Consider the following 60,948-nt stretch of genomic DNA (forward strand, 5'->3'; position numbering starts at 1 on the left):
ATAAGGATCAACAAGGCAAATACAGCTACAGCGATAGAATGGCTAATAACGACCGAAACAATACTACTATACGCAAAATCTTGCCTCGAAACGGAAGGGAATAACGTCAAAACCGCCCCTATGAGATGCAAGACCCAGAAAAAGCCTTTTGAGTAAGTTGCGGTTATCCTATAAACTTAAACAATTACGCCTTGACGCCTAAATTATATTAATAATCAACAAAAAGGCTAGCACTAATATCCATAAAATATTATTATACGTATTACGATATCCGGTTTTAGCACAAATTCCTGCTGCACTTGGGACTTAGAGACTATTTAAGATGCTTTCGCCGATCGTTTTGTTCTCATTCATTGCTCCGATTAAGTTCCGGAGGTTATATTAGAAGTTTAGCATGACATTTTGCCGTAATCTTGCTTATTTTAGCTAACTGCGGTTTCAACTCAGATTACTGTGTTGGTTTGCCTTAGCGTATTCAGCAAGAGGCCTTAAGTCATTTCCTCTCAAAATATGCGCATTATCAGGATCTTAAACAACGCTTACGTTTTTTTATGATTAGATTAGTACGCAGTAAAAAGAAAGCCTCCTAAGACTGTGCTGTGAGTACTTCAGCCAGTACTTCAGATTGCACTTCCACCGTGCGGCACGGCCCCTGTGTGGTACTTGAAGCCTCCTATAATTCCTTTTAGCGTCGCGGGACTCCCTGAAGACGAAAGAAGACAAAATACCTGGGCAGAATACATATTCAGCAAGAAGGTGTCTAAGCAATTGGCATGGCCCAAGAGGCCAACCCACCCAGCGAGGTACAAGGGGCTCATTCAAAGTACAAAAGTAACGCCTCACCAATGCCGATGGATGAAACACTATCATATTACATCCTGCACATTGTTAATATATTATCCAGCATTACCTTGGTTTACAACGACTTCATTGAAGTCTTGGGACACCACATTGCACCACATTTGCACGTACCATAGCTTATTTCCATTCTCCTATACATGCATATGAGTGGTAGTATAGCTTAGGGGTTCCGAAATGAGTACGTAGTTAAATGCATCGACAAAGAAGTACCAAATGAAAACACTTGTGTTCTTAGTCATGTCATTACAAATTTTCGAATTTCCATGCTTATAGTTTTCGCTATTTTCTGGGCTGGAAATCCTTGTCGTGGCTGTTCGCGCTTAGTCGATATTCCAATGTACAAAGCCGTCAATGATAAAAATGCTATATTTGGTCGATTTGACATTCGTTTTCGTGGTTGTTAGATGAATGCAACATTTGTGATTTGGTTCTTGTTTCCTAAGAATAGTTCATCACATCTTGAATTAAGAAGAGTCTGCAAAAGTGGGGCCAGTTTCAACTCCTGAGGGCATTTGCAAATACGCGCTTGTGATAAGAAGGCCCAACTTTTTTCCTAAGCTGTAACAATTATGCAAGGCAAAAGATAAATATTTCGATAGCACCTGACCGCACTTCAGTAAGACCTGTAGCACCCCGAGACTACCCTGGAGACGAAAGAAGGCATAATCCTCGGGCAGAATATATGCATATATATTCGACATACTGGCCTGGCCCGAAAGCCAGCCTACCCGGCGTAGTACAATGGCCGAAACAGAAAGTTAAACAACCATCGTGAGACATTGCAATATACATTAAGTAGTGGCAACATGTAAGGAATATTTTATAAATTATCAAGTTTTACCTTCCTATATGTTTCTGCATTCATGAAGTTTTTGTATTCCAGGTAATGCAATCACAAACATCCCAAAATTGGGTGCAAACTTTTCTTAATCGTTTACTACGCGTGTCTATTGTCAAATCTTTACTTACTCACAGCACATTTTTCCTTTCTCAGTATCAATGAACATGTTAACGGAGGGTTGGAAGAATTACTCAAGCTTTCCTCAGCACACATCCATCTACGAAGGCAAACAAACCCCTGTGGATCCACCCAAGTGATCGATGTCGAACGCATGGTTGAAGTCAGGCTTAAACCGACCCCCTTCATCAAATCCGCATTCTATATTACATCGAAAATGTGGCACAACTAATCTTTATCAGTTACGACACGTATAAATGCACACTCTCCTCTCTAGAGTCGATACTCGACTAAAAGCAGAGCAAATGGCCTCAGGGTCTGTAAATATAGCTTCTTCATGCCTGTTATTCGAATTTGTCATAAATCTATACTTCTGGTAAGGTAAAAGTTTTATTTAAATTTTTTTACATGGTAGAAAATATTTTTGGCCTAAAAAACTTCAGATTTACAATGCTAAAGAAATATAAGCGAGGTTAGTCCCCATTGCAAGGTGTTAAAACCCATCAACACAAACTCCAAAACAGGTCTTTGTTGGTGATAATTAGTCAAAAATACCTTAATGTACGTCGCCCTAGGAACTAGTTAGGTGGGCAAGAGAGGTGAACCACAGGTGGTGTTTTCAGGACGTCTTCCCTTCCAATATGAAACAAATAACCGAAAACGAAAAGCCAAATAACGGGCATGGTGTTGTTCCACGTTTGCACCTGGGTGAGAAACTCCCGCCGAAAAGGGGAAGAAGGGGGATGCTAGCGCAGCGAATACTGTGCTCCTATTGGCTTTTTGGACCACCAATCACCAGCCTACTTCCTACTCTCGCCTGTTCGATGGAGACGGACATATTTCCAGCGCCTAAGTCTGCGACAGCAGGTGATACGCTTTACTCCGCGTTTCGTCTCAACAGCATGGAGGACATCCATAAAGAACCCCTTAAAGTTATATATTTACCCAGTAACTACCGCACATTAGGGCTATTCAAATATGTTACCTTCAGTTGAAGGAACTCAAAACGTGTGGATGTACACCACTATCTTGGCTTTAACAATTTTTGCATACTTCCTGCTGAAAGGAATCAGGTCAATGTGGTAAGTGATTAGTCTACTGTGTCGTTATAAGCCTTAGCACTTTAACAATTTAGGTATCGCATGAAAAAAGTTAAGAGACTAGTGACCTATTTCCCTACAGTCATCCATTAAACTACAACATTATAGACTTTCTATCTGTAAATAACGCCATTTTTGTTTATTTTTGGAGGGATTCTGACTGTTGATTTCAGGCGTTGTTTGTTCCTCCTAAGTAGTGACATCACATCACGGCGCGTGGATCCTGACTCCTTGCCAAATAAATCAACCTCGTTACCTCGGCTAACAAGAAGCACTTAAGATGATTATTAAACATTCATTTAGTTAAATAAAAAACGTCTATAAATAACTTATGTAAGTCATTAGGTTAGATAGTTCTGTCAACTTAAAATAGATGTATTTGGGAGTGAAAGGAGCAATTCATTGAATCAGTATTTCTCTGGGGAATAATGTTGCCATTAGTTATGAATCATGCAATTCTTGCAGCCAACATCTTTTCATCTTACCTTTCATTCTGGCTGAAAAGTGTGCTAGACAAAGGCATAGTACCCGAGCAGAGTATGTATTGTTGATGCACAGAATGGCTGAGAGGCTTCCGGCATGACCCAGAGGCCAAACGACCCGGTGAAGGCTTAATGACGTAGCCCTAATTGGCCCGTCACCCAAACCGAGAGTTAAACGAACAATTCGAGTATTGCGCATCGACTGAAATAAAACGCTAGCGAGCTTTAGTAGCAATTACTTTGGATGACCATTCCAAGGCTTTATATGTTGGATAAAAACATATTTTAATAGTGAACGCTTACATGTCCAGACAGTAGCGGTGGGTATCAGCGACTTATTAAGGTCTCAATTATGAAGGGATTCGATTTAATGGGAAATATTTTGGCTCACTATGCATGAGCAGAATTAATAATTTATTCAGGAACGACGTCCCAAAGTTTGGAGCACGTTCAATAATACGGCAGATGTACTCGGTGAATAATGGTGCTGGTGACGGGTGGACTCGCATAGATGGTGCAAGAGGGCTCGCCCTCTCTGCCCCTCTGGCCTCTACCTCCACCTCCGATTCAACATCGACGCAAGTTCGCAGGAATGCTCACTTCTACCCCTCCGAGGCGACATCAGCCAATGGCTGCGGGGAGTGTGCCTGACACGCTCTCTCCCTGCACTCTACTCGATCATTTCGGCATCTTTTTTCATGTCTTGCTTACTTATTTGCTATAAACTCTTCTAGAATATGGAATACGTTCGGGAAATTAAGGCAAATTCTGTGTGTCGCTGGGGTAGAAGAAACTATTACCGTGAGACCTATTACATCTGAGCATTTTATCTCCTTAACTGTGTCGTCTTGAAACAGAGGATTGGTGCAACGAATACAACTGCAAGCATCTAAGTTCTGCAATTTGTTGAAAGTATCTCATGTATCAGTCTTGGTTTGAGCAACAAAATGCCCATTTGGGACTAGGCAACCAGTTATCTTTTTTAGTCCGGAAAGGGCCTAGCGTCTTTGGGGCGCCATTAAGGCTTGTTATTATGTTTATCCACTATAGAAAGTTGTATCCAAGCCTATTTGAGAGGAATTAATTCACTGCAAATGGTTTGTCGAATGAATCTTAACTTTCTTGTCCATCTCACTATCTACGAATCGAAACACCTCTCCGGCCGCCACATGTTGCTGTTCCGCAGTAATTGAGAGAGAGAGAGAGAGCTTAAAAGTTGTTTGCATGAATGGTAAACGATTTCATATTTTGAAGAAAATAAATTGAAATTCGTGTGTTGGAAGCACTTCGCTTTCGAGTGGCTTCTTTTTCTCTCAAACAGTGCTGAACGGTCAAGTGGTAGGGCGTATTTTGAGTTAGATTGTGCAGTACACTGTGTTAAAACTTGGTTTTGGTGCTTAAACGTTTTGGCGCAATTACTGCAATACTTGCCATTTCTTTGCTCTGCAACTAACTGACTTTCATGACATCTTCATTGTTGACTACTTGGGGCAGTTGTGGAGGGATTCATTCTTATCCCTACGTACTCAAAATTGCATAAATACAGGTAGGCCATCTAAAACCTGAAATGCTAACGGACGCAACTAATTGGTGTCCCACAGAGCATTCTGACAACATTTCGTTACCATTGTTGGATTTAAGCATCCTCACGAAAGGTCATTTTTTCAATAACTTGGCCACTTCGTTCAGCCATCCTTCCCGCCCATGTATTCTATTGAGGTCCATTCTTACTTTAAAAGCTAAGGTTCACCCGAAAACATTAGTACACCGTAAAAGTATAAACAAAGCTTGGGTCCACGGTACGCCTGCTGGAACAGCAGGAGCTGTAAATTTATTTAACCTAGAGTGTGAACTGTGTATGAGTCCTCCGGAAACCGAATTTCTGGATTGTGCTTTTTGACATCTACTGAGGAGCAGTCAAGGTAAAGTGGTGATAGCTTTGCGTAGGTCGGCATACTCAGAGGGGATAAACCGCTCGACCCTGAAGACACAGCACAGTTCCATGGATGTAACTGGGAAACAGCGTAACTCTCAACGACTTTATTTGATTTCTTGCAACAATTGTTATTAGTAGGCTTATTAAATTACCAGCCGTGTTATAACCTTACGAAGAATAATTAGGTGGAATCATGAATGCTTGATAAATAATTCCCAAACATGAAAACTAGCGAAAAAACACTCGATTAACGATAGGTTGTGTTGTTTCAGTAGTTGTTCGCTGTCTTAGGTACCGGCTACTTGGCCATTGTCCCAACTAAGACACCAAACTCCACATGTATTATGGAATAGAGCTGGAAAAAAAATGAAATATCATCTGCAGGTTAATGGCATGAAGAAATGAAGGGTACCTTTTGCTTTGGTAAAATTATTTTCATTATGGTACCGATGAAGTTAATGGCTACAGATGTGCATAATGCTAAAACTTTCACTTGATGTGGCCAAACAAATTTGTGAATAAACTGACGCCTGTCCAACCAATGCGCGCATGCTGTGCCAAACACACCAATGGAGAGGTGCCCAGGTCGGCTAGCCGGGGTGGGGTCGCTCAAAATGAACTTCACAACACTTCGCTCGGAAAGCTAACCAGCACACTGCGACCTACTGTCTCGGAGCTGGGAACCTCGCTAAAAGTGTACAAGGTAGGTTACTGCAATGCAGATTTTAACTGATGCCCATTTGGAATGATAAATGAACAGTGAAGTAGATAATGCAGTACCCATTCTTTCGGGTAAAATAAAAGCAAATTTGATGCTTCTAATTATTCTGCCGAATCAGAATATTATTCCAGAATAAATCCGAAAACATTATTTAAGTTGTCTTCTCGCATCTACTGTAAGCATATTTTTGCCCTATGAACTCGGCTAATAATTAACTTAATCCCTTTTGAAGGATCGTATGTCCTGTCCTGCGAAGTTTAAATATCACCATTATATTCAAATAGATTGTTGTTTGTGGTTAGGTTGCATTTCCCCATGGCACTTAAGATAGTCTCAAATTAAAGGTTTCGCAATATGGAATAGTATAACCACTGGGGACAAGTCAAATTATTGTTAGTGGTGTAAACATTAGCCAGAACTGAAATTCGTAGTACTTTCAGAAATGGCAACACTTCAGCAGCTTAGCTCTGCATAATTTGGCAACTTGGCTCGTGTTGAAGACAAAAAATTGTTCCTTGTTGATTATATGTCTATTTATTTTGCTCCTCCCTAGTTGATTTGTTAAAATAGATTGTGAATAAAGTTTGTTTCGTTAGACTTTTTGCACACCTAGAGCAAAGAGTCTTTAGCGTCGGCTTGAACTGCATTTCAATGTAACGTGCATGATTATACACCATGCTGTAGAATCCTAAATAGAGATGAACTTAGAATCTCTACAGTTTCAAGTGCGATTGAGATTACCTAAATCCATAAATGAAGGACATCCCCTATTTTGAGTCCATTTTGAATGTAACAATGATTGCAGAAATATTAAAGCCGTGACAAGCCTATCGAATCTTTCACTAACTTATTTAAAGCTTTTGGATGAAACGCAACGCTACTGAAAGTGGATGTCGAGTACTTCGAATTGATAAAAGTTTACAAGTAATTATCGTCACATGGCTGCTTTAACTAAACATGAATTAAGATGAATTTTATCCAAATACTCTAGAAAACACTTCCACTTGTTGGTGGTCAGAATTTTATCGTGTGCTCAAAAACACACTTTCTTGAATGAAACCTTAAGAATGTCATCAAAGTATTGCTTTTTACCGCCAATTCAACCTTGTGTCCGCCACATGTTTTGTCCGTGACTATTATTATTATTATCATTTCATCGGTAGCCAAAAGCCCCTTTGCTTATTCAATATGAATAGCATCGGTAAATAGCAATGTTCCAGGCAATGCTGATGTTGCATCCGGCTGGGTTATGTACAAGGGTAAACACATGGGATTCTCTGCCTCTGTGGTACATGCCCACTTATGGCATCGGACATATATCGTCCAATTGCCGTCATTTTTTTCCACAAATAGTCCCTACATTGGGACGAATTTCATAAGTTCCCTAAAATACAAAAATTGGTGTCTTACTTTCAACTTTTTGCAGTCTCCCGATTTCGAAAGGTTAACTAAATGAAATGCCGATACGATTGGGGTACTGCTTTCATTCTTGCTAAATATAAAAGCCTTTGAGCGTCAAAATCAGTCAAGCGAGCTCTGCCTTCTATTATTAATCGTTTGTTACGACTTATAATTTGTACTGACTTCGGACGTGGCATGTGATATTTTTTATGGTCCGAATAGCCCTTGCAGGGAAATATGCACTCAATATCTGTTCAACTAATATATGGTATGTCCACCCAAGACTAAGTCTATTCGAAGAAAATATTTAATAGACCCCAAAAGACCGCACATTATGGCTGGGAAATCAAATGGAACTACCCGCCCGAAATGCTTAAGGAGGGCCTGACAACGGCACTCAGACCCACTAATAGTGAGTGGAGGTACATGCAAAGCAAATCCTGCAGTAAAAATTGTATGAATTAAAGTAAACCAGATCTTATCCGTTAGGTCAGCAATTTAATGCAACACAACCTTTGTTCTGGAATTTTTTTGCCAGATTCACCTTCTTTATTGCTGGATGGTAAACTTTGGTAAAGCGCTCGTCTTCAGGTTTTCTGAGAACTATAGCCTTGCTCTTGAGTGACAACAAAGTGATTGATGGAGGAGGGCGCATTTTTACTGCTTCTACCTGGAAAGTAGCATGTGCGCCTCACAAGTGGAATTATTGCACTAATCTTTCCAGAATTCTTCCCCCTCGAATATGACTGAAGAGATATTGCATGAGCTTCCAAAACCATTTGTTTTCATAAATAAGACCTAGATAATGGGGTTTTTACCGTATTTTATGTTGCACTGAGCGAGATAAAATCGGAGAAGACACTACTTCCACAAACAGGGATGGTTATCTGGACTAACAGTTAATTCCATATGCAGACATCAAATAGATGCTGTGTGGGAACAGGCAGTGTAAAAATGAAAGCAAATCATTGGATTAGTGCTGTTAACCCAATCCCAGCAGTCGTCGCAAGAATTGCAGTTCTATTTATTAATTTTCAGGCAGTACATTTTTAATGCGTCTGAATTCTAGCATTGTATACGATAACTCGAATTAGCTCCATTAAAAGAGGACATAATTTACTTCGTTATATTTTCACCAATCTAAAACAATCATTCCTTACTTCCGGACATAGAAATTTTCAGTTTACCTTCTTGTCAAATCCAGTAAGGTCAGGACAACGACTCATGCTTACCACTTAACAGGAGGGTAGATAGGACGTAAATTCTCACGGAACCGTTGCCGAAAAAAAAACCCTAAGTTCCAGTCACCGGATTTGCTCCCAATTGCATACGCATTTCGCCAGAAAAGTACTTTTAAAATGACACATAATCAAGTGATCATAGTAATTCATCCACGGAAAATAATGCGGTAACTTCGTAACTATGATGTGGTATTTTCCTACCCGTGCCATCAGTGGGGCTAGCTTAAAAGAGGAACACTCAGGGACTGATTTTCTAATAAATGCATACATCTTGAAAGATAGCAGTAAAGCTCGTAAAACATTTCCTAATGCGAGCATAAACGTATCAATTTGCAGGAACTTTAAAGCGGAAGATTTGAAACGCCTTCTGCACCCATAATATTTTATGCATTTTAAAATCTTATATCACAACTACCGTCTCCTTCTGCGCCACTTAGAGTTTCCCATTAATAATTTGGTGTGCATCAGACAGTGTACAAAAGGAATACTTTTCAGGTAATGCTGCCTGAGCATAGCCTCCTCATCCATCTCCTCTGCGTCGGCCTCCTCTTTGCTGCGCTCTTCATTCCACCGTCGGCATGTCGAGCGGTGGAGCTTTCCTTCGCTGTCTGCTGTAGCGTCGGCATCAACAGCACACATGACATGGAGTTAGATACCCTCATCAAGGCGAGCAACTCGGACGAGTGCGTCGCTATAAAACAGGTGGATCAAATCTTCAAAGAGGTAATCCTATGACTGCCAACACCTTACCTCGTCAATAAACCGGTTTCAGTCAAAAATGCGAATTAAGTTTAGCTGCACAATAAAAATTTAGTATAAATAGGGAAGTGGGTTCCCGCAATTCTTAAAGGCATTTAAGTAAGACTGCGAACTGTTGTCATTACTTTCCGCTTTTAAAAGCATTGAATAAGCGTTTGCCTTCGCCTCATTCTGTTAATGGCCAAAATGTACATTCATCAACGTACCTGGTAGTATATAAATCGCCATTCAGCTTAAAAAATTTTTCTCCTAAACAAATAGTCGTTCTAAAACGATCTAATAGCGGATATATTTCCCCTCCTGAAGATTGACGACATCAATGCTGAATTACCAGACGATCAAATGGCCAAATGCCTGCAGGTCAAACGAGGCTGCTTCTACGCAGCAAAGGCTAATGTCTTCTGCGAGAATGCAGCCCGAAGTATATATTCTCCTGACGACAAGCTAACGCCCATTAGTCACTTTTCTCCTGAACTTCTCAAATCCCCGAGAGTAAGACTTTTGTTCCTCAAATAAACAACTTAGAGGCTTTGATATGCCGCCTTCATAAAGGCAAAAAACTTAAAGCTGCAGTGGTGTTTTATAGGATTGCTGCAAAAGACACAATCGACTTCCAGCATTGGATGTAGTTTCGGACGACAGCATGGATTTTGACATCAACGGCGTTCCGCTCTGTTGCACGGTCAAAGGCTATGAAGGTGTGTTGAAAAGCCGAGCATATCAGGCACATGCACAGGTATATTGCCTCACTCCTGAGACTCAAATGAGGACATGAAGTACAAACGCCCACCACAGCGCAGTGGGGCTCTCATTCGGGTCATCGCACTTCACGAAGGGTCTTTTTATGCCTGCCTCCATTTTCATACACCTTTGCATAAGACTTGGTATGAATTAGGAACCCACAAATCGTGCATACCCCTATACATTTACATGTGTGGTCAGTCGAAATGTTCAATTAAAACTAAACAGTGCAAGTTTTTATCTTTATGAGTCTGCTATTAGTTATCAAGGTCCGTAACCTTATTTTAGCTAAATCCCTAAAAATGACTTCTTATGTAGGAGGTTCTTCGCAAAATCTGCTGTTTCCAAATTACCATCATCCGTAGTTTGAATTTGAATTAAGCGCACATCTAAAAAGTCCGCATGCCACTTTTCAAGTCATTCGAAGCTTTCCTATGTAAATAATTACTTAGTGGCTCGCTACACCTAAAAATCATCTTCCTCTTGTCACTCCGAATATGTAGATTGGTGAAGCGCAAGACTAGACGATGGTTTCATTGGTTCCTGTTTACTGGGATGCAAATGTGTTTTAAATTCTCAAAATTTCCAAGGTTTTCGTAATTTTACTTCAACCTGATATGTTAGTATTCACTTTATGGATCCCGTGGATAGTAAATTTGTAATAAGACCCTTCTTCGAATGTTTGAGGGCGGTTCCTTTATGCTCATCTAGTTCCCCAGGACCTGGATCCCTTTGCTAATGCGATTACAACAAGGAGTAGTGCAGAGTCTTACGAGCGACCAACGAACAGTCATAGAGCCAAGTCTACTTCGGTGACTGTTATAGTCTCTGTACCATCAACTACAATGACGGTGACGCAATCGTCAATGTCAACCAGCAGCCACAACACAAAGTCGTATACGGAGCACGCGAGCTTCGAGCCAATCACCACAACAGTCAATTCGACGGAGCACTCGTACTCGTATACATACTCCACGTCTCCTCCTCCGACTGTCCCATCGCATTCACATCCTCCTTATTCACCTCCACCTCCACCTCAAACGCAACGCAGCACAGAGGCGGAACTCGTCTGCGAGCCTGGCTTCACGTGGAACCCAGAAAAGCAGCTTTGCCTCCACACATTAGCTCGATGTCCCAAGGGCATGTATCTTTCAGTGAATCAAAGCAAATGCCTACCAAAAATTGGTGACAGGTTCAAATGCCCTCCTGGTTACGAGTTTCGCAACGATATGAATGGCTGTGAGGGTAAGTACACAAGTTATTTTTTTTCTATACGTAGGCCAGTTAGAATGCATTTTGCGACCTAAATTTGTTGCATTTAAAAGAAGGATTATTTAGTACTGCTACTTCCGCAATCAATAAACTTGAAGCCAGACCAAATCAGAGAAAAAACCAGACTTAATTTTAATGTAATGACTTCAAAAAGCACCTGAATGAGACTTAAAAATACTTTGTACCATCGGTAAGCTAAATATAGTTAACAAATGAAATGAATGAAGTCAGAAAAATGGCACAGAAATCTGGAATAAGCAAGCTACATATTTCATAATTGTGTGGGTTCCAACAGTATGGAAAGTGAGGAGGATTTCACGGTTAGGTTGTCCTTGTTTACCGAGTTCAGGTGCCAAATGATTGTCAGTTAGTCTCGCACCTCTCCGAAATAGTGAAATGTCACCTGTCAGATTGCCCGTAAGGCTGTATTCTGTAGTAAACATTCCGTGTCTTGGCATGTCTCTCTTCTACATTTCTAGGCTCAACTGAGTAAACTAGCCTTTTGAAAAGCACCAAATAAACATTAATTGGGCGGAATTTCACGCAGTCGCTGGCAGATTCTCTTCGTGGCTCGTGACAAATTAAGAGGTCAACAAGGTTTATTGAGGCATACCAACTTGTTTGTTTCCGTATAAAATGATAACTGACAACCGGCTTCAGTTTAGAGAGGGCTTGAAACAGACAAATGCTTAAAGCGAACCATGTTGCTCGGCAGAATGAAGATTTGCCAGCTTTAATTGCAAAGCTGCCAATTCAATATTTGTTCAACTGCTGGACTTAAATTACTGGTCAACCCTTGAATGAATAGCACGATGTGTCAATGGAGGCCGAAAAATCAAATCGCTTTGCGTTTGAGTTCCATCGTGAGACCGAGGTGTTTACTACCATACCCATTTACGTGAACGCACAGTTCGGATATAGCTGGACACTTCACAGCAAGCTATAGCAGTAAGATTCTTTTAAGGAGCCATAGAAAAGTTTTGATTGTCTACTATTCACCCTCAAGCTTCGTTTTACTTCAGGATCTTAAAACCGAGGCCGTTACTTTTTTCTGCTAAAGTTTTGGAAGCTAAGTAGTGAAGTAAGTGCTGAAAAAACTGATCATATTACAGAGAGGGTTTGGGAGTTTTCTTTTTGAGTTTATAAAAAAAAATTGAACAGTTCCTGCATTTTTGTTTGGCGTTTGATTGATGCCTGAGTAGCCATGAATTAAGAGGATTTGCCAGTACCATCGATCCATCTTAGGACATTCTGTCTACCTTAGCGTCCAGTGGGCTCAAAATTTTTAAGATCGCCAAGGTTCAGGAATGATTGTATTCACGGTTCTTAAAGATTTGTTTCTGCCGTAAATTTATGACAGATTAGGCGTCGACCAAATGTTGAGAATGAACTAGGCGTTCTGCGCATAAATGTTCACATGAACGGCAGTGGAGGCTGTGGATTGAGCTACCAAAAATTGTCGTTGAAAAGTTTAGATCATTCAACTGTCCTACTACTGAGCAGCTAAATATCCCATCACCGCACGGTACTGTCTTCCGTTTGGAAAGGCTTATACTGGTCCAGTTTTACGCTTTCGTTACCAAAGAAACTTCGTCGACTCACACAGCGTTGCATGCTCTCACTACATCTATTGTCTGTCATCCTTGATTAACAATGCCTGTGCGCCGGCTTGATCGCGAATGTAGTACTGCCACAGTAGCATCCATTTTTGAAAGACTAGGTTTGACACAAATGTTTCTCATACTGCAAAAAAACAATGCTTCATTCAGATTGCTTTTCATTTGTGTAAGGTTACCAATACATTTCCACCTTTTTTTCCCTAACGCATGTTCCTGCATGGGCATGTGCATGTGTTTAATGCGAGATTTGCTTCCTCTTGTGTGATTGCTACGAAAAAAGACGTGAATGAGTGCGAGGAGGGCGTTTTGGAGGGTAGTCACTACGTGGCCGCCTGTCCCAAGTCTGGTCAGCAGTGCATCAACACTGGGGGGAGCTACGAGTGCAACTGCAAGCAAGGCTTCCAAAAAACCCGAGACGGAGAATGTGTTGGCAAGTTCTACTTTCTAATAACATCCAAACTTGCCCAAAATAGCCTCCTCTTAAATTCCTTTGTCTGACTTTTGTGCAAAGTTGGATGTTCAAAAAGGTCCTATTGGGCAAATGACCTTGAACTATGTCTGATGGAAGACATGGTATTCCGTTCCATTTTCGCCTGAAGCAAACAGCCACATTGCCAGTTCTTTCTTAGTCGCATAAGATTCCCAGGTTATTTTGTTCGTTTCAAGGACTGATGTCTTCTAGGTATTTTTCATGATACGTTCATGCATACTTTGACCTTCATGGGTGTGTATTCTGTTGCTGTCCCGACAGTTGTATACCTGAAGCTAAGTTAGCCAGGCGCGGATATTATGTAGCATCTGTAGTAGGACTGAACTATACAGGTGGCAACTTGATTAGATACCCTGAATGACCCCTCTACTTTAAAGCATTAAAGCAGAGAAAATGGCCTTGTGTTTGAACTTATGGCTGCTGAATGTCTAAAATGCATGACATTGTCCCATTTTGGCTGAATGAGTTCAAGACTGTGCAATTACTGCATGTACGCTTCCCAAAAAATTGTGAGACTATGAGAAAACTATGAGTTGGGAGATTGAGTGGCATATTTGAGGAAAATTTGCCCGTTTTTAGATATTGATGAGTGTAAGGCTTCTTCGGAGGTCTGCAAAGCAGGCTACGAATGCCGAAACGTGATCGGATCCTTCCAGTGCATTCGTCAAGTGCCCTGTGGCTTTGGCTACGTGCTCAACTCCGAGACCCAGGAATGCGAAGGTGATCAAAACAACCACTTTTATTTGAGAAAGCCACCAAACGCCCTTCAAAAGTAAAAATGACTGCAGTCATGTGCGCTTAATTAAGCCTTGACGAACATATTTATCAAACTGCATATGTAATAAATTTTCATTCGGTCATGTTATCACCATTATTTTATAGCCTTTTTATGACAGTTTGATAGGTATAGTATTTTTAAAAGTTAAAATTAGTGTAAGCTTCTTGATTTAATGGTGGTAGAGTTCGCCCTTTTGGCTCTGTACCTAGCAATGTGAACCCAAACAACTTTTAGACATATTACTCAACAATATAAGTACATACACTTTAAAACATTCAGGGTGCGTTTCATCGCCCCTCGATGTCGGAGAATTTCTTATTTCACGAATAGACATCGACGAGTGCAAAGCACAGCCGGATATCTGCGGTCCGAACATGATCTGTGTAAACGTACGAGGTGGAATGAAGTGCGTCCCGAAAAAGTGCCCCGGAAAACTGAGGTAATCGCTCACTTATGGAAGAATGCAATGTTAAACAGGCGCTGAATGGTATTGTCTTTTAACAACAGGCTATTTGTATCGGCTTAGCATCTAGTAGTTACAACCATTATTTCCTCATTTCACTTCAGTCAGTCTTATTCTTTAACCTGGCTATTGTAAAATGTCTCACTATAATAAGTTATTCAGATGCATGTAGCTGTAAATATCTAAATGGGAACATTTTGTATGTGTGTATATCTTTATTATTAATGTATTTTAGACGAAACTCCAATGGGTTGTGCATGCCTTGTCCATCTGGCTATACCTTTAATGAGCGGCGCAATAGCTGTGAAGGTAGAGTCCCATTTCGGGCGAATGAGCACTTGCCTCAATTCACGCGTTCACCTTTAAAACAGGGCATTTTTTCCTCATTGCTGTCCTTAGGTGAACATTGTTGAGTGTTTTCTCGTTTTGGCTTCTTTCGAGGTTTCATATTGCAACGTTAGGAAGTAAATCAAGCATAAATTTTCAATTCTTTCGTAATTTATATTACCAGACCATCATTCACTTGCTTATAGCAGTATAGGTATTAGTGGGGTGAGGCACTTTGCTTCCAGAATGTAACCTTGGTCCTAGCCATGCTCATGGCAAATTTAAGCTGCTTATACCTGCTCTCTTCTGGAATGAGGCTTACTTCTTTCAATGCTTCCTCAATATGTAAACATGCTTAGCAATAAATTTTAGATTTTTTCTCGGTGTACGGAATTCTAGTAATAACTTACTTACCTATAACTTCTTTATAATTTCGGTCACTTCAACGGTCTTTCTAAACCTCCTCTTCCAAGCATAGACATCAACGAATGCGAGCTGAACGCGACTCTTTGCAGAGCCTTCGAGCGATGCACCAACCGTCCTGGCGACTACATCTGCGAGCCGAAGTTGCGCTGTGAGATGGGCTTCCAACTCAATAAGAACGGAACCAGTTGCGATGGTGAGTTGCACGACCCATAGATGGTTGAGGTGTCCATTTACCGACAGATTTTCAATACTTGAGTGAGATTTGACGGCCAAAACTCGGTGAAGACGGAGAGTAAAGGGCGCTCATCCATGCCATCGTCTAAAATTTTAGAGTAAGAGTAGTTGATTAGTTGTTTGCAATGTGGTGAAATGTGTGGAATGGGGAAATTGTAAACGGAGATGAAGTTAATGGATTTAAAATAGTTTTGATTAACCTTTAATACTGTACCTCCAAGCCTAATTTCGATCTCATTCCTGAGACTTGAAAATGCCATCCGATTTATTTTAATAATTCAAGTATTTTGATCGGTAGTACCAAGTACCCAAACAGTCATTTTTACTGCAACCTTTTGAAAACGTTAATAAATATTTGCTTTTATGCTTATGATTCAGTAACATTGAATCCAGTAAAAGTGATTCGACTGCCTAAGTAGACGCAGGGGCTCACAACTTTTGAACTTTCTTGTTTTCATAGACATTGACGAATGCAAATTGAAAGCTTTCAATTGTCGACACGGTCAGATATGTGTAAACACACCTGGTGCCTACGAATGCGAGCTCTCCCCTTGTCACCTCACCGAGAGGTACTGTAACTCATTTTTTTTTATTAAAAAGACCTTTGTATTTGATATCTTAACGCCTTCACTGTTAGCGTCTGTTGTGGACCGGGGTTTTTGTGCATGTCTAGCTCCCAGTCAGAGCTGTCGAGACACGAAGGCTTCGATGTGGACGCCTATGTTTTGCAGTTAGTATGAGTATGTGTGCTCGACAAGTAGTTAATGTGCTATAGACACGGGGTAGTTCAATTCTACCATATTTCCATTATTTGATTAAGCTGTACCTTTTGGAGCACACCTAAAGTCTGCCTCCACGTCATATTGGTCATTCAGGAGGACTGAATAAGGGCGCAAGTTTCTAGATGTTTTAAATGTTTGGGAGTTAGTCACAAAAAGTGAACTTCTGGGGAACCGAAATAGGAGTGCTGTCCGGGGGTCGGGGACGCATCCACCAGCGTCACACATATGCGACCCCCCGATTTCCTAATCTGAGCGCAGCATCAAGAATACGTAACGTATATTCTTCATTTATTTTACTACAACTGCTTGCACAAAATTTTGTTGTTAACGCATTTAGTGAGTTTAAAATGATGAGATTTAGCGGAGGGTGTTTTTATGAAGTGGTTTCGTTTATAAGAACATCAACTGGCAGTGAGCAGTAGAATCATATTTAAAAAAATATCATTGGTGTGGTTGTGGGGAGGGCGACGTAATGCTGTTGAGCACGATGCAACAAGGTCCACTGCTTATAACACTCTTGGCTCCTGAGGTGAGTACAAAAAGAATGACTTCTCGCCCATACGGTCATCAGCTTATTTTTGGTCTCATAAGAAGTCGTCACAGATAAATGGCTGCTAATGGTACTTCTATCGCGATCCACCACTCACTAGTTTAAGGTTTTTTAAGTTGTGGTAATTTTCCCCGTATAGGTATGATTACGCTTTAGAAAAATGTGTTTGCTCCACGGGATTCCAGCATCGCGGAAGAGAATGCGTCGGTGAGTCAATTAACAAAATTCTATATCACATCGTTTTGGAGAATACAAATATGCGTCCCCGTAACCGACTTATAAACGGTATTTCCTACTAAGAAATGAATTCCAATTATCTTCGGTTTCACTACTAAGTAATTATTTCTCAAAACCGAAGTCTGACCTTATCTTGGCATTAATTAATGTCAAGAAATGACCGACTGACGTTCTACTAGATTACCACTTTTACTATGTAACATATTTCCTTTGTTTGCCTGAGCAGATATAGATGAGTGTGCAGAGGAGGAAAAACATGGAGATCGTCAAAACCCACTGTGCGGTTCACATCAAGTGTGCGTAAACACGGTTGGTGCCTACAGATGTGTCACACTAACTGATTGCCCAAAGGGCTTCCATCGAACATCTCCAAAAGCATCATGTACAGGTATTTCTCGTAATTCTAGGAGTTGATGTGAACTTTTTCTCCCATAAAAGTACAAATGTGGTCAGACATTATAAGAATGAGTGAAGATACCAATAGTTACTTTTCCACAGAGTCCCACCCCGGTTAACGGCAAATAACAATACTAATAAAATAATAACTTTGGAAGTCATTTTGATATGATGAGTATTTCATATGAAGGGATTTACTTTGTACTTTGCGGGTTTCGCGTTTTCTCATGCAGATATCAACGAATGTGCGACGGGGGAAGCGAACTGCGGTCCGAATATGCACTGTGAAAACACCCTTGGGTCTTACCGATGTCTCTGCGAAAGAGGCTTTAAAAACATAAATGACACTGCCTGTGCCGGTACGTCATTCTTGTCCTCGTCGGAATCATTCACGTTTCGTCAGAATACTAGAATCTTGTGATTTCAGTAATGTAATGAATGTTCACAAATAAGCCGCTTGGAAATGGCAAGCCTATCAAATAACACCACATGCATTGTTAGAACCCATGATCGGTAAAAACATGTCTTTAAATATATGCTTATCATCTCCATGTTATTTGCCCCTGAAATACACATTAAAAAAATTCCAATAAGAGCTGTACCTTACTACATGTACCTACCAGTAAGAATGTCAGCGAATATATTGTAGATATCAACGAATGTGAGGTATTTCGCCCGGAGGAATCGTGCCCGGACAGGCGTGCCCGCTGTGTAAACACTGCTGGTAGTTACCGTTGCATTTGTCCAAACGGATTTGTCTGGCACAGCTACCCTGTCTATGCCTGTCGAGGTAAATAGGTCTATTTTCGCCTAACAAACCAGCACACATCATAAGTACCACCGAATTACAAGACTTATAGCCCGCAAATCATCTAATCTAGCAGACTAGAAGACTAATAATTCTTTTTTTCCATATAACAGTTGAAATTTGCAACTTTAGTATCATTTATGTGATAAAAAATTGTAAATTATTGAACATACAACAAGGGCAAATGATGGAAACATCTTGAAAATTCCTGATGTGCTGCCTTGGCAACTTTAGCCAACACCAGATGCTGGTCCATCTTCATCCGTCGTTTCATAATCTTTTCCCTCATCATCCCGATAGCGAGCATTGGCTTTCTGACTGATTTCACTTCCCCCGGACTCATTCTTTTGCTTTCAAAGAAAATGTTGATAAAGCCTAATTTATCACAATCTCTACGATTTTTGAAGTAACTTTCTTCTAAAAATAATGATCTGGTGTAAAGAAGACGTTGGATCCCAAAAAAGGGTCAAATTTAATCCACTAACATCACCATGTTCATCAATTCTTAGGTTACGGTGTCTTGTCTTCCTCTAAGGAAACTCAAAAATCGTATGCCTTTTAAAAATGTTTCTATTTGAAAAAAACAACTTACATAACACATATTCTGCCTATTTTTGAAGCGGAAAGGTAGTGAGTTGTATAGGTGGAAACCGGTTTGCTTTCCTAAAGAAAAGGAGAAAGGCTCTGTTATGGGATGATTACCTGGAAGATATAACGATGTTAATGACCATATTCTCTTCAGATGTCAATGAATGTGTGCTCGAGATTGATACGTGCGGACCTGAGCACCGATGTGTTAACGACGAGGGAGGGTACCACTGTGAATGCGCGAAGGGATACCGCCTCAATTGGGATAATAGAACTTGCATCGGTGGGTTACTCAGACCCTATACTGTTCCACACACTATGAAATATTCCTTCGCCACAGTGATACAGCACTGTTTTAATTAAGGTGGAGCTCAATTTAATGGCATTGTTATAACATTTGCGTTATTTTCTTATATGTGCAGATATTAATGAGTGTACGGAGAAGGGCGCAGGCGCGCTGTGCCAGAGTGGAATTTGCGTCAACACTCCCGGCTCCTTTCGGTGTGACTGTCCCTCTGGCTTTCGTCTCGGAAAGGGTGGGAACTGTGTTGGTAAGTCCTCCTGCACACTGCTTGTTTGTGCTATGAAAGTTATCATGTGATGCCACATGACTTTTATAGGACAAAAAAATAACGTTAAGGTGAAGGTGAGATTACAACAGAATAAGCTACTAACCCCCATATACCGTTCGCGAGGTCATGGTGTCATCAAGTGATCACGTGATGACGAAGGCTCAGTACACTGGAATCTGAACTTAAATTGATCCGAATGTTGTGATATGCAATTCCACATCCTCAGTGCTATGCAGTATGATTCGAAGCACTGCTGAGTTTCCCGCTTATTTTGGGAAAGTGGGACAAGATAGTACAAAGTGCACTGTGTGATGATTTGACACACATTAGATATTTAACAGTACCATTTAGGAAAGTCGGCAATAGTTGTAGTCATCTTCCACGACTCTGGAGTCATGAATTTCCACATCACAGCATCCGGATCAGTTCTAGTTCTTCATGAGTACTGAGTTATGATGCCATTGCGCAAACAATAAGTCATTTTTGTGATAGATGGAGCTTCCTGTTTAACGGTTGGAAAATCCTTCTTTTATCTCAGCTTTTTCAAATTGTTTCCACGTAGCCTACTGTCAAGAGACCTTAACAAACTTCAATCGCTCTTTCACAAGTTAAGCAATCGCTTTCCTGTATTCTTTTTTGAAGAAGGACAGCACGAATTTCAAAATTACTTCGTTGACAACTTCATGCAGCTTAATGGATGAAGTACCGGAAGTCACAAGGAGGATTCTTAATTGCTACTAAAATGTGGTGCCTCGTGTCTCTCTTGAAGTTAGTATTAACGTACAGAAGGTCTGGGCGGCTATAGGCATGGCCGGAGGGCTGCACCATCGAGGAGAAGTACAACCCGCGACTACTAGAGAACCCATGTAGTTAAATAACCAGATAAACAAAGATCTGATCACTGAAAAGATTCCATTTAATAACTAACAAGCAATTGTTGATTTTAATTACAATAATCCTATCACTTTTGAATGTACTCCATCTGCCTCCCCTGAGCAAGTAAGTCTATCTCCATTCAAAAAGTAAGAATAAGTTATGACTAATCTTCTGTTGATTTACATTTTGTTGAATAAATCTCTGATTTTGTATACAACCGCAGACGTTAATGAGTGTCAGGAGCGGGACGGCATTTGTACTTCACGCCACGCCCGAGGGATCACATTCAGTTGCGTAAACCTCCATGGTTCTTATCGCTGCGTCTCCAAGCGTTGTCCATCTATGTATGTAAAACAAAAAATTCCGAATGGATACAGGTACTCATCACAATCTCACATAGCACTATCGAGCCTTGGTAGTAGTGTCTTGCGTTGAATGACTGATCTTTTACAGGTGCTCCTTAATGCCAGAATATGAATGCAATACCTTTGATCCGTACTGTTTGAAGGATAGACCACTCCGAATTGATCACCTGCACATCGAATTACCCTCAGTTTTGAAGAAGCGAATAGTTCTAGGTGAGTTGGATTCTTCAGTGGTCAAACGTGGAACTGTGAATGTTGAACTACTGGAACACTATGCTTACGACACACGCACAAAGCGTCACATTTCAGTGAAGAATTCGCTGAAGGTAAATTTCTCTTGTTTACGTAATCAAGAAAAATATTAATTCCATCAATTTCTTGTTACACTTTTTGATCTGGAACATAGTTAGCCGTGAAAGCCTCTGATAGACGAACGGTTGAATTGTTACTGGTCAGACCGATTGAACCTCCGGCGGACATTTTTGTCTCTGTTCGCCTATCCGAAATGCGCGGACAGAGAAGCAAAGTCCGATCCAACACAAGGTTTTACCTCTACGCGACTGAAAATAACAACTTGAATTCAACCTCCATCAGCAATGATATTGATGAATGGCGGAGCAAGAAATGACATTTCAATCAAACGCCACTACATGCGCCCCTTCCTCTTTTACAAAAGCAGTCCACCTGCTCTGACCACATGTGTACCCAACCCCAGACTTCCTCAACTTCACCTATAATGATGCCACACTTAATCGCTCCATTTCTACCAAACACTTTCCAGTGTCGGCTAACACTTTTGTCAAAATCAGTCTCTTTACCATTTTAATCAAAACATTAACAAATTACTGCCACATCAGTAAAAATGTTGTTCCCGAAGTTGTCGTAATCGTGTGTATTTCTAAATTGTATCAACGTTTCAATTATTTGTTCAGACCAAATTTTACGCACACTTAGAAGTAAGAATAATTTAATCCGTCCAAAGTGGAGTTATCGTATTTCTGCTGCACATCTCTTTGAGGTTTCCCCTGATTGACATAATTTTTGGTAAAGTAGGAAATACAAAGGATCATGACTGTCATGTTGAAGCTTCCCGATTACCTTACAAAAGGGACTGAAAATGCAGTAGTACTACTACTGATTAATGAATGCTGATAAATAAGTAACTGCAAATCTTCCTCCCAACACCAATTTTCAATATCTTTAGTAAACCTTCTCATTGAAGGGCGGATTTTTCTTTGAGAATTCTTAGTTGTGTACTAAACTTCATCATTCTCGTATTACTGTAACTGTATAAGCATTTGTGTGAACAGTACAGTTTAAATTTCAACAAACTGAATTATGTTTTTACTTCGTAAAACTAGTCCTAAATTCGAGTCCCTCCGTGGAACCATTGCGCTAGGATTACTGCAAATGGCCCTGCGAAGTCTCAATTTTCGAGATGAGTTCCTGTCAATCCGAAACTCTGACCATTCATGCCTCTGCAAGAGAGATTGAAGGCTGGGACCTAGCTCACAAGAGTCCGAATATGGATAAGCAAATGGCTCACTTCCTTATGCTAACAGAATGGCATTCCAAAATCTTGCAGTTTCACTTATCCATGTAAGCTTTAAAAAATTATGCCGACACGCAACCCATGAACTTCGAGGCAGCTGTGCTAGCTGAGTTTTATTTGTATATGCAAAAGAGAACCAATATATAAGAAATTATATGGCCCAAAATCAAGTTACCTGCTGTAACTTCGGTGATCAACTACGGACTCAGCTTAAATTCCTTAACCAACCAATTGTTGAATTAGCCAGAAATGTGAAGAAATTCTTTGTTAGTGCAAGATCCAAATCCTTAATCTATTTGAACTCTGTACGAACAGCAGCAGGATGCAAAACCACCGTTACCTTTGGAACCACAATCCCGTGGGCCAAAAAAAGCAACTCGGAAAGCTTATGATGCCAACGGATACGGACGTGTAAAGGTGTAACTAGTGCCGACTAGTTGGCATATCCAAATGCTACAGAATGATGAAAATTGTAAGTCATGAGTCCTAAAGAACTTTGCTTTAACTCAGAGTTCAAAATGCCATGTCATAAGTGTGGTAGGCTAGAGCAGGTCCAGTCCATTTGTCGTGGCCCAAACATGCGTGTGACGCAAACAGCTGCTTAAGAAACCCCAATTTTTGACCTTAATCCTCTTATACTTGCCCCTGATTCTCCCTGTCCATCAAGCCAAATCACACCAACTTATCTGATCAACATTGTGAGTACGCACTCCAAGCATCAGAGCTACATTTATTTTATTTAATATCTTAGGAAGCCTTAGACGTGTTGTAGATATATAAACCATTGGTGCTTTATCAAAAGGTGCCAAAAGACATCAATTAAAGATTTTGGACCTATTTCGACTCCGTGCTGGCCCCCATCTTAAACCTTGCAAATGTCAATGTTTGGGCATTGATTATTTGGTGGCAATTTTCCAATTTTACATTTTTTTCCTGTAATCAAAGTGCCGCAGTTTATTGGCTTCCTGCCACTAGATTAAGCTGTTACCACTTGAACATGGTCACTTGAGCGTTGGTACCACTCGCGGAGAAAAGAACACGTACAGAATTTTAGTCATCAGCACGTTCAATGTTCACTTTGACAACTCTCGAAATTAATAGCAGGCGTCCTCAGTTTTGTAGCGATTATCGCCTCGCCACAAACAAGTTCCTCTTTAAAAGAAGGTGAATCTAGGCTGACTAAGAACATATTCTGTACCAATTCCACAGTTTATGTTGTTTCCCTAAACGTGGTTTAAAGGTTACCTATCTACAGATTATGTTGGAGTAAGGTAGCGCCATTGTTACAAAGCACCGGCTCTCACCAAACCTGAGATGAATGGATGTGGTAGTGGACATAAAGCCTGATTTCATTCCTCATGATTGGTTTTTTTACCGCAATTGCATAGCCGCTTACATAACAGTGTGATCCCGCCTCCAAAACTTCAAGTTATATTTATTTACCCTGTTAGGCCAATTCTGGTTTCAATTATTTCCTATCTTACAGGGAATTAAAACCTGTGTACAAAGATCGCCATAGTGACATTGACAAAGGAAGTTTCGATTGTGACTAGTATCATAGTTGTTTTTAGAATTCTGATCTCATTGTAATAAAAAGACATCGGTATACCTTACATAATCCTTGTATATACATATTTGGTAAAAGGATACATACTGGCCATCGTGAATACAGTTTGTGCATCTCCGATTAAATCAAAAGGAGTAAATCAGGTATTTTTTATTGCACAGCTCAATAATTCGTTTAGCTATAGCTTTTGAAATATAACCGATTGTCTCCGAGTTGACCTTGGCGCATTTTTATGGAGAATGTTTTTGGTTGGGCACGTTGTTATCATTTCTTGTGTTTTTATCATTTTCGTTTGCTATATGGTTTACTTGCAAGTAGCATTTAATTCCGTAGTCTCCCAATTCACTTATAAAGCCTAAGTCTTCCTCCTTATTTCACAAGTTGTCTCATTTCGGCCCTTACTGATGTTTTAGTAAGTTATGGGCAAAATGTGCACTTTCAGACTTCGCACGTGCACATTATTAAATCAACTTGATTTTGCTGGTGGAGTTTTAGTCGTACTCATGTCTTTGAGGTTTATGTTCCTGAACACTATGCTTTTAAAATCGTCCCGGTAGATTCTAACTCCGTGAAATTGCTGTTGTCTACCGTCCAGTTGTCATGTTTCTTGTTCCCTAATATGTTCTTTAGCGTTGTAAAACAATGAGTGGACCTACGCACGATGCAAAGTGTCTCATCAACGAATCACCTGCAGCCTTCTTCTACTGGCTCGAATCACAAGGTGTCGATGCCGAAACACGCTTCCTTTTTGAGCAACACATGGTCGATGGCTTCACTTTTGCGATGCTTACAGTAAATGACCTTCGTGAGATGGGCGTCGCTAAAGTGGGTATTCTCAAAAAGCTCCTTTTTTTAATCGACGTATGGCGTTCTCGACACCAAACTTCTTGTTGTTCCTGTTTGGATATCCTCTCTGGGGGTGATTTAGACTACTCCCATTACTCTGAGTCCTGCCGATTCTTCTCTGACTCCCCAATTTGTGAATTGAAACCAAAGATTTGGAAAGTCATTATCAGTGCCATCTATGCCTTTCTTTCCCTCGGTGTCACCTCTTTCGTCATGGTTCTAGCCCATGAGCGCCTGCCTGATATATCCAAGTATCCCCCACTTCCAGACATCCTGCTGGACAACCTGCCGTACATCCCCTGGGCATTCGAGGCGGCTGAACTGATTGCTCTCTGTCTATGCCTTATTTGGTTTACTGTCCTCTTCTTCCACAAACATCGCCTCATTCTCTTCCGTCGCTACTGCTCGCTTCTGGGAACCGTCTTCCTACTGCGCTCTATCACCATGATTATTACCTCGCTGAGTGTGCCTGGAAAGCATCTCCTGACTGAGTGTCGGCCCTTCGTTTTCGACTCCTATCGGGAAAAGTTTGCACGGGCCGCTGAAATTTGGTTTGGAATGGGTATGCGTCTCCACTTTACTAGAAACTACCAAGGAAGTCGATGCCTGTGGTTAAGATGGTATTAATATTTTTGCCACAGTTTGCACAATCCTCTGCTTGTTCACGTGCACAGTATTGACAAAATTTGATGTTGTACTTAGCGATTTGGAACGTTTTTAAACCTCCTACACATTCAAGGTATTTACAAAAGTGGTTTTACTGCTACTTAGACTTCTTATTTCTTCTATAAATTTTCGCCTGAACATTCATTTGTGTCTTGTGACAACTGTGCCTGTTGCGCTGTGTTTATCGCCATCGGAATGGTAGTGTGACTATTCTCCTAATATTTATGGTGGAACTATTGCCAAATATTCTCTCTTCTTTGAGTGAGTAACTTTAAGTGATCCATAATATGAAGTCAGTAGATATCTCGATTCTGATCGATGCTTTTTGAACGGGAAAGTAATGCGCAGCCACTTCTACTACACCAGGCATGACTCTGCGAGGAGTGAGAACCTGCGGTGACTATATGTTCAGCGGACACACGACCGTAATAACAATGCTCAACTTCTTTATTACTGAATACACACCCTGCCGCCTGAACCGCCTGCACAACTTCACTTGGGTGCTCAACGTCTTCGGGGTCTTCTTCATCTTAGCAGCGCACGAGCACTATTCCATCGATGTCTTTGTTGCCATCTATATTACCTCGCGTCTCTTCCTCTACTACCACTGGCAGGCCAACAACCACCACCTCCTCCATTGTGACATGCGACGTGCTCAGATTTGGTTTCCTCTCCTCACCTTCTTCGAATCGGATGTGCGTGGTACGGTGCCTCACGAGTTTTCCAATCCGCTGCGCCAGGCTGTGCGTCTTTTGCGAAAACGCCATTTTCGGTGGATTGCGGCACCGCTGGCAGCCGTCTCGCTCTGCTTCACTGCTCATTCCTCCACCTCTGTCGCCCCATCAGTCTCTCCTGTCACCGTTCCCGCCTCTCCTGCGCAGAACGAGAAGCACGAGTAACTGCACCCACTCACACTTAACTTTGTGGCCTTTTAATTATCTTTCTTAACCCCTCTGACGTATCCCTTTCCTTTGAGTACCAGTTATTTGGTTATGATGAGTGGGTATGTGAATGCATTTTTGCATCTTACGAAAAGCCTTATTGAAATTGTCTTTTTTGTGGGCTTCTCCTTTACAAGTCCCTTGTTTTGGTTGTATTCTGCTGTGGGAGCGTAGCACGGGTATTTTACTGGAATTACTGAGTTGTGCATTGTTGCAACTGTTTCTCTGATCATCGTATGTGGTTTTCCTTTCAGCCATATGCAGATTTCATACCAACTTGAGGTGATGGCTGCATAAAATTTACGCTTCTTAATCTACGTTTTTACTTGTTAACTTTGCTCTTTGTATCCTTTTGAAATACCTTGGCAATATGTAGGATTCAGTAGCATTTGGGTTCTCACAGTTTAAGTAACCGGTTTCCTTATTCTGACTAATGTGTAAGTGCGCATGGAGTTGCCCTTATTGCGTTTCACATAATGACCCTCACAGTCATGAACAGCGTAAAGGAAGACAGCACGTACCGTTATTGCGCACTTTCATTCCTTTACTTTACTGAGTACTTGTCCGGGATTGTTTCTCGCCTAATCTAATCATTACTTTATTCTTTTTTCATCTAGAACTTCAGATGGCATTGTCTCCTGCTTTGACGAATTTTATTTGAGTTGAGATTTTTAAGGTCAAGGAGGCCGTTTTAAAAAAATTAGATGTGAGTGGACGAAGCTTCAAACGTGATGGTACGCGCGCAAGCGGACTGATCTTGTCGACGGCTACAGCACACACATCCGTGTGTTATTTCGCAACAACTAGTCGGAACACTCGTGACGATCGAGTGACCTTAAACGGCTGAACCACCAAGGAGGAGTTGGTGGAAGTTTTATTAATGCCTGATCACGCTTGGTTGTAGTGTTGCGATTAGCTATGACTCGGGCACGTGACTAGGCACTTTCGGCCGTGTGCTCTGGATGCTGACCAGGGGTTCATGAAGCCCGTTGGATCAAGTAAGTAGAGTACCATATTTTCACACAATCTGGCCTTTTGCTGCTGTAGTTGAGCCCCACTAAGGATGCAATACTGACGTCTGTGCAACAGAATGTTTTTTTCCCAAGGTTATAGTGGTGAACACGGCCACGAAGCAGATGCTAAGTAAACATCATGGGATCTTTGCGCCTTGCTATAAGTATGCACAAGTCAGTGGCTGCTTACGAACCATGAAACATGAGAGATTTATCATTTTGCTGTGAAGTATATACCCTGGTAGGAGGAACAGCATTCCCCTCCTCAAACATGTGGTAATGCACCATTAGTGGGAAACGACTTTTTCTTCATGCATCAAAACTGCATGCATCGAAAACAACCTTACATTTAACCTAAATAACAACTTCCGAATCTAAAACCTCATCTTCAAGATTTTGGCTACCCAAAAAGGCCAAGGGAGTCTTAACAACACCCATCTGAATTTACTCTAGCATCCTTGGAACAGCAAGGAACTACCTAGGTGTGCAATCAAGAATAGACCTTGTCTTGGGAGGTAGACAGCTATTAGTTGGGATAACTCTCTAATTTTATTAAAAAACACTCCGGCAAGACGGTATACGGCGCCATCATTTCTACAAACTACATCACAGAACAGGATATTGATAAAACAGAGCGTTGGGCCTTCTGGATTTGATTACTGTGCCACTGTATGCGCCAAATATGCTGCAGCTGAATTGGCAAATCGTTTATAACCAAACCAGTGTGTCGAATTTCATTCATGGATTATCACACAAAAAGGCATGTTTTAAAGGAAGGAACTGTAACGTAATTTAGTGATATTAATTGTGTAGGATTTCACTGCTCTGACATCGGGACGTTGCATCGTAGGACTAACTTAGAGAGCACGATTTTGAAAATCGAAGTGCTTAAGTGCTTTAACAGCCCCCGGCAAACGTATGCGCCCCCGTAAACCTAACACCCAGACCATTTTCACATTCAATGCATTTTCTTCCAAGGCGCATTCACATGCACTGGTGTGTTCACTACGCACACACGCCACGATTTAGAGACCGAAAAATACTCCAAAATTCTTAAAAGGGCTTCTAATGAGCCAGCCGGGAAACCGAGAAAGCCACGATGGGTGTTGGAAACCAAATCTGTCTGTAGACATAGTCCTCGCTACACTTAAAACCCACACCGGTGGATGCGACTCAAGACTGTAAACTTTTTGAAAATGCTTGTCTGTAAGCTTGAAATATTAAGGTCCCAGCTGTGAGCATTAAACTAGTGGAGTATCTGCCTCATCCTGAGCGTCCGATCGACGCTTAATTTGCCGATGAGTCTCTCTGTAGAGACGGCAAAATTTGCCACTTACAAAAGGACAAGTAGACTATCTTTGGGTGGCTTGGCGCTACCAACAAGCCTTTCTCTTCTCCGGCTTTTCGGTTACCAGACGTTGGCATAGGTTTTATGTCCCCTTTAACAAGAAACTCCACCATTACTATGCGCTGTTGCATACACTGCCACCGCTGCCCATTATCCTGATGAGCCATGCCTGAGCGCCGAATAATAGAAAAAAAAGCACTCGTCACGTACTACTGACTGCGGAATCGCCACAGCAGCACCCAATCTGAATTGAACGCTCCTTGCAAATTTGATTCGTCACCGAGGTGAAAGCTATGATAATCTCAACAAACTTTATTGTGTATAAAAAGCGTCATGATAGAAGTGAGGCGTCAAGGGCTACGATAAATGCGAGGGGGAGATGGGGGGAGGACGAAGGGTCAGTCAACAAGACACTTGAGATCCACCTCGCCCACCCGGACAGCTGCCTCCAACTTCTCTGCGATCTTCTTGTAGGCAATTAACTCTGTTTCCACCTGCTGCGCCACTTCGCGTTCGTATTCTTCGTTAAAAAGGTCAGTGATCAAATTGTGTCGATTCATTATTGGCGCAAATGATGACGAAGCCAAACGAGGTCGCTGAAAGCAAACGGTGGCGATAAGCATTATCTGGGTGGTGTTGAATGCAACTTTACAACCGTAGCAGAAAGCAAATAAGACCAAATTGTTAAAAACGCGTAACTCCCTCTCTTAAAGCAGAACAAACTGCAATGACAAAAAAACATCAAATAGCTTACACGGGCATAAAATTGAAGCTAGCACTAACTTGATACTGACGGTGGCAAATTCATCATAAAAGAGAGAATTTCCATGAGATGCAAGATTTTGCCTGTATCTATATAGAGAGAGGAAAAGGCCTACACCGTTGACAATGCGAGTACGCTTGAGAAGAGCCTTGCGATAGGCCTCCACAGCCTCAGGCTTGTTGTGGGTGAGGAGGAAGAAGAGAAGAATTTGGTAGACGCGACGTGACTGCGTACGTGACAACTTGAGCTGCTGTCGCACCACCTTATAGAAGCTGTTGGCCGCGTTGATGCTGCGGGTCTCCGCTGGAGTGACACTGAGGCGTCTGCGCTTGGTGCTGGATGGCGCCGCCTCTTCTGCATCTTTTGCCTCCTCTTCTGCAGCTGGTACCGCTTCGTTGGTCCCCGCCACCGCCGTTTCCACAGTCTCCTTCACCTCCTTGAGAATCTTTACACAATCGGCTAGCTCCAGGCAGCGTTTGCTATCCAGATAGTCGCGCAGCCGAGTTAAATCACCTGAGGGACTTTCCACTGAAACACGTCAATGAACGGCTTAGTCAGTCCCGCATCCCTGGCCCTCGCCCTCGCTCATAAGAGGGAATGAATTCAACTCACTGTCAAATTTTGGCTTTAGATAATAGAACCGGGGTGGAGCACCTTTCATTTACGCACAATTGCAGTATACATCTCACTTACACTTCACAACAAACGGGGTGGGTTTTATTCTGTTTAATTAGAAGAAAAAGCATTGCACCGCATTTATAGCTTCTAATTGTGTTAGAAACAGACACGTGGCCCTTGAACAAAACTGGTCACCATCATATGTATTGTCGTCGATGAACAAAAAGTTTTATTTAGGCGAAATGAGAAGGCTAACATAAGTTGAACAAAGATATTTGGCATAGCAATTAAAAGTACCACTAATCTTTAATAAAAACTCAAAACAACAGAAAACCCCCGCGTGTGAGGATAATCAAGTGGTTTTAACCAAAATGATGCCGCGACTCTCAGGTTAGTACTTAAGACGTAACAAAAATATCTGCTTAAATCTTACCAGTAATGTCAATAACTTCTGTCAGAGGAGTTAGGTCTTTGTAAACCGTTTCGAGAAGTCGGGTAGCGTGACCCATTTTCTGGAAGGGAGGCAGAATTAGCATCTGACTCAATCTAGGCCGAACGTGTTCTGGATACGCATAGAACTTGTAAACTGACACATAGCCAGCGAACGCGAAACGTATGTTTGAGGAGCTCGCAGAACTAAACTTCTCGTACCTATTAAAGTGGCCGGCTTAAGCATACACAAGCGCCTTACAGTATGTAGAAACTCCACCGGTTATCCAAATCAACGAACGATGATTCGTCAACAAAGAACAGAAGGAAGGGTTCCATGCGCAAAAGATACTTGGAAAAAGCTTCAAAATCGGGTGCCGAGTGATCAACACGATACACCACAAACTCGCGGGACTGTCCATCTCTGTTGATCGTGTAAGCAGTTTGCAAACTACCGAACGGCTTGAACTTCAACTCTCCCTCGAATGTGTCCAAGAAATCCACCCTTTCAGTGCAAATGCCTTGTGTGTATACATTTTTCAAAGATTTTAGAATATCATCGGGCTAAAGAGACAAATAAAAGAGGTGACCCACTATACCTCAACTCCACAAGAAATCGATTGAGATATCTTCTCTGAATATTTAATATCGACAAAAGTAGAAAGGCTTCCGGCCATGTAAGCAATGGTGATATTAGGATCTTTATAGCCGAATATTATTTCGCTGACACTAATAAGGCATAAATTTGAAAACCTACCTTTCGCCAAAAACCTGGTGTGTCATTTCTGGCATAAAAGACTCCTCCGAATCCAGGTCCTCCTTTTCTCTGACTAATGAGGGTGTGAAAAAACATCAAGCTACTTCCCAATAAACAAGAACAGGAATTGAATACTTTAGTAAGTATTTGTACAAATACATGCAGCATAATGAATGACATAAACAACTAGAACACAAATTAAATTCAAGTAAGTTAAAAACAGTGATACAGCAAAAGAATACGTGAAAAACAACCTCACGATAGCACATAAAGCAAATGTATGCAGTGTAAAGCAAACTATCGAAATTGATTTGATTAAGGGGATAGTTTGAAGTTTTATATAGCGCCAAGTGACTTGTGGTAAATCACAGAGCCAGTTCCGCTAAAGAGCAACTTTAGAAAACATCTAGAAATTCTTACTCAATTTGAAGTGAATGACTTCGTAAGCGTTCGCCTTGTATGCGTTAACGATACTGTTCATTTTATTCCCAAACCAGACTTAGGTGGAGGTGACAGGCTAAGTTATGACTAGATTCCGTGAACCCACTTAATCCTGCTCCATCAATAACATCATTAACATCGGTCAAAGCCAGCATTCAGTTTTTGCTATTTTTTCATTTTTAGCTTACTTCCAAAGCATAGAACAAGCACAAAACAGGCATTTTATAGTTAGCAGCTATTCTGACCTGTTACCTTAATACCAATATTTATTCACCCGTCAAGGTAGAGACATATTGTCCCATGCACTCATTAGTGAAAATTAGTAATAGTAAGGACCGCCCTGCTTGTAGTAATACCCGTCTAACACGAATAATGATGCCTAACGACTTAACTATTCCATGAGATGGTACAACTTATACCTTATTCGGCCTATGAAGCTGGCTTTACCGCTGATTTGAGGGAACTTGGACACCACTCATAAAAGTATTGCATATCAGAAGAATTTACAATCTAAGCCACACAGTACTCTTACTCCTAAGCATTCAGCGATACCCTCGAGTGCTAAAATGCACCTCACATATTGCCTAGCAAACCAAGTGCAAACTTAGAGCTAAAGATTAGACCAATCACTTCATCCGTGTTCGATATTCTACAACCAGTAGTGCATGAACCAGGGCGAGAACGATTGCCCCTATCGCGAGTAAAGTGGCGGCCTTGAGTTACAAGCCCGAACATCCGCGGAATTACCGCATCCAAGTACCCACCGGCTGGCCGCTCGAAGTTCAAGGGGGAATTAGGGGGTGGCGGACCGAAAAGTCGACTAATTAGCTTTAGACCGAGCCCCGATTATCGGTTTAAATTTAATCAAAAACGTACGTTCACCTCGGCACTGTCCAAGAAGTACAAATATGTGTACATATTGTATTGAAATACATAAATGCAATTAAAATCGCAAATGGCTAAAACTGATTCGAAGCTTGTTTCGAAGACTCTAAAAGAGCAAAAGAGATTAGCAAGAACAAGATCGGGAAGAATGGACAAAAGTGACCAATCAGCACTAGACATGGACTGAGACCCACTTGAAGGGGCAGCGCTATTGACAATGTCGATGACGAGTTTATCGAGCTCAGCGAAAGTGTAGACTCGACTCTGCGGGTGACTTAGCAACTGGCGTACCCAACGGAGGCGTGTTGGATCCACGCCAGACTCCGATTCTGCTTCTGTTGCTTTTCCATCACGAGTCTGCTGGAATGTTTCCGATGTTACTTCCACTGCTGGAGGATCTTGCGCTACTTTTCTTCTCTTTGTAGCATTGGAAGGGGTCGGAGTCTGAGATTGATGCTTTGCCGCAGCTTCTTTAACAAATTTAAAAAAAAAACACAAAACAAGCATGCATCACGTGCATTCAGGAAGTCATCCACATTGAACAACAGATGTGTTTATCGTGCTGTTGATAAAAACGCATGCAGCATCTCAGCTGCAATTTGATTAAAAAATGACATGCATTGCAATCCTTTTAACTCATCTTCTCCACAGAAAGTTCACACAAATGGCTAAAGTGCCTGCACTTAGTAGAGTCCGATCGAATTTCTTCAGAAATTATTCAACAAAACTAGTCAAAAAAACGTTAACTGTCGTTTAGCATTGACAAAGTCATCGCTGCGGTGGGTAGAAATTTAGCCTTCAATGAGGAAGATTTGATTTCCCCAACAATGAGTGGTATTGGGAGCTAATTCGCAATTAAGGTTTTTGCAAACGACTATGTATGTCGCAGCCACCTATATTTTGATTAACATCTCAGAGGGCATTGCTCAAGTTGGAAACGTTACTGGCTGAGCTCAGTTTGCATGGCAATTCAACCCGCAAAACATTATTACACATAATGCCCTCCACTTTGAAGCTCATATCAGTGGAGACGCCTAATATACATGCTTAGGCAAACGGAATGTAGCGCTTGGGGAAGGGAGGGAGGGGAGGGGGGAAATTTTCATTTGATATTCCCAAACTGCAATGCTGTGTGCAGGTGACTCACTTCTTCTGGATGAACGCCTTGCAGAGACCACATTCCTTGGATCTAAAAGATGCATTAAACACATTGGTTTCAGGGATAGGAGAAGATACGTCATTAACGCGTTCCATTCGATTAATTAAATGCAGCTAAGTCGGTAAACAGCAGTTACAAGAGCCAAAGATGTTTATGCAAAGGCAATAGTGCCAACAAACACATTTTTGAAGACTAAAAAGTTACAACCAAATAAAGCAGTGATAGGCCTAAATATTGTTTCAAAAAAAGACTTGATAAAGAAACCCGGAACCGAATGCAAGTAGTCATTAGGGCTTGTAAACGGCCATCTTTCATGAAAAATGTACCCAGGGAGAATCGGAATATGAACTAGAGTAATACAAAAGTTAAATGATAAAGGCATTGGAAAACATTTTGTTATCTACTTGAAATGCTCGAGCTCACTTTTGCGTCGGGGCCGTCGGCCCCCTCGTGGAACCATAGAATCCTTTTCAAGCAGCTGTTCTGGGGGAGCTGGGAACAGATGGGCAAAAGCACACGATTTGGTGACACGCTTGATTACAGAAATAACGAATCCAACCAGTTCCCCAAGAAGCACTGAATCAAGTAATTCCTAATGTTTGTAAGTGCAACCTACGGAAATACAGTAAAATACTCGTGAATATTGCGAGCCCTGGTATCAGGTACTTTGGGGGAATGGCGCATTGACGCAGTACTTAAACAAAGTTGGTGAGTGTGATACTGAAGTGAATTAATACAGAGATCTTCAAAAGAATGCCAGAAGCACAACTCGGATTACAACCTTTGACAGCAGCAGCAGCAGCAGAGACCGAAGGAGTTTGGTCAGACTGACTAGAATGTTTCCTTGACCTTGTCGGTAGCATAGGCAACTCGGGTCCATCCGAAGTAAAAGTCTCATTACCGCCTTCAGCTAAAAAATACGATTTGAAATTCATTTAAAAAACTAGTAATATATCATAAAGATAAATATGAACCAAATGATGAACACCAGAATTGTGATAATGCCAAATGAAAGCGTCGTACCTGAATGCACCCCTTCGTAGTTGTTGGCGGCTATGAATATGCTAATTTTCACTTTACGCTTGCCTGGTACTAAAAATCACCTAGGTTACTGTCATTTTTATACAGAAAAACAACAACCATAAACGGGGAAAAGAATATGAAATGTGGAGAGTTTGTACAGGCACCTGAGAGTCCGGATGCTGGCAGTACCGTCGTCACCACTGACGCGCTCGAAGTAACATTATCAAGCATCACCTCCGCGACGGACGACAGAGGCGGTTGACGATAGGGTCTACTCTGGTCACGTGCCTCATCGACGATTTCAGGAGCAGAGGGAACGACCTTAGAGGTGGCACCACTGGCGCTGACAACTACTTCTCCAAAGTTATGACCCTCCACTACCGTTTCAATTGGACCTAACCCATCTGCGGTGTTGTCATTGAATTCATCACTAGAACCGGTTTCGGCCTGGGAATCTGACAGATTCATTTCTAGGGAAGAAAGGCATCAGTAATTAAGCAAGCTTATGCGACGAATTAAGAGCTACAATCAGATCTGATTAGAGGGCATGCATAAGGTCCTGCCTGTGATACCGCAAGTACGATCATAAGGTAAATGGCGTTCGGTGAAAGAATAGCAGTTCTAATAATAACAGAAACCTGAATGATTACCAGATTTGACTTTAGTAACAGGACTGAACACCAATAATTGCCATTTAGTTCCGTCTGAAGTAACAGGTCGTTAGCACAAGAAAATCACCTCGAAGAAGAGCTGAGCGTCGTTTCCTGAGAAGCCTCTTCTCTTCACTTTTCTACAATAAATAACTCAAATAGAAAAAGTTGACAAATGTGGAAAACGTATATATAGTTATAATGCAAATCGCATCATGTTGTCTAAGTCGATGCCAGTGTTACTGTCAAACATTATATTTAGTTATAACAGCGAAAAAGCAAAGTGGTTGATAGTACAAAAGCTGCATATGAAATAAGGACCAAAGTTGAATCCGATTCTCAAAATGACACTGTATAAAGCTATGGGTAAGCTAGCCACTAAAATGATATCCAGCTTAATGCAATATATAAAACACCTGGAGGGTTAATGGCTTATTAATGCTGTACTGAAAAGACATCAAAAGTTCGTTCTCAAAACGGCGGTAAATGACTGACTGACGGATCGACTTCACCTGCATGTTATCCGAGAAGACAAAGCATAAACCAACTTAATGCCTGTGGCTCATTACATACATATCAAATCTGTCAAAACGCAGACAAAACTTGCCTGCTGTCGAATATACTTCAATTGTCGAATGTAGTGTGTGAGGGTATGTTGTTGCTGCCTTAGCTTATCCAGAGCCTCGGATAGTTCCCAAACTTCATGAGTTTTCTCAACAGTGCTCGAAGGCGGCAATGCTGAGAGAGTAGGTCTTGCGGATGGATCCGTCATTACCGACACTGAATACTCTGTTGAAGGTCCCTCTTGTGCAGACAACCTGTGCTGTGCCGATTCTTGCTGCATTGAATTTTGCGGCACCGATTTTGGGGATTCTGGCGACTGGCGAGCCAGCTCGTTTTCTGATATTCGCGTGTTCACCATTGGCGCCTCCTTTTGGCTAGTATGCCAAGAGTCCGACCTTGAAGCGTTGTCTCTGTCGGATTCCGATGATATTTTTGGTCGTTCATTGCTGACAAAAGAGTTAGATCGTGGTGAACAGAGATGCGATTGTAATATGGATGATCGGCCACTGCGATAAGGTCGAGGGTGTCTGACAAGATAGCTCTGGCGGTGGTAGTCATAAGTTCTATTGCAATCAAAACGGTTCATTCTTTGGTGAGAAGATCGATCCCAGTAAACGTCAGGCGGCTCATTTCCAGATGAATGAGACGCCGGATAGTAACGGGAGCGACGATAATCAAGTAGAGGGATCTGTGGTAAAGAGCGGGAAGTCACCAATTTACGAAACCGACACGAAATGCTACAAGAATATGCAATGGTCAAAGTAGACATGTGTATATGATTTCTATGCAAGTTTGTCATTAACTTCTTGTATTGTCGATTTTCTATTCGAGCCACTTAAGTCTAAAAAACGACTTCACAGTACAGCACAAGTGAATATAATAGACCACTATGGATGACACCGCTTAAGAAAATTTAGCACGAAATGTTATTGAAGCTGTGATTAGGGAACAAACTGTAAAATCACTTTTAACACATTTACCACAAACGAGAACCTTACCTTTGCAACGACAAAAGATCTGTGACATATACTTGGGAAATGCGAATTGTTCAACCCTTTCTTAAAATGGCAAATATTCCCAACTCACTCTGTAATAGTTTGGTGAAGGAGAACCATCATTTGAATATTGATCATTTATTGAATGATGTGACTCCCGTTCGTTTACCGTGGAACGCGGATAGCAGTTTGATTCTCGGTCATCTATATTGGTGTGTGGGACCTCTTCACGAGATAGTGATGTTCCTGCCTTTTCAACTGCAACGACATAGCAACAAAAAATGTTAATGAGTAAAACAGTTGGTTTGATTTAGGATAGTATAGCAAAATGAGCTACCGGATGTGGAAGGTAGATTTAGACGAACGACTTTAGAAGTAGGGGTGGAGGCCAAGTTTCCTAATAAATCCACTGGCGATGATAATACAAATAATCATATACCTAGATCTTCGGAGATTCCACTGCCAGATGATGAAACTTGATCCTGAAGGATTACCTCAGGCTGAGTCTTAGACATTGCAAGGGATACAGAGCTTTCTACAATGAAAGTATATAGGTAACTGACACCAAGCATGTAGTGGAGATTTATTTAAGAACAATTTGATAATTACTTAAAAATAAGCAGTTACCTCCAATATGTGGCTCGTTTAACAATCTTTTATGCACCAATTTGTCATTTCTTTGCTGTTTTACTGCCATTTTTCTAAGAAGAGGAAAATGGCAAGACATTAGCAAATGATGAACAGAAGCCATACTGGGTATTGGATATTTGCATATATTGGCCAAAATTAGAAGAATGCAGAATTGAACAAACGTGGTCAGTCCACGCCTTGATGTCTCGTATCCCACCGATCCCACAAACAGGGCAGAAGTGCGAACTAAGACCATGAGAAATGGTAGGGCATTACATAGGATTTCCTAGGCTACGCTGAACAGCTTCATAGCGCTTATGGTGCTTTAAACTCAGCATGTGCTGCACAGAAACCTAGAATAACAAACATTATAGCTAGCCTACGAAGGAGAATTACCATTTCACTGGCATACACGATCTCGCAAATGTCACATTTCCCATAGTTCCTATTCGTTTTTTGAGTATGAGCCTTATCATTATATTTCATTTCCGAAAAAGGGGTAAACGAATGCAAGTAAAAGTTCTGTCTATTCAAAACGCACAAAAACAAACATACAACAAGCAAAATCGCGCCTCAAATATATACCGCCTTTCCGTTTGCAAAATGCGCGTATTCAATCACAGTCATAATGACACATACAAAGTTAGACGATAGAGCCATGAGTAGGAATTGGTGAAAATGAAAAGTTTATAAGCAAGTTATTTTGCTGAAAATTATTTTTGTTTTAACATTTTAGTTTTGTTTTAAGCTATGAAAATAGTTTTGTCATTTGCTTGTCATTTTCAGTTTGTAGTCAAAATTATTTCCCTAATTTCTTGCCAAATCAGACAAGACTACCTGTATTATACCGTAGATAAGGATTCCATTGAAATTTGCCATCCATTTACCGGAAATCCTGGTGTGGGTCAGAGTACCGATTCAGTACTCCGAGGTTTGCGGTACCCATGCCCCTCGCAAAAAATAACCTAACTCACCAGAATCACCCACTTCACACCGCCCCCATCTCCTCCGGGCAAACTCTAGACATCAACACCGAACCCACCCTCCCAACTACCCCTATCATCCAGCACGGGTACCCCTCCAAGGCTAATTGGCCACGGGTGATTCAGTTTGGAAGCAGAACAAGTCACATTCACACCAGGACCCGCGCACCAAGGAGTCACATAAGATCCTCGTCCCGATTACGAGGTATCAGCAGCCAGACACTGCCAAAGGTCCACATTCTCTACAGCCGTCACAACGAAAATCTTAGACCACCCCTAAAACAGTGCACAAGCCCTTACATTCAATACCCCAGCACCAGACACCAACCTCAATCTCACGTTCGACAAAAATTGGCAAGTGGCAATGCCGACAACCCAACGCTCATATATTCCTAAAGGAACATTCCTTCCTTCAAGTTGGATAAAACCGTCAATTTGTCGGTGGAAATTACCACTGTAATGTTGGTAAACACGAAGTAGCAAACAAGAAGGCGCATAAAATGCGAAGCTGAGAAATAAGAATGAGCCAACCTGACAGTACCTACACAACGTTGTTAAACCGATGGCTTCTCATAGGAAGGATTCTTCGTTAGAATGACAAAGCCTTCGAGGGGCAAATTCGTTACAGGCACGTATTCATCTGTTGCCAATTCTGCACGCTCACCGTGGGCGAGGAGGACAGGGGTAGTGTGTGTTTGGAAGCCAGTTATGGTTTTTGGGCGTCCAGCCTGGCCCACGACGTCCACTGCCTGGCCAACACGAACAGTCACTGTGAGAGGCTTCAAGTTCTTATCAAAAGTCATCAATAAACGAGGCTGAATGGCCGGAGTCAGGTAAAAGATGAGGTAATCGCTGCGACCCATAAATGTCATCCTCATCTCCAAGCAGGAGACAAGTAAGGTAAGGAGACCAGCTAAGCTGACTGGACGGAAGAGGGCGTGATCTGAGTGCCAAGGGGAGAGAGTAAGAGTGCCCTTTCCTAAGTGTGTTAGTCCCTGTGCAAGACGCACCAAAAACAGATTATAAGGATCACGGCAATGATAACCAGCCAATTGACGAAGCATTGCAGCCAAACGAGCACTATTGGTACCTTAATAAAAAGAAAGCCCATGACATTCTCATAAAAAATCAGGATAAAGCCACAAATAATAAACTCGATCACATCAATAAACAACTTTGAAAGTATTACAACCAAATGAAACTAATTACCTAAATGTTTGCATAACCTACGGCAAAAAACGCTTAAGCATTAAGATACTGGGCTCATTTCTTTTGAAAATTTTGACATACCAGCACCGACAATACCCATCGCCAAAATGGAATTGTAGCATAACTCGGGATCAGAATCGTGACTAAATTTGCTGAGGGTGTCCAGAACTTTAAGTTGAGGATTCGAGATGTAACAAAGTGCCAACGCCAATGGCACGATCCTCTTGATTGGTGTCTCACCAAAGCGGAGCTGAAATTAGTCATATAGTAAGTGAAAAGTAACTAATAACGAAATCTGTTGATACACTTATGTTGAGAACCAAAAGTAGCCCCTTTAGTTTTCTTCAAGAGTATTAAGCCAACATGCTCTGTATCATAAAAGAGGCAACATAAAATATTTCCTCTAAAAAGAACTGTTAGGGTAAAAACTGAGCGACCAAAGTGAGATGAAGTCCACAGTGAGGCAACTCCGAGGCATTACTACCTAAAATGAATCTATGGGGAAAGTGGACATAATCAGGTTAAAGTTATTAAAAACGTACCAAATGACCAAACATACGAAATGCCATTTCCAGGCCAACTTCTTCACCCATAGCAATTATGGCGACGCCTAGAACAGCAAGGCCTTGGTGAGCGTGATAGTCGAAACCCTGAGTTGAGGTAGAAGGAACATTCGCGTCATCGTTCGACGAGGCCGCTTGCTCATCCACCTGCATTGGTTCCTCTGTTGTTGCTTGAGTGCTCTCCGTGGACGGCTTAGTGCCAGTGGAATTTGCGTGACGACGCACTCGGCGATTGCCTGCATTACCTGCGGTCCGGCGCGAATCCTTTTTGTGATGATGATGGTCCTTAGATTTAGACTTTTCTGCTCCAGCAGAAGTAGATTTAGCCTTGTCTACTTTGTCTGTTTTCTCTTCATACTTTTCAGAGAGAATATGTAACAATTTTTGAATCTTTAAAACATTACCACTACCTAAAATAAAGAAGTTGAAGCTATTAGGCATGAGTGGAACCAACAATTCCACACTAAATATGAGTGCATATGTACAATGAGAACCATATTATCAATATGAATTGGAGTACCTCTTCCATACAATTCATTGCGGCATGCTTTAATATTTAAATGCAAATTGCAGCCAGTAGATATAAAATACACAGTACACCACGTACATGCATAAGCACAGACATCACACATCATGTGTGCCATAGATTTCATCGGTTCAGTCACAGCTTCCAGTGAAGCCAAAATCACTTCGGCCTCATCTTGTCGTCCCAGGCAAGTAAGAGCCAGACCTAGGGCCATGAATTTACTAAAGGTGTTGTTCCAATGAGCAGCTGGGCGTTCGAGCATGGTCTGGATGATTGTTGATGTAACGTCTTCGTTCATAGAGCCGACGGCAATCATGCCAGCAGAGAGCGAAGCCAAACATGCATGTTGAAGGCGACCAGACGAAGAATCGAGAATGGCTGGAACCAAGTGGTTTATGGCTTCCATCTTGTTAGAACCTGCGTAGGCGACTCCGAGTCCAATAATAGCAGCTCGAGATAAGACATCAGTCTGGTGTTCCACATAAGAGGAGAGAAGGGCGAGGGCTGGATCGCACTCGTTCTTCACGCCACAGTTCACCACACCGCAACCAAGAAGTGCACCTGCTTGAGTGTGGTCATCCACGGCATAAAGATATTTGTCGATTTGAGACAGACCACTGTCCACGTCCCATAGCATAACCCACCCCAGCGAAGCTACTGCGCTCATTTTCCCTACAAGTAATTAACAGACAGATATCAAAATGCAAGAACATCGGCAATAAAGTTGGCAGATAAAGGTATCGAAACAGTGGAAAGTTGCCTAGGTCTTTTTGCCGGGATAGCCATGATCCGTCCTTTCCCTCATCCTGTATCAATTTTTCTCTCCCAAATCCACAATTGATCAGACCATTAACATAAGAAGCGGCGGTGTTGGTGCGCATAGTGTCAAGCATCGACGACATAGTCAAGCGGGTCGGTTCCAAATGCTGCTTATAAACATCTTCAGGCAACTATTAAGTAGTGTGAAAAAAGATGATACATCTCACGAGAAGGAAAGGATGTTATACTATAACGTAATACAAAGAAGGCAAACCACACCTTAGGGTCCATTATATCCAGCTCTCTAGCAAGGGATAAAAAGTGTTCAGATAAGCGGGTATTGCCAAGCATTTCAGCCAAGTCTTCATCTTCTTCTGCTATAACCTCGTCATACGGCACAATAAATTGGTGCTTTCCAAGCAAATAGGCCAACTGCCGACGTACATCGGTTCCAGTCGCACCGTATTTTGATGTTGGAAGGGAAGCAGCCTCATTGAAGATCGACCGAGCTAATGATTCGTCATTTAAACGCAGAGCGTAACGTAGGGCGTTGCCAAGGTCCTTATACTTTCTGTAAATATTCTCAGCACAGCGAAGAACCTAGGAATTGCTCAAGACTTAGCACTCGTACCTTAACGTTGTCAGGATCAGGAATGTAAGCAGTGCAACTAATGAGATAAAGACACACACGTTGAAAATTCAATTCAGTGGTGTAATTTTCCAAAAAGTCCAGATTTTCAATCTCCATGCAAAGGTCAATAGCTTCGGATTCAGCATTATGCTCCATCAAGTAAGGAATTATTTTTCCCGCAAGCTCAAGGTATTCCTTTTGCTTCATGCTTTTTTCCGGAACCCCTTTCCCCGAACTAGAGACTTCTGTTTCGTCCCAAACTTCCGCAATCTGTTTGGTAAGAAGGCGAACATACTCGTGACCCCAAACACCGATATCATCTTTTTTACTGAGCAACCGATACTTCAAAGTGTCAGTTTTGTAGTCCGGATTATCATACGTTATCATCCCCACCACAGAAACAACTTCAGCACAAAGAGCCTAAGAACTATTCAGTAGATGCACTTACGTTACCTTAATCTTAGGGTCTTGAATATTTTCATAAATGTTTTTAATTCGGGCATATTGGGGACGTAGGAACTTCAAGGGCTTGGGGACAGATGTCATAGACGTCGTTGATGATTTGATTAGGTTCTTAAGACTCTCTAGTGCAGTCTCGTATAAATAAACATTGGGCTCCTCGAGACGTTGTAAGAGCATATACAATTCATCTCGAAGCTGCCTATCTTCATCGCTCTGCGAAAAATGACTGAAGGCGAAAACTGACCAAATCATCATCCGAATTATCCTTGGTCTTATTAAGGAGACTGTCGGCATCCTTAGGATGATTCGATGCTACTTCGGCAGCCATCGCCCCAATTACTAATGTGCAGCCTTTGGAAAACGCAGAACAGTGGATGCGCAATCAAACAAATGTTTTTTTTTAAACTCTTTTTTAAGGTTATTATTAGTAGGTTGTTACCGTCTGATAGCCTAACTGTTTACAATCAAAATCTGGTTACTTTGTTGTATTGGCACTAAAAATTGAACTAGCAGGGAACTTTGCGCCAGTAACTGCTTTTCACTTGAATTATCAGAGTTAAAACAAAGACATGTGCAGTCTTGTCCATCCCCAATTTTATGATTTGAGCTGAGGCCGGTAATCAAAATAGCGAATAGCGCCTGCTGCTGTGTATTTGATGCGGAGGTGCAGAAAAGCAAAACCAATTAAGCAGCTTTTTCGTGATGCTGGGCATTACTTCATTACTTTCTATAAAATTAAATGTTTATGGAACACATAAAAAGTACTGAGCAACCCTAACTAGAAAGTATTAGAGGGAATCCAGTCCTCTAACTTTGTAATCATGCATTTTACTCGTGAAGCATAGGTTTTCACACTGATGTTATAATAGCCTTGTCTTGAGTTGGAATTTTCAATTTATGGTTTTATTGGCTATCGCCTCTATTGTATGGTTTAGTTTGTTTTTTTTTGCGTCTTTTACTTGTTGACACTGCTTGACATGTTTGGTGTAGCGCTTCCTACACCCTTTTTAGAGGTAGCATCTTTTTCATCTCAGCTCTGTCGATTTTGCATTATTAAGTACCCGTGTTTTCAGACAACTGGTTTGATCTAGTGTGCTTTTTTCTCACCCAGTATATTATTATGAACACAACTCAACTCACTGGATTGGATACCTCGCAGCAGAAAGTGCTGGGAACTGCTGGACCGGATGCTAGGCGCATGCGGAAGGCAATATTTCGCCGAACAATAGATTACAATGCCTCTATAATGAACTACTTGAGGGACAGAGTCTGGCAGTTTTCTTCTCGCTCTCGAGTGGCTCTGCAACCTGATTATTTATACAATTACCTTGTAATGTATTTACTAATCGCAGCCTCTCTACTTGCTACTCATAATCGCTTGTTCACATCACTTTTTCGCAAATATGCATTCTAGCTAGGTCCTCCAAGTGAGTATCTTAACAGCCCTATGAACTGCGTTACTGGCAAGCTTGTTCGAACATCCACAAATAAAAATAAGTGCCCAATATATTGTGTTTGCGTAGGTCGATGTGTAGTTGTTAACACAATCTTAGTGGACCCCAGAAGGACGGCGTCTGATAACTGGTGCTTACACAGGTGAATTCACTCTCTGGAATGGACTCACATTCAATTTTGAAACCATTCTGCAGGTAGGCATTTCGGGTTTGGGTAACACTGCCTGCTAGGCTCACGAGGCGCAGATACGATGCATGAAGTGGTCCCACAATGACGACTGGCTACTCACTGCTGATCACGCCGGTTACGTGAAGTATTGGCAAGCTAACATGAACAATGTGCAGGTGTACCAGGCGCATAAGATGCCCATTCGCGGTGTCAGGTATGCCCCGGCCTTCGCCGTTCTATACATTTTTGCTTGATTAATGCTCTCTTGCTGCATCAGCAAGAACTGGTAGGACCCTTTTTTATGTGGGTTTTTCCCTTTGTTGACCTGATATTAATGAACAAAGCCTTCTTTCGCTTTTGAAAAATTGTTCTTCTATGATTTGTATGGTAGTTATTTTACTAAGTATTTCTGGTCAGGTGTTCGTACTCTATCATTCCCATTGGAAAGGAACCCGGTGATCGCGAAATGGTAAATAGTCTTGCGCGACATCCCACCCAGCTCTTCAGCACTATAAATATTTCGTCAACTCTTATTTAACTGTAGATTTTTGCACCGACATGTTTACTTTTTTCAGTTTTTCACCTTGCGACACTAAATTTGTGACCTGCAGTGACGATGCCACAGTACGCATTTGGGACTTTTTCCGGTGCCATGAGGAGCGTGCTCTCCGAGGTGAGTGGGCCAGAGGATACTTCCTTTTACTGCAAAAAACTCGTTTATCGTGCTATTGTGATCCTCATCCATCTCGTAAATGTCGTCTTATTTTTTCTTTTAAATGTCACATCCCTTCTACTGCTGGTATAGGCCATGGTTCGGACGTCCGCAGTATCGCCTGGCACCCTTACAAATCGCTGATAATCTCTGGTAGCAAGGATGCCCAGCAGCCCATCAAGTTGTGGGAACCAAAAACTGGGGAGTCGATTGCCACACTGTAGGGCTTTCATTTTCATAAAGGCGCTCAAATTCATATTTTCTACTTCAAATACTTCCCCATTTAAACAGTGGTGCCGAAATTTGGAATTCCTTTGATAGCTTTGTCTAGTAACTTAGGCACATTCAGTCCTTATCAAACTATATTTCAGTAATGACTTTTGCACATGACTGGAATGGTGTCTTTTGATTGTTTCCCTGTACGCGCTCAGTGGTCCATATCTGCATTCCTGCACGCTAAATGCACTTGTTGCTGGTGTCTCCTCCGATTTCCTTCACGCTCTTCAAGTTACCCACAAAAGGGTAGATTAAGCTGTTTTCAGAGAAAAGCAGACCGAATGTTAGTTTGGAATTTGTGGAGAGTGCAACCTCACTGTATCGTGTTATAGGTATGCACACAAGAACACCTGCACAGACGTGGCATGGAACATGAACGGCAATTGGTTCCTTACAGCATCGCGTGACCATCTGATCAAGCTCTTTGATCTTCGCTATATGAGGACAGAATTACAAACCTTCCGTGGGCACAAGAAAGAGGTGACGCGCGTCGCCTGGCACTCGTGTCACGAAAGTCTCTTCGCTAGCGGCAGTGGTGATGGCGCTATTCACTTCTGGTGCGCTGGGTAGGATCCACCAAATTATGATTAATTGTTATAAGCTAGATGTTGGTACAAGCAAATATGTTATTCCATGTTTTTATACTTTTTATACATTTAGAACCGAAACTGAACTCGGTGTGATTGATGATGCTCACGACAATATGATATGGAGCCTGGCCTGGCATCCGCTTGGACACATTCTTGTATCCGGTGGTAATGACTTCACCACGTGAGTCGCCTCTATTGCGTGCATTAACAACAACAAAACGCATTTTAACCGTATTTGCTTACTTAACCAAGGAAATTCTGGACACGAAACCGTCCGGGTGACATCCTGAAGGATGTTAATGGGACTGGCAATACTCTCTCAGGAATCACAAATGTTCTTCCCGCCATTAGTTCAGAGGACCTAGTAACTGATGTACTGGGAGAATCCCTGAGTCGATCAATGCATGATACACCCATGGAGTCCGATGACCAATCAAGTGCACTGGAGCCCCCCAGTGGAGAACCATTGGTTGAAATTCCAGGATTGAACGATGGCCTTCCCGGCCCACTTGCTCCAGAGGATGAACAAGAATCAGACGTGTTAAAAAACCGGCCACTCCCAAATCGCCCTCCAGGATCCATATCCAAAGAATTTATGGCCAACTGGTCCAGTTCCCGAATCGTCCACAAGACCGGGGTCGTCCTTTCCGCTGTAGCGGCTGCTAAAGAAAGTAATCGTGAAGCTTGTGGGACTGCAAATAAAGGCCCGGTGGGTAGCGAGATTTTGGTGGAGAATCAAAATAAGATGGACATGGCGCATTCGCGGAGCGTCTCCACTCCTCTGGTTACTTCTGACATGTGCATGAATCCAAAGGCCAAAGCCGCCGCTTCAGAGGCGGCCGAATATGACGCACGCTTTAAGGGGCGCAAGTTTGACTCAGCCGCGCGAGAGGAAGAGATGCTCGCCTTTGCGAATAGTTTGATGCCACCATCCCCACCTCATCCTCCTCCACAGCCACCACCACCCCCGCCTCCTCAGCAGGAATCACATTCGCCCATTAGACCACCGAATCAGCCGTTATCATCGAGATATGGCCCACCGCCACCGCAACGATTTATGGGAGGGCCACCACCCCGATATCCCCCTAGCGGGTATCTTCCACCGGGTCCAAGTGGACCTCCCTTCCGGCGCCCACCAATGCCCTTCAGGCCCCCCTACGACCATCAATGGGGCGGACCAGGCCCCTATAATGGCCCCTCGCCGCCTCCCGGGTACGGTGGTCCACCCCCACCCAAGAGACAAGCGATGCAGAGACCACCACCACAAATGCGGCGTGGGTGGTGACCACCATTGCATTGTGTGCATTTTTTAAACGCCCATGTATGATATTCCGGTCATAAATGCTATGCATGACGCGCGTTCATTTCTTCACTTCACTAATCAAACGAGTGTCATGGTATCAAACGGTGGTCCATCGGTGCTTGGATTTCGAAGTTCGTAGAAAAGGCGCACAAGTTTCAGCGTGTCTGCTTTTTCGAGTGATACGTCTGTACCCGTAACGGGTGCATTAGTGGTGAGATTTTGGGAATCTGAAATTGAAAAGACACCGGGATTGGATGGCGGAGGAGGTCCACGGGGAAGTCCTCGAATGATAAGTACAGTGTATCGTAGAATGTGGCTTTTGCCGAAATGGAATTACGTCGGAAGCAGTGAGACCAAGTAGGGTGCGGGTTAAGATACATGAGGAGCAAGAGGGGTGACAGAACTGCGTAATATTATAAAGGTGTAGTGGTCTGACTTTTGGTGATTTCTAGCGGTTACAGAGTGGCGGGAAAAGACAAAACCAAGTAACTTGGGGAAGAGCGTGCTACTTGAGGCAGAAAAGATGACGCCTAAGAAAGCAATTAATAAAATTCAGCCGCGTAGCAGCACTGGAAATGCATTAATAACACTTCTTCGCCCTTAACTACAATGTCAATTCCCAGAGAAATAGTTTAATGAAATATAAAACCTGTCAGGATGTATTCCTATTGCTAAAATTGTATTTAACTGGGATAGTACCACATAGAGAAGTAGTGAGGTGCATTTTAAGATAGTCGTCTGACAGAAAAGACGAGCGAAATAAGTCTAACAAAACCATGAGGCCAGGTTTGGCCATAAAAGATTGTCAAGACAGATCGCATAAACTTACATAAGTATATCACTTTTGGGAAAGCCCCCGTCTGAATTCTTCTGCTACTCGCTTTATAAAGTCAGAGAAGTTGGATGATAGTCGCTGTGTTTCTTCCATCTCTTTGATAGCTAATGCAAATAAAATTTGGAATGGAACAGACCTCTCAGTTTCGATGAATTAAGCAATTTGACCAATGACCTCGCAGCTCTCCGAACAAGCGGATGTCTGGATAACTCTGGCACAACCTTGTCCTCGATGGCAGGTAAATTCAGCATAACTCTAAAGGTGAAAGGAACATAATTTTATACCGTAAGATATTGCGCCACATAATTCAATGAACACATCTGATCATTCGTGGGCTAAATTTGCCCAAGAATATCGCAACTCCACCCGTCTTTGATTAGTTGGTTTCTTAAGGTCACGTAATTTTGGTGTAAAACCTCAACAGGCAAAGTAAAAGACTTGATATTGAAAAATAGGTGCCTATACTTTCCTGATAAAGGATAGAACTTGTTGAGCCGATTATAGCTGAGGCCATCCGTCGAGCTGATTTGCCATTTTAATTGAAAATTACTACAAGTAAGTGGGCGCCTAACTTTACATATTTTTGTACAGGAAATAGTTAAAAGGAGTAACTAATTGTTTCTCCACTTGCCCTACAACCACACTTGTTTTCTCAGCCTTCCTGAGTAATATGGACTCATACTTGTACTAATTGGTGGTTTAAAACGCCTTCAAAGAAGATTTGTTCCGCTGCAATACTTTCGTGGTGGATCACGTATTTATTATAATCATCCTTAAACAGTACAGTTTTGGTACTATTTGAGCCTTCGGTGAAGAAAAGTCCAACTTTATTGGCGCTAAAACTAAACATTTCCGGACTTTCTTTGAGCGACCAACTCTATTCGACGAAATGCGGATAATAGTTACTAAAGAAGTATGTTCGATGACACAATAAAAAGGATGGCTTTGCAAAATAGGAATTCTAGTTAGCTTGCTAATGGTTAAATTTCTTGTCCCGGATGTTGAGGTGCCTTTAATATCTCCATCTGCTTAAAGGATGCTCTTTAACGAGGTCACCTGCTGATTTGTGCTCTTTCTGTTGCGGTCAAGGTTGTCCCTATGCCTTTTTCATGAACCAGCATGATGATATTTACTAATGGTCATCTCTCACGTCAAAATATTTCTCGACATTAAGTGTTTGTACTACTACCGAACGTTGGATGCAAGATTGATGTTCCTCAGTTCGGTCAGAGTAAGATCATCACCTTAAACCATCGTTCCTTTTCACACATCCACTAAGCCCAATTAGTGGAAGGTAATATGTTTCTGCGAAATTCTTTGTTTTGCTCCATTGTGATCAGTGGTTCTGAAATGTCATCTGTCTACTTTGTGTATCAGGTGTAGTGCCATTAACCCCTCTTAGTCATGTTTTGCACCTCTGCCTTAGTTTTCATGTTGATGGATGCATATTTTGTCAAATTCTTCAGTTCAGTCCTTTCAGAATTATTTTGCCGATTCCGTTTGAAGTTTAATTTGACTGTAGGTGCCTTGAGCCAGTTTGCCTTCTTTTCACAACGTTACCTTGGTCTCGTAACTTTGCTTTTTTTTTCATTCGGTTCTGTATCACCACTTCTGCTCCCGTTTTTGGGGATTAGTAAATGGGACTTTGCTCAATGAGTGTTGCCGTACCAAAGTATCGAGTATCAAGATTATTCTACTTAGTATCCTGTACCACTTATTAAGAGCCTCGGTCCTGCATTGTTTTCCAGATTCCAGAGGCTTGATGACTGGCCTTTTTAAATAAACCAGCCATATACTATTTAGCGTAGTTGAAATAATAAACACGGAAACAAGGAAGTTGCTCCAACTCAGTGTGCAGAAATCATCATAGCATATCACTTTAGGTAATGGTTTTCGGAAGGTGGAACAACTGTATAGAATTTTGTCTACGTGAAAGCGGAGCTCAAGCATTAATTCGAATGCATCAGCACGGACCTTAAATGATTTAATCGGACTTGGGATTCCCCATTTCAGCCAACATTTCTGTAGTAAGTCAACTTTATACCCTTGTTGATACAAAAACAAATTAATGGCTCAAGACAGCTTAGAGTCTGCTGCTGTATACGATCTACAATCAGTGAGGAAATGGCGGTAGGGAAGACTTTGTGGCTTTTGCATGCCACTGACTGAATTCACATTCCACGCACAATATCACTTCATGCGTAACAAGTGACATTTTTTTAAGAAATAAACAAACAAAACGGTCGCTGGAATTGTTGCGTTGCTAATGCCCATTGGACCAGTCCTCTGTATAACTTCTGTGATTAAGTGGGACGGCGACAATGGGAAAACTCCACGTTGAATGAAGAAAACATGGATGCGTGCTTTAAATATTGGAAAATAGTGTTGCCATGGTATGTAATGTATCATAAGTGTCCCAACTAGCTTTTCTAGAGTAAAATTAAGTTCCCCTAGGTAAAACGAGGTGGTTGAGTGACGGTCAGGTGTAAAGTATTGGAAATATCATGTGACAGCAGCAATGAGGAAAAGTCTTGACAGAAGAAATAGCTCCTACAGGAGGCCGCAAAGTGGTCTATCCATGGTTTTGCCTAGAAGCATAATTACCTATGACGTCAGAAGTCTTGAAGCTGCGACCAAACAGGTCACTTGTTAGAAGTGCACTAAAGCAACACGAAAACATCATTTTGTATTGGGAACACAATGGCCGGAGGAAATGATTTTCTTGCGAATACAATGGCCTACCTCGAATCTTACAATTATCATCGTGTTGAGTCAAAAGTGCAAAAAAACGAGAAGTGGATCACCACAGCAGTACATTTATTCGAAATGAGCAAACTTTGTCAAAAACTAAAAATAACACAGGATTTCTGTGGCATGACATAAAGTCCTCACAAGTGACCAAACACGCTAAGAGGCGCCTTGCCTACAAATTGCGGAAAATACGAATAACAAATTTGTGGTACACATAAAATACCACTTATGGGGTATTTCAAAGTATCAAATGTTCAGCAATGACCTTAAAGTTCGGAATGATCAAAAATAGTTAAATAAAAGAAGGGGGAATTGGGGGGCCTAATGCTGCCTGGAGGTATTTCCCCCACTCCTAATGATGTTGGCCTCTGGAAGGGAAGTCTGTTCACAGACGATGGCAGTTTTTCGGAAAGGAGTGCAAAGGGACGACGAGGGGTTGCAGGTTGCTGAGGGAGGCACCTCGCGGATCAGCTCAGTGAACATGTCGATGAGTCTCTCCAAACCGAACAGGTAGCCGTCCTCGTGATTGCCAGCCACCCAGGACTGGTAGTGATCTATCTTCACGGAGGGTGGGAGGGAACACGTTTTGCCAAAGTCTATCATCCAAATATTAGCGTTTCCCGTCCTATCGTGTACAAATAACAGCGAAGTGCCAATCATCTGTGAGGATAAACAAAAAAAAGTGAGAAAAAGACTATTCAGTGTGAGGTGTAACATTAGATTCACCCAAACGAAGCACGAAGTGAACAGTGCGTAAGGTGGGAGTTATCTCCCTTTCCTCGTACAGGGCAGATTTCGAAAGTGCAAACACGTGGGTTGCAAAGCATTGGAACACTGTTTCAATAATCTAAAAGGTGAATACGGTGGACGATGATATCACGGAGAGGGCATTAGCCCAATTTGCAAAGGGTCGACCAGGCATGAACACGCACCCCGGGCCACTTCGCACTTCAGCACGTGATAAACTCTTACTAATACACTCTCAGTGGATTTTCAAAAGCAGTGACCTCAACTGTCCAAAATCAAAATTTAGGTTCGCGCCAGGTCACCTGGCCAGGAAGTGGTAAAAAACTGGCTAAGCAAAGGCACATGTGAGGTGGAGTATTTATTTATGAATAGTGTAGACTAATACGTTTGTTTCATACCACCAGTTCGCGCGGTATGCACGAATTATCTACTCATACTGATGGAGAGCGTCAGCACGATCGCTGTAGAATGCAGTGTTATCATATTTTAAATTTTTCTGAAATATGAAAAAGAAGACTGAAAGACACCGAATATTTTAATCAACATGCTCCTTTTCAGTCAAACAAGATAAACAGACTTAACAAGTGACGATTACCTCGTGAGAGTTGAAGAAAGGAGATGAATGAAGCACCTTCTGTAGGGATGTTAGTCTCCTGAGGTAGGTCGCCTACAATGTTAGCAATGTTTTCATTACCATTGACGGGTTCCCTTCTGCTAGCGTCTACCTATCACATGCCGTGCCCTTTTTCTGATGTCGAAACGTCCAAATCAAAAAAAGGGACAGACCAGCTATGCACAAAGTACGCAATAAAACGTGCCTGTAATTGTTTAGAGCCCTCAGTGAATTTGTTGAGACAGCCCTTGATATCTGACCAATTCTTGAGCCGTTTAAAGTCCCTTGAAGGATTGGCGTCATGGTCCTGAGAAAAACGATGAATTAGGCAAGAGAATTTCTAATTTGAGTGAAAGAAGTGGATTAGCACCTGGAGGGGAATTAATATGGAGTGACAATTTTGTGAAGGCATCCCGCAGCAAAAGTTTGTTTCTATGGTCAAAGTATCAAGTGGAGATAACTAAACTACGAAAGACAGTTATGGTGTGCAATGATCCTATAGTAGTAAGGACGAAAACGCCAACAAAGTAAAAAAGTCACACTATTGTTCGTTGCACATGACGAATAAAAGCCTGTCAATCAAACACAGAGTGGACCATTATAGCTGTTCCATGTGACCGATGTGTCAGCTAAAACTTATGAGACATTATCAAATGCTTGGAGGTGATGATAATGACCTGCCGCAACAAAGTTTTTGAAAACAAAGAAACCTGAAAAAAAGGAGTTTTGTTTCATTTCAATTGCATATCATGCAAAATTGCACCAAAAACGAATGCAAAAGTTACTGAAAACACAGAAAAAAAAACCAAGAAAAAGAAACAGGAAATTAGACTGATAAAACAATGTTTGTAGAGATCATAGTAACGGACGTTATGGGAAGAAGGTTTGAGTTTTGAGCATATGCTTATAATACAACATAATAGAGGAGGAAACCGGCAACGCTGAAAAATCACACCTTTTAAGAAGGAATGTTGTGAAGTAAGTGGGCCAGTGGCAATTGAAAAGATGGCCGGTAAGTACATATGAGAATGGATACTTGCAAAGGCGCCATAATCATGGCAACGGTGAGAGCAAAAAAGCATGCATAATCACCTACCCTTATAGTAAAATATTCATCATTATAATAGTGGCGCCGAAAGAATATTGGTGAGCAGTAACCTAAAAATACTTGAAGGAAGAAAGCATGAGAAGGAACGGATAGAAGAGGAGCAAAAAAATGAAGTTGTAGTGAAACCAGACTTAACGAAGAAGACACGATTCACTAAAAATCGCTGCACAGAGTAAGGCCAAAACACCTATGAATTGGCTTACGAATCTCGCCCCATTAGCCTGGGTTGTAGGAAATTCCTGTCAGATTTAAGGTGGTCTTGCCGACAAATTTCGACAAGAAGAGACAAAGAGGAGAACTAACAAAGGGATTAATTAGAGCGATCTGCAATGACTTCGGCAAAGGTCGGATTTAAGAACCCCGAATAAAAAAAGTGACTTGCAGAGTAGATTAAATATAAAAGCAAGAGTCATTTACGATACTTCGGTAATTTTAGGATAAATGAGGTGGACTAATTAATTACTTGAGCAATTAACAAGAAAGTGTGTATTACAATCCATCAGTACAAAAGTATAGACCTTTTACCAGTTTGCGTAAGAAAGCACTGAAACAACCAATTCATTTCACGTGGCAGTAGTTTGCTTCAAATAATTACTTATTTCGTTATAGAAAACAGGTTTCCCAAATGGATTCGCGATAGCAAAGCAAACGAGGGACGGAAACCAAGGTTTCATTTTGGCACTCACAAAGGTTAGAATTTAATCAAAATCATGAAAGCTACCCTTCTACACGCAACCTGCATAAGCATATTCAGTAATATGTAAGGTGGTAGAATTAACTGCGAAACAAATTCCACGCCTAATGCCAAAGTAATCCCGAGCCCACACGCAGCCAGTTCAAATGACGCAGGATATGAATTTTTAAGTTGACGAAAGCGCCTATTTTAACAATGTGAGTGCTTTATAAACCTTTTAGCGGGTTAGGACAGTACCTTAATGCCTTCTATCCGGAAGCCTAAATCGGCGGAGGAGCTGAGCGCTTCCCTCCACTGCATGTATCGCAGCTTCGTAATGGCCGCTTGTTGGTGCTCCAACGGAGTCGGTTCGTTCGGGTCCACCTCGACCATCTTTTGGTACATATCCTGAAGAGAAGAGCGTTGTTTCACTACTTGCCTATGTGAAACCGACCACTGAAGATGCACCTCGATGGCATAGATTTGAACATTTTTACGTTAAAACTCGTGCATCGGGTCAGTGTTAGTCCACATCATGCCTACAAAAGCAACGCAGTTAAAGGCTGAAGTAAGATACCTACGCCGGAAACTGAGAGCTCCATTTGAGAGCAGATTCAAAGTGACGTTAACCCAGTGGAGATGATCGGATAGTCTAGGGCATGATGTCAGTGATGCGAGCTAATCGCAGCATTCATTTGCATTAACAGAGTTTCCAGTAAGGCAGTTTCCACAGGCTCCCACATAACACGTTTCAAAAAAGAGAAACGGCTTTTTAAAATGGAAAGACTGGATTTTCGAATGCGTGAATTGCGAAAAACCGTTCTTTTCTTCAACGGAAAGATAATTTATGCACCAACCTTACATGAAAACTGAAGAAAATACTATCTTACCGTTAAATTCCATTCGTCTTAAGTGGTTGCCATGCCCATGCGAAAATAGAATTTTGAACTTTTAGACATTAGACAGTGGAATTGACAAGTGGAGCGCTTTTTAATTGGCAATAGACAGGGTAGTCCTAGCTAGTGTGGCAGAAATGATTAGGTATCTAAGTAGGAATTAAGGCTTTCACTTTAAGAAATTAAAAAATGGATGCAACCACCACTAACGCCCAAATCAGTGAAATCTTATTAAAGTTGGTGTTACGTTCACGAAGAGAAGGCATTTAATCTAGTCAGTTATTTACCCGATAGTCCGTGAATACAAGTCGCTACATAAGGTAATCTAGAAATTGTGCAGAAAATTATCGTTTTAAAACTCAATTCGCAAAATTTGCCAAGAGCATTGAGCGTAATCGTAACTGAGAACAGCTATGACTTACATAACCAAGGTGACGAAATGCGATTACCCAACTCGCAAAATTTCGCCTATTTATCACCTCTCAAACATATAAATTCACGTCATTCGTCAAATATTCGGTGGGCGAATTGTGATAGCCATCAATATTAGTGAAAAAGTACAATATGGAATTCCACGTGAGCAGTAAGCGCACTACTGCAGCTGTATTATTGCAGGGTGCAAAGAAGTTGGTTCGAAAAGTAAGTTTACCTGTCTCAGTTTCGGTGTCCCACTATGAAGGGCATGCCACTCCTCCTCAAGGAATGTTCGCCGACCCATTTTCACGTCCATTATGGAGGGACAAATGAAGCCATTCAGAAGATCCTGCATCCTAATAAAGTCTATTTAAGCGTCGAGTTAAGGTAATAACTATTCATGCTTCAGTGGGTAATGAATGTAAGTCAGTGTTCCTGACACTTGAAAAACAATTAAAAGCCACATGAAAACCTATTCGTCTTGTCGAATTCATGCTGGAGTATACCGCTGCCTCTGCTGCATTGGCAGACCACACTTGGAGCTGAATGTTATGGGATCAACAATAGACACTTCACCTGACCACGAAAATCACGTCCTTAACACCGAAAAGTGTACAGTTCATAACAACTCAACCGAACAATTTATTAGAAAAAAATCCGACATTCATGCTGCAATAACTTCCTTTCAGGGGAGCGATCGACTCTAAAGAATTAAAATATAAACAGGTAGCACATTGTTTTAAGTCATTTTCAGGGTACAACTTGAGCTTACAAACGGTAAGAATACTTGCCGATCCAATGAGCAGCATTTGGCTGTTTATGAGACCCATCCCTTGCAATAATACTCAGAGCCCGAAGTGTCCTGTACCAACACGGCAGCGAACCACATCAGAGGTTGAGAAGGGGGAAAAGGACATTACATTTGGGCGTGAACGCATACTTTTAAGGGAAAGGGATAAGGTGAGCTGATGGGATGCTTCAATGAGAAACGCCCTTTCCGCCCTCATGTGTACACAGCTACACACGTCTCAAATCATTCGCAAAACTTGCTCCGGACGGGAGACAATGCATGGCCAGCAGAAGCTCTGGACATGTGCAGCCTTGGATTTGAACAGTCCTTTGCACCCTCTCATTGTCCTTCTCGCTACAACCGGTACCCTTATGAATATTGTTACCGCATTTGCTTTATTCCACCTGACAAGCAGAAAACCAACGGGATTAGTTATCTTGGCTATACAGACAGTCCTAAGCTGCCTCTTCTGTCTTTTAGAGCTAGTCGACATAGTAGCTGCGCCACAGAATTGGCAGATACTGGAGTCGCATCAGGAAGGTATAAGCGCTCAGGCATGTCTACTCTGGTACTCTCACTTTCCACATTATGTTATAGGAAGGCTCAACTTCCTAAACATTACCCTGCTTACCATGGATAGGGCACTTGAAATCACCAGAAAGTTGAGTCTTCGTTTCACCATGGAAGATTCTCGTATACGCGATTATTACAGCCTCATCACAATTCTCGCTACCACCTTCAGTCTACCGCGTTTGCTCACAGTCAACATTGCTCGCTCTGGGGTATGTCGGTGTACTGCACTATCGACAAGGACAACAGTGCTTATGTTTATCTACGCGGAGATCTATCTGTGGTCTGCGTTTGCTGTTCTCATCTGCACGACCGTGGTGTGTCTGTGCTGCGGCAATGGTTCGGTGGAGCAGAAGTCACGACGACTTGACGCGAGTCGACGGCTGGACAAACATGTGGCCCCGTGGTGGCTCCGAGGAACAGCATGGGCATGAGCCATTGGTCAATTGGAAATCACCATCAATGTGTATTGTCCCCTTGGCTGTGAGCGTCGTTACCACTCATATCTGGGATATTTGGTTACAATTTATGATCACAAGAGAAAGAACCTACATTTACAATGGAACAATGCAGCAGATAGGGATTTTACTACAAGTACTCCATCATAATTTCGCTGCATTAATTGTCATCGGTTATTTACCTCGAGTGAGAGGAATTATAGTGACGAGCGCAAAAAAAATTACCGCCGTGGTGAAACCGCAAAGTAAAGCGGTGGAACCTAGGGAAATTACATAAAGGATACGATTTCCGTTGGCTGTTGTTGCCTCTCCCATGAAATCAGGAACAAAATTTCGTAGAACGTCGAAGGACAGTGCGACGAGACAATTCTTTTCCCTTTCATTGTACACTTTAAGAATAGTATCAGCCTTGTCCGGAATGAAGGAGCCTTGTATGAAAATAGCAAATAATTGAAAGTATGAAATTAGATGCATCTTGTCGACTTACTCCAGACAATAAACGGCCACATGCTGTCAGGTTTGACAAAAACAGTGCGAAAATTAGTTTTGTGACCCTATTTTAGTTTTTATAGTATTCTGAATTGCAAAGGAAACCAGATAATTTGAATGCTATAATCGGCAATTTGGCGAAAAAGCTGCTCGCATGCGGGTAATCAAATGATATCTCGATCTTTTTAGAAAATAAATCCGAATTTAACTCATTAAAAATCAGCGCCTAGGAGATCCAATTGGGCTAAAAATACAAGGTATTCCTAGAAAAAACCTACGTGGTTAAGAAGCAGAATAACTGTCAGGTCAAACACATTCGAAAATAAGTAATTTCCATGTTTAAGACCAAGTTTTAAGATAATAGGAGCCTATAAAAAGCAAACGACCCGCAACATTTGTGATCAAAATGGAATTTTCACTGATTTAAAAAGTAGTCAAATGTTCCGGTTAATCAGTACTCATTTTAACCATTGTCCAATTCCAACGCATAGAAGAAAATTCAGCAGAACGACAGACAACAAAACCACTAATTATGAATAAAGCAGTTTTTCACTTTGTCAGCAAAATATGAAACCAATTGCCCTAAAACTGCTAGTAGGAAATGGAGTAAGTCGAATCAAAATAGCTATAGGTAGGCATGCGTTGGACTGAGGGGCATTAATGCACAAAGTTGTAAGTTAGAAGGTAAAGGTCGGTGAATGCTGTTAAAAGGTCTCCGTGATGATTATTTCGATAAAAATGTAAGAATTGAAACAAATAGCCGATTTCCTACGTAAATTTCCATCCGGAAAGTGAAGGCTTATCTACCCGCTAAACAGTAAAAGCTTTTTCAAAGTAGCGAAGAGGACAGCTATCAACAAAGTCTGGCCAAAAAACGCGTCGTGAACTCGGAAACTTGGTATCAACCGTCTCGCCTCATCATTCCCCTTAAATGATGCAAAGGCAAGATCTTGTTAAAACCCAGAGGTAATCGTCAACGCTTTGACCTCATGCTTGAAGGCAAGATGGGTAATGTTAAATCCATTTGGCCAGCTTTCACAAATCCAGATTTGCATTCACTCAAAAAAATGCCTTAAAAACGGTGGCAGATTTGGATTGCAGAATGTTGCACACTGGATCAAACACAAAAATTATCAACGGATGCATAGACGATGCAACAGAAAAAAACCAGATGTAAAAATTTTTTGCAGAGTTTAAATAAATGGAATAATTCAAGGACTTACACGTGTGGATAAAAAAGGGCTTTAATGACGCAGACTGAAGCAATAGCTGCATAATATAATCAAAGTTCTCGGCATGAAAACCGCATAACTCTATGGTTTTATTACGAACTAATCAACCTAGGGCAGACATCTGCCGTAGGGCTGCTTCATAAGGTTATTTTCCTCAAAACAGAAATTGACATTTAACAAATCCCGTATTAACAATCGACGGAAAACATTCGATACCGACGGTCTTCGGAGGAAAAGATAACCGTGGTAGAAGAGCGCTAGCTTTTTACGGTTAAGATTCAGCATTTCCACAGAATCTCTTATTAACCTTAGTCATCATTTCTGGCGTGCCTAAAGCCAGACATAACCCGGTCCGTGGATATGGTACGTCATCTAAGAGCTCGTTGCTGTTATACATATTAAGTAGATACTAAAAGGAAATGATACAGTCAAATACGGATTTTAAAACACTGATAAAGTACGGGTATACAGCTACGTACCCGATACAGCAGGTAACGTTTATGAGAAATGTGCCGTACGCATCATCATAGGATATGAAATGCGGAAATGTCATGTAAGATTCGATTTTTACTGAAAAAAATCCTAAAATAAATAATAACAACGAAAACAGTTAGAAAATCAGAAAAAGGATGCCAGAGAGTCAGCCACTTATTAACCTGGATCAAAATAGCAAATGCAACAACAACAAAATGCAAGAAAAATCACCGATAAGTAAACTGGTCGCAGTTCTAGGAAAATATAAGTGTCAATTTGGCACTACTTACCATTATGTCCCGAAAGCTGAACCCAATGGTTTGATCGTTCAACAGATATAAGATCAGCTTTGACACAGCAATCTAAAACTGCCATTGCTTTGAACTAAAATGGGAAAGGCTCCAAAGGAATGACAAGTGACATGCTACGGTCATCATCGAGATATTCACTTTTAAGACCATTCATGAATAAACAATCAGATCACGTACATAGCAGTAGATCCCTGGTAGCTACAAAGCAAGATGTGCAAATATAATCGATTCTACGGAACAATGCGAGTCTCGGCAAGGCAATCAAGCATATCTGCTTCCAATATCATGCGTTACAATGGTTACGAAATAAAAAATTAGCTTCAAAAAATGGCAAAAACATCTACCATACATAAAATGCCAAGATTGAATTTTGGTGCCACTAAACTTAAAAAGTTATTATAAATGTCGATGGAATGTTCAATTCACGTAGGAGAAGTGAGATCGCTCAAATTTCAACTACACTTACTGTGGGAGCTCAGAAATTCGTACTTGTGCGTATCAATAAAGCACAAATGACCCTACTAACCTAACCAGCCAAGTTAAGCCAACCAAATGCATGCCTAATTACAATTTTTTAGGCCAATAATTGTTCGAGAAAATTTGGAGAAATCAAGTGCCTATAGTAAGATTTGGTAATATAATTCACGAACAAATTTAATATCGTGCTTAAAATACGCAAGCTATAATGACCCGAAGGTATGTATTGGAAGCAGCAGTTTAGCATAAGAAATACTGATTTTTAAGTTAGAAAGGTACCAATACAAGTATTCTTAGAAGTAATGTAGCTAAAGCTGCGCATTTAAAATGGGCTATTATTCATAACTGCCCTGTTGCAAGCGAAGTAATGGATAAGTTTCACAATTGTCCCCTTTCTAGCTTTTTGGTCGATGCGATGGATTTGTAAAAGGTTTGATGTACTACTAAGGTAGAAACTCCCATAGAATTGCACAGATTTGAAAGAAAATCGATGTTTTTGCACCACTAAAGAGGAGACAGTGGTGGCAAAGTCATACTGCATAAAATTGCAAAAACATTGCATTAAAATTTACTAAACGCTTTATCGGGAGTGAAAAACGCGCCACGTAATAACAGGCTGACCTTTTCATATGTGCAAATATCT

General features: G+C 41.5%; 8 protein-coding genes across 8 annotated transcripts in view; 4 read left to right on the forward strand and 4 right to left on the reverse strand. All coding sequences in view use genetic code 11, as the record gives it.

The window, feature by feature from the left end:
- Positions 1 to 962, reverse strand: part of EGR_01754 (Deoxynucleotidyltransferase) — a gene marked incomplete at both ends in the record, with an annotated part of 14,789 nt that extends 13,827 nt beyond the window's left edge. Inside the window, 2 exons of the mRNA XM_024491003.1 lie at positions 73 to 168; positions 921 to 962. Of these exons, the coding sequence (XP_024354459.1) occupies positions 73 to 168; positions 921 to 962 (138 nt within the window). The remainder of the gene's footprint in view (positions 1 to 72; positions 169 to 920) is intronic.
- A 1,600-nt stretch (positions 963 to 2,562) lies between these two features.
- On the forward strand, positions 2,563 to 4,052 carry EGR_01755 (hypothetical protein; the record flags this gene model as incomplete). The annotated part of the gene is made up of 3 exons (XM_024491004.1): positions 2,563 to 2,767; positions 2,811 to 2,901; positions 3,824 to 4,052. 3 exons carry the CDS (start codon positions 2,563 to 2,565, stop codon positions 4,050 to 4,052), a joined length of 525 nt encoding a protein of 174 aa, XP_024354460.1.
- Positions 4,053 to 9,198: 5,146 nt separating this feature from the next.
- EGR_01756 (Fibulin-2) lies at positions 9,199 to 21,611 on the forward strand (the record flags this gene model as incomplete). The annotated part of the gene is made up of 18 exons (XM_024491005.1): positions 9,199 to 9,423; positions 9,766 to 9,951; positions 10,046 to 10,157; positions 10,912 to 11,445; positions 13,372 to 13,515; positions 14,161 to 14,301; positions 14,639 to 14,798; positions 15,623 to 15,768; positions 16,270 to 16,378; positions 17,281 to 17,348; positions 17,605 to 17,766; positions 18,008 to 18,137; positions 18,371 to 18,564; positions 19,325 to 19,453; positions 19,593 to 19,721; positions 20,842 to 20,995; positions 21,072 to 21,309; positions 21,390 to 21,611. 18 exons carry the CDS (start codon positions 9,199 to 9,201, stop codon positions 21,609 to 21,611), a joined length of 3,183 nt encoding a protein of 1,060 aa, XP_024354461.1.
- A 3,133-nt stretch (positions 21,612 to 24,744) lies between these two features.
- On the forward strand, positions 24,745 to 26,513 carry EGR_01757 (Sphingomyelin synthase-related protein; the record flags this gene model as incomplete). The annotated part of the gene is made up of 2 exons (XM_024491006.1): positions 24,745 to 25,510; positions 25,981 to 26,513. 2 exons carry the CDS (start codon positions 24,745 to 24,747, stop codon positions 26,511 to 26,513), a joined length of 1,299 nt encoding a protein of 432 aa, XP_024354462.1.
- Positions 26,514 to 29,314: 2,801 nt separating this feature from the next.
- Positions 29,315 to 43,291, reverse strand: EGR_01758 (26S proteasome regulatory subunit RPN1; the record flags this gene model as incomplete). Its single annotated transcript, XM_024491007.1, has 28 exons — positions 29,315 to 29,512; positions 29,795 to 30,207; positions 30,731 to 30,948; positions 30,989 to 31,290; positions 31,326 to 31,455; positions 31,484 to 31,556; positions 33,004 to 33,279; positions 33,957 to 33,998; positions 34,392 to 34,460; positions 34,750 to 34,878; positions 34,992 to 35,060; positions 35,081 to 35,461; positions 35,730 to 35,781; positions 36,240 to 36,893; positions 37,292 to 37,458; positions 37,640 to 37,735; positions 37,828 to 37,901; positions 37,954 to 38,076; positions 38,107 to 38,183; positions 39,374 to 39,903; positions 40,104 to 40,272; positions 40,565 to 40,995; positions 41,193 to 41,773; positions 41,859 to 42,061; positions 42,150 to 42,470; positions 42,502 to 42,921; positions 42,955 to 43,176; positions 43,208 to 43,291. 28 exons carry the CDS (start codon positions 43,289 to 43,291, stop codon positions 29,315 to 29,317), a joined length of 6,504 nt encoding a protein of 2,167 aa, XP_024354463.1.
- Positions 43,292 to 43,940: 649 nt separating this feature from the next.
- EGR_01759 (WD repeat-containing protein 33) lies at positions 43,941 to 47,449 on the forward strand (the record flags this gene model as incomplete). The annotated part of the gene is made up of 10 exons (XM_024491008.1): positions 43,941 to 43,976; positions 44,075 to 44,293; positions 44,378 to 44,482; positions 44,517 to 44,612; positions 44,649 to 44,800; positions 45,162 to 45,259; positions 45,392 to 45,518; positions 45,907 to 46,140; positions 46,235 to 46,345; positions 46,417 to 47,449. 10 exons carry the CDS (start codon positions 43,941 to 43,943, stop codon positions 47,447 to 47,449), a joined length of 2,211 nt encoding a protein of 736 aa, XP_024354464.1.
- A 630-nt stretch (positions 47,450 to 48,079) lies between these two features.
- Positions 48,080 to 49,152, reverse strand: EGR_01760 (hypothetical protein; the record flags this gene model as incomplete). The annotated part of the gene is made up of 2 exons (XM_024491009.1): positions 48,080 to 48,154; positions 48,985 to 49,152. 2 exons carry the CDS (start codon positions 49,150 to 49,152, stop codon positions 48,080 to 48,082), a joined length of 243 nt encoding a protein of 80 aa, XP_024354465.1.
- A 2,222-nt stretch (positions 49,153 to 51,374) lies between these two features.
- Positions 51,375 to 60,386, reverse strand: EGR_01761 (Inositol-trisphosphate 3-kinase B; the record flags this gene model as incomplete). Its single annotated transcript, XM_024491010.1, has 9 exons — positions 51,375 to 51,713; positions 52,396 to 52,467; positions 52,598 to 52,720; positions 54,453 to 54,602; positions 55,740 to 55,860; positions 56,011 to 56,080; positions 57,505 to 57,750; positions 59,808 to 59,901; positions 60,360 to 60,386. The coding sequence occupies 9 exons, from the start codon at positions 60,384 to 60,386 to the stop codon at positions 51,375 to 51,377; spliced, it is 1,242 nt and encodes a 413-aa protein (XP_024354466.1).
- Between the last annotated feature and the right edge of the window lie 562 nt (positions 60,387 to 60,948).

This window comes from Echinococcus granulosus, assembly GCF_000524195.1.
Source record: "Echinococcus granulosus chromosome Unknown EG_S00007, whole genome shotgun sequence".
In the NCBI taxonomy this organism is placed as follows: domain Eukaryota; kingdom Metazoa; phylum Platyhelminthes; class Cestoda; order Cyclophyllidea; family Taeniidae; genus Echinococcus; species Echinococcus granulosus.